This window comes from Dendrobates tinctorius, unplaced genomic scaffold (genome assembly GCF_039654945.1).
Source record: "Dendrobates tinctorius isolate UK_male_01 unplaced genomic scaffold, ASM3965494v1 ptg000274l, whole genome shotgun sequence".
In the NCBI taxonomy this organism is placed as follows: domain Eukaryota; kingdom Metazoa; phylum Chordata; class Amphibia; order Anura; family Dendrobatidae; genus Dendrobates; species Dendrobates tinctorius.
In genome coordinates this window covers 1,310,427-1,382,515 of record NW_027361941.1, presented here as the reverse complement: position 1 = coordinate 1,382,515, position 72,089 = coordinate 1,310,427, and the positions used below count along the sequence as shown (strand labels likewise).

Genomic DNA, 72,089 nt, shown 5'->3' with positions numbered 1-72,089 from the left:
CGTCGCCAACGAGTGGGCCCCCCCTGCTTGCTCAGGATCACAGCACTTGCAAGGTTGAAATACTGTGCAGTGAGATGGAAGATGGGGACGACGAGGAGTCCAGACTAGTACAGGGATTCCCTAGCGAGGAGACTTATTTGATTGTTTTCAATGTTGGGACAGCAATTTTTGGGGAGCACTATACTCTGGAGAATGATAGATGGGGCCCACCATACACTGGAACATTCCAAAGGTGGACATCAGACACTGGAGCAGCATTTACAGGGCCCATTATACACTAGAGCATTAGAAATGGGGCCCATTATGTTTGGAGCATTATTTGGGCCCATAAGACAGTGGAGCTTCATCCATGGGGACCAACATATACTGTAGCATTATGTGGAGCTCATCATATACTGTTTCAAACATTATATGGGACCAATGATTCTGTATGGAGAAATAGATGGGCCTCGTCATGAGATGTAAAAAGTGAAGTATTTTTCATTGTACTATATACCGCTATTTCTCTGCCGTATCGGAGCATGATGAGTTGTGGTATTATGTGTTAAAGGGGAGCTCTTTCACCCAGGGCACATGAAAACCTGGAGCCAGCCCTACCCCCCCACAACTTTAGCCAAATAACCCCCATTTTTCATTGCGTAACTTGTATTATGAAGTTAATTAAGGTTGACCAGCTTAAGTAAGAAGAATTGATGCTTTTGGCATTCAAATGAGCACTGTAGGTGTGTTTCCTGTCCTCCTCTCACTGCCGACTTTTATTCCCCATTGACTTACATTGGGTTTCGTGTTTCGGGACGACCCCGACTTTTCCCTATAATCGGCCGATCTTGCTCGACCCGACTTTTGGAAAAGTCGGGTTTCACGAAACGAAACTCGACCATAAAAAAACAAAAGTCGCTCAACTCTAATAATAAATAAAAAATCTATGAAAATGAACAAATGAAAGTCAGACATTGCTTTTCAGCCATGCTTCCACAGAATGTGTAAATCGCGGTGTGTTCACTAATTAGCATCACAGGTGTCAACAATCCTGGAATCAGTGAGTGGCCTGTATAGAGGAGGCTACAGATACTCACTGTGCTGTTTGGTGACATGGTGTGTATCACACTCAACATGGACCAGAGGAACCAAAGGGAAGAGTTGTCTCAGGAGATTAGAAAGAAAGTTATAGACAAACATGTTACAGGTAAAAGTTATAAGACCATCTCCAAGCAGCTTCATGTTCTTGTGACTAAAATTGCACATATTATTCAGAAATGTAAGCTCCATGTGACTGTAGCCAACCTCCCTGGACATGGCCGCAGGAGGAAAACTGATGACAAATCAAAGAGACAGATAATACGAATTGTAACAAAAGAGCCCAGAAAAACATCTAAATAGATTAAATGTGAACTTCAAGCTCAAGGAACATCAGTGTCAGATCGCACCATCCGTCGTTGTATGAGCCAAAGTGGACTTCATGGGAGACGACCAAGGAGGACACCATTGTTGAAAAAAAATCATAAAAAAACAGACTGGAATTTGCCAAACTACATGTTGACAAGCTACAAAGCTTCTGGGAGAATTTCCTATGGACAGATGAGACAAAAATGGAACTTTCTGGCAAGGCACATCAGCTCTAAGTTCTCAGATGGAAAAATGAAGCATATCACAAAACGAACACTGTTCTGTTATGTTCTGTGGCTGTTTTGCTGCATCTGGCACAGGGTGTCTAGAATCTGTGCAGGGCACAATGAAATCTCTAGACTATCAAGGGATTCTAAACAGAAATGTACTGCCCAATGTCAGAAAGCTTGGTATCAGTCGCAGGTCTTGCAACAGGATAATGACACACAATACACAGCTAAAAACATGCAAGAATGGCTAAAAGGAAAATATTGGACTATTCTGAAGTGGCCTTCTATGAGCCCTGACCTAAATCCTAAAGAGCATCTTTGGAAAGAGCAACTGGAGTAGTTTGCTCTTGAGGAATGGGCCAAAATACCTGTCGAGAGGTTCAGAAGTCTCATAGACAATTACAGAAATCATTTGATTGCAGTAATTGCCTCAAAAGGTTGTGCTTCAAAATATGTTAGTTAAGGGAACCATCAGTTCTGTCCTGGCCTATTTTATGAGTTTTATTTTTTTTAAATTCTGTGGAAGCATGGTTGGAAAGCAATGTCTGACTTTCATTTGTTAATTTTCATAGATTTTTTAATTTATTATTACTTTTGTCAGATTCAAGTTATTTCTGTGACCATTGTGGGTTTCATTAAACAACGGGTACCAACAATTTAGGCCACGTGTGTAGGAGAAGTGAATGTTTTGACTCCACAGCAACTTTCCAGAAATTAACACGCAGTGGATGTTGGAGTGAAAATTACACATTTGCCATTTTATTACCCAGCACATAGTGCCCAGATTGTGCTCCAGGAGACACCACAAATTAAGTGGATTCTTCTCACTATAATATTGCTAAATACAGGGATCCTAAATGTTGTTTGCGCACACTGCAAGACTCCGAAGTGAGAGCGGATTTTGCTGGATTGGTTTATGGAAACCTCGTTGCTTTTCAACAGCCTTTGAGCCACTAATAGTGTGGGAACCTCTGTTTTTCCATTGATAGATGATGGACCTGAGTGGGGACTTGTTTTTTGTGAGATGAGAATTGGTATTATTTTCACCTACATAACATTTATTGGTTTCTTTATATTTGATATTTGGGAGGCCGAATGAACAAACAGTTGAACACCACACACTACTGGCTCATCCAACAAGGTTTTCTATTAGACTGTGAACTGTCATTGTCTTGGTAAATAATTAAAGTTTTTTACATAGCTTGCCATTTTTATGGACAGTGTAAGTAGAAATGTTCAAAAATATAAAACTCGAGGATATTTTATTAATAAATAATTATTTTTTATCTTAGCAGATGACTGTACCAGGAGATCAGAGGGACAGCTGACATCTTTAATTTTGAAATCTGATGATCTTGAGATCCTACAAGATAAAACTGAAGTGAATGTCATTACTCCAGATATATCATCATCCATTCACAGCAAAGATCTGTCATCTGATCCTATGAAACAGGTCCCATCTTCTGATTCATTACTGACTAATAAGGGAAATCAATGTCACAAAAGAGGCATTAAAAAACAAACTGCTCCTAAGGCAAAGAAGTCATTCTCATGTTCAGAATGTGGGAAATGTTTTACATGGAAATCACGTTTTGTTACACACCAAAGAACTCACACAGGGGAGAAGCCTTTTTCTTGTTCAGAATGTGGGAAATGTTTTATCCAGAAATCAGATTTGGTTAATCACCATAGAACTCACACAGGGGAGAAGCCTTTTTCCTGTTCAGAATGTGGGAAATGTTTTACACTGAAATCAGATTTGGTTAATCACCATAGAACTCACACAGGGGAGAAGCCTTTTTCTTGTTCAGAATGTGGGAAATGTTTTATACATAAATCAAATTTTGTTACTCACCATAGAACTCACACAGGGGAGAAGCCTTTTTCCTGTTCAGAATGTGGGAAATGTTTTACACATAAATCAAATTTTGTTACTCACCATAGAACTCACACAGGGGAGAAGCCTTTTTCCTGTTCAGAATGTGGGAAATGTTTTAACCAGAAATCAGATTTGGTTAGTCATCATAGAACTCACACAGGGGAGAAGCCTTTTTCCTGTTCAGAATGTGGGAAATGTTTTAACTGGAAATTACAATTGGTTAATCACCATAGAACTCACACAGGGGATAAGCCTTTTTCCTGTTCAGAATGTGGGAAATATTTTAACTGGAAATCACAATTGGTTAATCACCATAGAACTCACACAGGGGAGAAGCCTTTTTCTTGTTCAGAATGTGGGAAATGTTTTAACCAAAAATCAGATTTGGTTAATCACCATAGAACTCACACAGGGGAGAAGCCTTTTTCCTGTTCTGAATGTGGGAAATGTTTTAACCAGAAATCCGATTTGGTTAATCACCAGAGAACTCACACAGGGGAGAAGCCTTTTTCATGTTCAGAATGTGGGAAATGTTTTTGCACTAAATCAGATTGTGTTAGGCACCAGAGAACTCACACAAGGGGAGAAACTTCTTTCATGTTAAATGGAAAATAAATCTTGGTCACATCAGAGAAGCCATTTTTCATGTTCACAATGTGTGAAATATTTTAACCAGAAATGGAATCTTGCTAATAATAATAATCTTTCTTTTTATATAGTGCTAATATATTCCGCAGCCCTTTACAGTTTGCATACATTATCATCACTGTCCCCAATGGGATAACAATGTAAATTCCCTATCAGTATATCTTTGAAATGTGGGAGGAAACCCACACAAACACGGGGAGAACATACAAACTCCTTGCAGATGTTGTCCTTGGTGGGAGTTGAACCCAGGACTACAGCACTACAAGGCTGCAGAGCTAACTACTGAGCCACCTCACCAGAGAACTCACACAGGGGAGAAGCCTTTTTTCTGTTCAGAATGTGGGAAATATTTTAACCAGAAAGCGCTTCTTGTTAGACATCAGAGCAGTCACACAGAGGAGAAGCCTTTTTTATTTTCTTAATGTGGGAAATATTTTACTTGGAAATCAGCTGTTAATAAACATCAGAAACATCACATAGGGGAGAAGCCTTTTTTATGTCCATAGTTTTGGAATATTTTTAACCAAACTTGAATTTTCTTAAATGGGTTGTCTCTTGTCATTCCTCATGTTTGCTGACAAAAGGATAAAAGTAAACTTTATTAATTCCAAATGTAAAATTATATCCATAATTCACCCCCTGAATGTTAGTCAGTAGATGACTAAGAGAAAAAAACATATACCGCACATCTCAGTATATAGGGTGAGGTGATGTATACACACTCACTCTCCAAGCCTCTTATTTCTACGTGTTTCATCGTCCTCACCAAAGACGTCATCAGGTGACTATTTAATATTGATCTATATTCAAGCAAGACTAGACAAAAAAAATTAAAATCATGTATCATGTTATCCGAAACAGAAAACTAGCCACATATAGGCAGATCCCAGACTTCAAATTATATACTTCATATAGTTTTTACATCACGAGGGACACGGATCTATCATTCTTCAGGAAACAACCTAGGGGTTTTCAGCCTTGGTTGGAAGAACACGATCTTCTCCATTCACCATCGCTGAACCATGGATACGATTGGATAAGCCAGGTTGTGATCCTCGGATCAATTGGCCTTTTACCTTGTATGGACTGTATGGATTGTCATCTTCCTACGCTTGTCGTTACCTCCTCTCTGTGCGTGCCACTGGTGGGGTAGTGACCCTGGGAGCGAATCAGCGGAAGGGTAATGTGCACTCTGTTGGGTATTTTGCTGGGACTGTTCTATGTGTTATCTGCCTGTTTTGTGGTTCAATAAAGCATTGCCACACTGCATTACCCTCACTGTGTGTTTTCTGAGTAGCGTTATGCCCATGTTAAAAGGAGAGCATTCGATGGGACGATCCCTGATCCATGTGGTTTCAGCCAGCGGACCGGGGCACCCGCTGACCACCCCATGTCTCCACAGGCATGCTTCAATAGTCTTAATGGGGGGCTAGAAGCTGCTATAACCCGATCGGCTCTGCTACATACATGCAATGATCAGATCACCTGTATGTAGCAGAGTTGCTCACTTGCTATGAGCGCCAACCACTGGGCAGCGCTCATAGGATCCGGCAGTGACAGCCATATGGGTCTGCTGGAGACCTCTGGTTGTCATGTCAACCCATCGGTGACCCACGATCACGTGACAGGGTCACTGAAGTGCGGGGTTTCTGGCCCATCATGTGCGAGAAAAGATGTAGGCTGAGCGCCGGAGCCCACATCAAAAGGACGGAGTCCGACATCAGCGTACATTTACACCCAATGTCAGAAAGGGGTTAAAGGGGATTGTTTTTACAGAGACAGAAGTGGTAATTAATCATGTATACATACAAATAAATACAAAAATACACAGCTTCTAATGTTAAATAGTATAGAGTTAAGACAAGAAAATATAATTTGTGTAAATCATGTGTAGATATAAAAATTCAGGCAAATGTCAAATGTTCAAAACCACAGCAAAGAGGCAGAGATGCCGACCTGCCCAGACCTCCAAACAAATGCACTGTCAGGGTGAGTGGGCCCATATAGTTAAGATGGCGGCAACACAGGTGCAAGAATACCGATGAGACAACCGCTCACAACCTACCAATGTATGGAGGGGCGGTTGCTTGGTATATTAATGCACAATGATGACTTGTATGCGGCGCTGTTCACACAATGGGAATGCACATCATCCAGGCTAACAGCCTATTAGTTATGCCCATACTATTAGATCAGGCGGGCTGCCCAGTGCTATCCAAATGCATCCCATGTGAATAGACACCACAGTTTACAAGACCGAATGGACCCAACTGCATCCTGAAAAATAAAGTGCAAAAAACACATGTAAAAAATATGAGAGGTCTTAGTTAATATTTTGGGTAAAATACGTAAGCAAGTAACCCACGCCATGCGTTGGCCTAAAAAAGTGTCAAAGGACTCACAGAAATTGCTTCTTCTACTTCCGCTGCTGCTGCTGCTGCTAATGTTTTAACGTTGAAGAATTGACGGTCCGGAGGTTGGAAGTCTACAGCTGCGATGTGAACGGTGTGATTCACTGCTGTCTTGGGGAAAAGCTCTCTTAAGGTTGTGTAAAAGCGTGTTTTGATACTCCAGCATTCGCTGTTCCCTTTCTAGGATGCGAACCATCTGGCAAAATTTGTTTTTATAATGTGGATCTAATAAAGTGGCAACCCAGCAGTCAGCATTATTCCTAATCATAACTATACGGGGATCATGTTGCAGATAGTGCAGCAAGAAGGCGCTCATATGTAGGGCTCTACCATGAGGTCCAAGCCCATGCTGTGTTGGTGGCTGGGTAACAATGAGGCTCGTTTCCTCCGTCCCATCCCTCCAACCAACCACAAACAACAGAGAGGGGAGGATTATCCTCTTCATCTGACAGTTACTCGCCCATCACCTCTTTCTCCTCCATTTGTTGCTCGGATCTTGCCCCTTCAATAACAGCTTGTCTGTTATCACCAGCCTTCGTCCATCACAGTACTCCACCCTCCCTTGGCACCCACCTATGTGGCGACAGTCTTGAACTTAAAGACAATATTATCCCTTCTGCATCCTCCTCTGCTTCCTCCTCTTCTTCTGAGACCACCATCTCTTCCCACATGCTATTCAAAGTCTTCTCCAGCATATAGATGACCAGAATAGTGATGCTGATGATGGTGGCATCAGTGATAACCATCTCAGTAGCCATTTCAAAACTGTGCAGAAGGGTGCAAAGGTCCTTAATCTGTGTGCACTCTGTAAATGTGACATGCGCCATGTCCATACTATGTTGGCCCAGGCTATACGACATGACATACTGCATCAGGGCTTGTTGCTGCTGCCACAGTCGCCGCAACATGTGCAGGGTGGAATTCCACTGTGTATCAATGCAAGTCGATGAGGAGAGGGGTGCGAATGGCGGAAATGAGCACACAACTTGCGTGCTTTCTGGAGCAGCTCACCCAGGCCAGGATAGTGGCTGAGAAAACACTGTACCACCAGGTTGAGGACATGAGCCATGCAAGGCATATGTGTGGACTTGCCTTGCCGTAGGGCCGCCACCAGGTTTGCTCCGTTATCACCTTCCCTCCATGCAGGGTCAGCGGAGACAGCAATTGATCAAACTGAGCCAGGAGAACTGTCCATAACTCTTCAGCTGTATGACTGCGATCTCCAAGACATATCAATTTTAAGACTGCCTGATTGCAGAGAGCCCTGGCTGTGCAGTACAGAGGTGGTGGGGGTTTTCTCCGCACTTGGAATGCGTGTCTCGTTAAGGCAGAGGTTGAGGGCACAGGTGGAGGCCCTAGAGGAGATAGAGGAGGCAGAAGCAGTGGAGGAAGTGTTAAATGTAGAGGTTTGTCCTGCAAGCCTTGGGGATTCCAAGACTTGTGGAGCAGCACTTGTCCCCACAGCCAGTAGAGTCACCCAGTGCCCAGTCAGCGAGATGTAACCCCCTTGGCCATGCTTACTCGTCCAAGTGTCTGTAGTGAAATGCATTCTGGCAGGCAGCGATTTTGTCACGGAACGGGTGATGTCTAAGATATGCTGGTGTAGCACAGGCACAGCTTTCTTAGAAAAGTAATAGCAACTGGGTAATTGGTAGTGGGGGACTGTGACGACTATCAGCTTTCATAAAATGTCTGTATCTATCAGGCAGAAAGGCAGCATTTCCGTGGCCAACAAATTGGAGATGGTGGGGTTCATCCTCTTTGTTTCCTCCTACGCATGACAAAGCTATCTTTTACGTGACCACAACTGTGGAACCATGGGCTGGCTGCAGTGCTGAGAGAGGGTGAAGTACGGTGAACCGGACAAACTGCTGGACCGTGAGAAAGTTGCAGGCGGAGATGTTACTGTGGATTGAGAAACTTGTGGTGTGATCGTTCTCTCTGATCAGTCAAAAAGAGCTGGCTTGTCCGGTTCCTTTACAGCTGAAGACAGCATCTCGGTCACCTTGACTAGAGCAGGCAAAGTATACAAAGAAAGGTTGCACTCTATAAAGCATGTCAATGTGGAATATGTCAAATTTCACATATTCCACATTGACATGCTTTAGCATGATAGAGTGCAACCTTTCTTTGTATATTGTATATGAGGGTAGCTCCTCTTTTACGCACCTATTCACACTGGTCTGGATGTGCCAGTCAGTTTTTTTGTCTTTTGTATGTTGGCTTACTGACCGAGCACTCCACCCTCCACCAGGTGGTGATTTTAATTACAGCAGGTCACTACTTACCCATAAATGCAGGCATTGCTGACAGAGGTGTCCACAATCACCCAGGAATTCAGACATCAGCCTTAGAGAGGTATTCACACAGGTTAGGGATAGGGATTAGTGAGTAGCTCCTAATACTCGGGTACTCGTAGCGAGTCCAATGTAAGTCTAATGGGCAGAGAATGTGTGTGACGGAGGTGGTCTGTGGGGCTGTATCTGTGTGCAGTGGTCTGTGGGGCTGTATCTGTGTGCAGTGGTCTGTGGGGCTGTATCTGTGTGCAGTGGTCTGTGGGGCTGTATCTGTGTGCAGTGGTCTGTGGGGCTGTATCTGTGTGCAGTGGTCTGTGGGGCTGTATCTGTGTGCGGTGGTCTGTGGGGCTGTATCTGTGTGCAGTGGTCTGTGGGGCTGTATCTGTGTGCAGTGGTCTGTGGGGCTGTATCTGTGTGCAGTGGTCTGTGGGGCTGTATCTGTGTGCAGTGGTCTGTGGGACTGTATCTGTGTGCAGTGGTCTGTGGGGCTGTATCTGTGTGCAGTGGTCAGTGGGGCTGTATCTGTGTGCAGTGGTCTGTGGGGCTGTATCTGTGTGCAGTGGTCTGTGGGGATGTATCTGTGTGCAGTGGTCTGTGGGGCTGTATCTGTGTGCAGTGGTCTGTGGGGCTGTATCTGTGTGCAGTGGTCTGTGGGGCTGTATCTGTGTGCAGTGGTCTGTGGGGCTGTATCTGTGTGCAGCGGTCTGTGGGGCTGTATCTGTGTGCAGTGGTCTGTGGGGCTGTGTATATGTGTGCGGGGCTGTCAAACTTTTTGCAATTAAAAATCTTTTTTTATATGTGCCTTAGGTTTTTTATCACCACAGCACTGAATGACAAGGTGGGATACAGCAGGCTTTATCACATTTACCTACTGCTATAATCTTATTTAGAATGCTATAGTTGTGCATGGAGCACTATAGAAGCAGCGCACAACACACTTGTAGGACATGTGCCTGCTGCCTTTGTCTGTGGACCTTAGTAATGGCCCCCAAAAAATAAAATATTCCGGAATGTAAATTTTACAGCCGCACTGGACACTATCTAGCTACACGATCTGACTGATATACAACCGCCTAACTAAATAGCTGAAATCTTGCTGTAAACAGTGGCAGCGTCAGGAGCAGCCTCTCTGCGCTGTTACAATGTACAAATGGCGCTAAAACAAGATGTCCGCTATTTATATGGAGAGCGACATGTGATTTCAGCAGCCAATGACACAAGCCGTAGTGTCAGGACGTTGTGTTTCCTGCACCCTGATTGGCTGACTGTTGTGCTTGCAAGAACGCTGCGCCTCTGAGCTCTGCACACCCCTCCCCTCATCAAACATGTGCCAAACGCTCATGATACACCACCATTATCGTTACTAAAGTGCTGAAAATATTTTTGTGGCAACGCAAATATTTTCCTGCACTTTGTACCGATTGTTACCGATTTTTCTTGATTTTTTTTTAAATTTTGCTCGGGTTTCCGATCACAAATCCGAATGCACCATATTTGTGCCGAATTTCTGTTTGGCAATCATTTTTCAGACAAATTTGCTCATCACTAGCTGTTACCCACAGATTTTTAGAACGGCTTCACATCTATGTTGCATAGACTAAACCAACTTCTGGCCCCTGTCAGCTGTTATTCCAGCCCAGGATGCTCGGACTACATCCCACACAATTTTTTGGCATTTGTTGGCTTTGCCTCAGAAACGGCATTTTTGATGTCGCCCCACAAGTGTTCTATTGGATTGAGGTCCGGGGATCGGGCTGGCCTCTCCATAACGTCAATTATGTTGGATGGGATCCAAGATTTTGCTTATTTACTGGGGTGTTTAGGGTCGTTGTCTTGGTGAAGCTCATTTCAAGGACATATCCTCTTCAGCGTAAGGCAACGTGACCTCTTCAAGTATTGTAATATATACAAACTGGTCCATGATCCCTGGTGTGCGGTAAATAGGCCCGGCACCATAGTAAGAGACACATGCCCATATCATGATGCCGGTACCACCTTGCGTCACTGTCTTCAGAGTGTACCGAGGCTAGAATGCAGAGTTTGGAGATGTCTGGTGAACCGTGTGTGGCCCTTGGATCCAAAAAGAACAATTCTACTTTCATCAGCCCATGAAATGTTTCTCCATTTCTCTTTAGGCCAGTTGATGTTTTCTTTGGCAAATTGTGTCCGCTTCCGTACATGTGTTTTATTAACAGTGGAATTTTGCGGGGACTTCTTGGTAAGAGATTACACACAAGCGTCTTCTGTCACAGTCCTCACAGGTAGCGTGAGACTGTCTGTGATCATCCTGGAGCTGGTCATTGGCTGAGCCTTTGCCATTCTGGCTATTCTTCCATCCATTTGAATGGTCGTCTTCCGTTTTCTTCCATGTCTCTCTGGTTTGGCTTTCCATGGTAAAGCATTGGAGATCATTTTAGCTGAACAGCCGATCATTGTCTGCTCTTCTTTATAAGTTTTACCATCTCCAATCAACTTTTTAATCAAAGTACTCTGTTCTTCTGAACAATGTCTCGAGCGACCCATATTTCTCAGGGTTTCAAGGAGAAATGCATGTACAACATGTCCTGGCCTCACCCTTAGATAAGGGTCATCAGATTCCCACCTGTCTCTTCACAGAATGATTGCCCTCACTGATTGATCTCCACACCGCTATTATTGTGATCACCGCCTTTCAATCATTCTAATACACAGACTCAAAAACCCGCAGATGATGAATGCGGAGTCTGGTGGTTTTCTTAGAATCTACTGCACCAACTGGTAAATTGTGTGACACGTAATTTAATTTATACCAAAAACGGATTAATCGGGTTCGTCATACTGGACTGCTGTTATATTGGACACTACTGTAGCTAGTGTAACACAAGAGAAGGTCGCCAGCGTCTGAGCAAAGTGAACAGTGGCAAATCCCCCGGTCCAGATGGCATTCACCCATGGATATTGAGGGAATTGAGCTCAGCAACTGACAGATCTACTGTATCTCATCTTCTTAGGCCTCTTTCACACTTCCGTTTTTGACCATCAGTCAAAATACGCCAGGTTTTGAAAAAAACGGAGCCGCCATTTTTTTGCGGATCCGTTTTTTTCCCCATTGAGTTGCATTACTGGCGGATCTTGACTGATGGCCATCCGTTGGATCCGTTTTTGTGAGGATCCGCCAAATTTTTTCATCCGCCGGCATGCCTGGACGGACCTTGCAACTTTTTTTTGTTGTTGGATCCGCATTTTCCAGTGCGCATGCCCGGAGAAAGGAAGTCAGGGAGAAAATTAACCCTGAAATCCTTTCTGGCGGAGGACAAAAATTCTCTCTCTCTCGGCCAGCGGTTCCTTTAAAATTCTTCATTCTGCGGATCCGTCAAAAAAACCATCCTGTGCCATCCGTTCACATCAGATAGGAACGGATCCGCTTTTCCGCCTTTTTGGCGGATTTTAACTGTAACAAAAAACTGAAGTGTGAAAGAGGCCTAAGCCTCACTTGTACTCGTATTTTCACTTTTTATTTTTCATTCATTTTTGTTTTTTTCACATATTTTATTTTTTTCTCCTCATTATTTCTCCCTTTGTCCTGACACCCTTTCACACAGTGTCAGTATTTGTTCATTTACATATTATTTGCTAATATTTCCACAAGTCGTTACCATGATGTATGTGCACATTAATAACTTTTATTCACCGACTCTGGCACTCAGCACTTTGTACAATTTTATTTACATATAATCCTATTGATTGGCGCCTGATAGCAGCTTTCATTCTGTTCCCTCCCCATTCCTTCAAGTCTGTTTTTTTCTTACAATGTGATTCCATGACTTTTATGCCAGAACAATCTCCTTATACATGGCTGTTTCCAGCTGAATTCTTAAAAATGGCCGCCAATGTGCGCCTGCACCCTGCGCTCCTGTTCCTTTCTGCACTGTCAGGTCATCTGTTATGTGACTCATGCGTGTCTATGGTGTCACTGGGTTTGATTTACCCGACACGCACGCCGCTATGATGGTGGTGGGTAGAAGCAAATCATAATGACGTGGACAAGAGTAACCATGCTCCACTGTAATTGGCAGATGAGATTATCATATAAATAGCTAATGGGGCAGGACTCCAATGGCAATTCCTCTTGAGAAAGCTGATACGCTAAACGTGCGTCGGGGGAGCGTGGTAGGTTCATCTTATCCTCCCTTACTTTGGGTCAGCATTGCAACATTATTGAACTGGACATGTCCACATTGGTTATGGCTAGTGATGGGCGAGCACTAAAATGCTCGGATGCTGGTTGCTCGGGTCGAGCAAATTGGAATACTCGGGTACTCGGACAGAACAACGAGCCCAATGTCTATGGGAGACCCGAGCATTTTTACCGCGATCCCCCGGGGGTCCTTTTAAGGTCTAAAAACATCTGAAAATTATTGAAACACTGCTCAAATGACACGGGAACATCATGGGGAAGACCCCTGGAAGCATCTGTCACTCCTAGGTCACAGCTGTAAACAATGTTCTCAGAGTTTCATACCATTTTTACAGGTTCACCAATAAACGTACAAAAACGAAACCAAAATGGATTTTGCTGGGAAATATGTTAAGGTACATCCTTTCCAGGTTAATGACTTTTATATAAGGCAAAATAATTAACCCCAGACCAATATCTTCCTCTGCCACTTGGGCTATGTTCAGACGCAGCATTTTTGAAGCGTTTTTCAACTTTAACATTGCTTTCAACCAATACAAATGCATTCACTGGGAAATGTCATTGGAACATTTACCAACCCTAGCTGGCCATGGGGGGGTAGTACCGGATGTATTATTAGGAATGTTACTGGCCCGGCCCATCTCCCTACAATGGCATACAGAAGATTACAACACCATGGAGACGTCACAGTGGGATGATTTATGAAACCTGCTATATATGTTATTTCTCACTCTAGGAGGACTGTTGTTTCTGTTATAGAGTGTTCTCTTTGCTGGTGGCATGGCTCTCCTGGTATATTCCCAGCGAGCTCCCACCACCGATTTGTAAAGTTAACTATGTTGTTTACTTTTTTATTGTTCTCTGTTACCTCTATCCTCTTGTGTTTCCCCCTTCTTAGATCAAACACCAATGGATACGGAACCCACCTTTAATACTTCTGATGAAACGGCAGAGGCGGTAAAACGCGCGTCGGGGTGTGTTCACAGGTCCCCTCCACCTGGGTGGCAGCATGACTACAGGTACACTGGTATTTCTCTATATGGCGATTTTTGTGTGTGCCTTTTTCTTATAGCAAATCTGCTGCATCTTGTAGGTCATTTTTAGGCTGCATATTCAGCATAACAATATATAATAGACCTATGCTGCACCCTATTTAGGTGCTGGGTATCGTCATACAGTTTGTCTCTTATCCACTAACCATAAGTTTGCTGATATTAGGGTGAGGTATTTTTCTCCCCTTATATACTCTGTACTGTACTATTAAAATATGGTGTTGTATGATATATACTTTTTAATCATGGTGCAATAAAATTTGTTATATATTGGGATCATGTTCCTTCGTTTTTCTCTTTTTGGTATAGTTTAATACTTGTTCATGCCTGCGGCTTCCTGGGACTGAAAGGGATGGTCACACCTTAATACTACACTCCGCACTGACCTCGCCCTGGGACCCAGGATAAGTATACCTCAGACACCAGATTCTGACACCATTTACACCTCACCGCACTTACGATTCTTGCCATGGAACGTTGCGGGCCTTAACACCACCCTTAAATGCAAAACAGTTTTAATACACATAAAATGATTCCGACCAGATGTGATTTTTCTTCAGGAGACGCACTATTGCCACAATCTTATCGCCAACTCTCACTCCTCAACCACGACTATAAACTCTTGGCGAGGATCCTGGTGAACTGACTGCAGATGCTGCTACCTGGCCTCCTATGTGAGGCTCAAACAGGATTTAGCCAGGGACTGAGCAGTGTGGCAAATATTCGCATGGCGGTCGCAGCCACGGTCCTGGCTCAAGATACATTGTGGCCACCTGCAATGCTGATGAGTCTCGATGCCGAAAAGGCCTTTGACAAAGTGTCATGGCCTCTTCTATACAGAGTCCTGGATAGGGGAAATCTCAGCCCGAAGTTCTTACAATATGTTCACTACCTCCATGCAAACCTTATACTCAGGTGTCAGTCAATGGATACGATGCGCCATCAATTGATCTTTTTCAGGGAGTTAAACAAGGATAAAATTTTGGAAAATTGATGTCATATCTTGGAATATTTTGAAGTATTCGCTCGTTAGATCGTCGGGGCGGGGGGACTTATTATTTTTCATCCCTCTAATTGTTTGCTGTATTTCTGTTTGGAATATTGGTTGATTCAACATGTGTAATTCGTCTTCCGGTATTTTAGTAAGTTTTACGCTCTTTAAGAACTGATTTATTAGTTGGGGGTGGGGTTGTGGTATTGCGGTATTTTCCTGCAGATTACAGAGGGAGGAATAGTATTCTGAGAAGATTTTAGCAACTTAGGGTTATATATATTTTTTGGTCGCCCTGTATGTGGGACAATCTTTGGTCATTTTGGCTGTGATTTTGTTGGCTAAAATTTTGCCCGCTTTGTTTCCCTGCCAGTAATATTTGGCTTTACTTTTCCGTAGATTGTGCTCGTATTTGGGTTGGAGCAGTTGGTATAGTTCATACCTTAGTTTCTGTAATGTTTGGAGGATTGTTTGTGGGGCTACGTTTGTGTGCCTCTTCTAGTGCGCTATGTTTTGATTAATTTCCTCTATTTGGTGTAGTGTTGGTTTTTTATTCTGGGACACTATTTTACCCCGGATGTCGGCCTTGTGGGCGCACCATACTGTAGATACAGACACATCAGGTGTGATATTAATTGTGAAATATTCTGATAATGCTTCCTGAAATTGGGGCCTAATTTTATGGGATGTGATTCGGTAGTTATTTACTCTCCATGTGGAATATGTCGGATAGTTGTGTCCTTCTGTAATTTGGCAGGAGACCGGGGCGTGGTCCGACCAGGTTATGTTCCCTATCGTGGCCTTTTGGACGTCCTGTAATAACCATTTATCTGTCACCATTAGGTCAATTCTGGAGTCGCCTCTATGGGAGTGTGAGTAGATGGTGTAATCCTGCTCGGAGGCGTGTAGAACCCGCCAGACATCATAGCGTTCTTCCGCTAGGAGGGTCTGAGAGAGTGATTGGGTGTTTTCTTTCTTTTGAGGGGGTACCGATTTGTCAATGTTAGGACATCGGGTGATGGTAAAGTCCCCGCAGACTAACAGGGCGCCTTTTTAACCTTTGCTACTACCGCCAGGGTGTCTTTAAGAAATGAAATCTGCTTGGAGTTAGGGTTGTAAATAGAGACAATTGTGTAGGTCTTGTTATTTATGGTGCAGACTAGGATGACGTATCTGCCCTCGTCGTCCACTACGCTGGTGATTAGCTGGAAGGTGACGGTGTTCTTTATTGCGATTACTACTCCTCTTTTTTGTCAATTGCTTGGGAATGAAAGACATTTGGGAAATTTCTATTCTGCAGTCTGGGGGCGTCAGTGCTATATAGGTGGGTGTCCTGAACGCACAATACATCTGCTTTTAGGGATTTGGCCTCTTTCCATAGAAGGGATCTTCTCAATGGACTATTCAGTCCCTTTACATTAATGCTAGAAATGTGAAGAACCATGTACAGATTACAGATACAATCTATGTGTCACCACTAGACAATTAGGAAAAAATGGGGGAATAACAATTTTTTTTTTTTAATTTTGTGAGAAAACTGTAACAGTTTCAAAAATAGAGTTTGGTTCTAAGTGAATCTCCAGGATATGCTCCTCTATCCAGTATATAGTGGGGGCATTGGGGGCTGATATGCTCCTCTATCCAGTATATAGTGGGGGTATTGGGGGCTGATATGCTCCTCTATCCAGTATATAGTGGGGGCATTGGGGGCTGATATGCTCCTCTATCCAGTATATAGTGGGGGGTATTGGGGGCTGATATGCTCCTCTATCCAGTATATAATGGGGGAATTGGGGGCTGATATGCTCCTCTATCCAGTATATAGTGGGGGGTATTGGGGGCTGATATTCTCCTCTATCCAGTATATAGTGGGGGAATTGGGGGCTGATATGCTCCTCTATCCAGTATATAGTGGGGGCATTGGGGGCTGATATGCTCCTCTATCCAGTATATAGTGGGGGGTATTGGGGGCTGATATGCTCCGCTATCCAGTATATAGTGGGGGCATTGGGGGCTGATATGCTCCTCTATCCAGTATATAGTGGGGGCATTGGGGGCTGATATGCTCCTCTATCCAGTATATAGTGGGGGGTATTGGGGGCTGATATGCTCCACTATCCAGTATATAGTGGGGGCATTGGGGGCTGATATGCTCCGCTATCCAGTATATAGTGGGGGCATTGGGGGCTGATATGCTCCTCTATCCAGTATATAGTGGGGGCATTGGGGGCTGATATGCTCCTCTATCCAGTATATAGTGGGGGGTATTGGGGGCTGATATGCTCCGCTATCCAGTATATAGTGGGGGCATTGGGGGCTGATATGCTCCGCTATCCAGTATATAGTGGGGGCATTGGGGGCTGATATGCTCCTCTATCCAGTATATAGTGGGGGTATTGGGGGCTGATATGCTCCTCTATCCAGTATATAGTGGGGGCATTGGGGGGCTGATATGCTCCTCTATCCAGTATATAGTGGGGGTATTGGGGGCTGATATGCTCCTCTATCCAGTATATAGTGGGGGTATTGGGGGCTGATATGCTCCTCTATCCAGTATATAGTGGGGGCATTGGGGGCTGATATGCTTCTCTATCCAGTATATAGTGGGGGGTATTGGGGGCTGATATGCTTCTCTATCCAGTATATAGTGGGGGCATTGGGGGCTGATATGCTCCTCTATCCAGTATATAGTGGGGGGTATTGGGGGCTGATATTCTCCTCTATCTAGTATATAGTGGGGGGTATTGGGGGCTGATATGCTCCTCTATCCAGTATATAGTGGGGGCATTGGGGGCTGATATGCTCCTCTATCCAGTATATAGTGGGGGGGTATTGGGGGCTGATATGCTCCTCTATCCAGTATATAGTGGGGGCATTGGGGGCTGATATGCTCCTCTGTCCAGTATATAGTGGGGGGGGTGAAGAGAAAGAAAAACCTCTCCTCTCGTGCCTCCGCAGACCATGGTGAAAAATAGTCTTGTATTCTTTTCTCTTGTTCATGTCCACTCCATCAGGATGGGCGGCATCTTCTTCAGCGGGGAGCTGGTATCCTCGTCCACTGTCGCCAGCGACCACTTCTGCAGCAGAGACATGGCCTCTCAGGGGGAAGTCAGGACCTGTGTGACCCCATTCTTGGTGACGATCACCGGGTAGCCCCACTTGTACGTGATCCTGTTGTCCCGTAGGATCTTTGTGGCTGTGGAGAACACCCGCCTTCTGTTCAGGATGACGGCGGATAGGTCGGTGAAGACCATGATGCTCTTGAACCTCTGGGAGCTCCGGTCCACTCGCTGCAGCTTTTATAATGGTTTCTTTAAAATGATAAAAATGAAGCCTGGCAATTACATCCCTGGGCACAGAGCGGGGGCATTTTTGGGTTTGGGGAACCTGTACGCTCTGTCTATTATGAGGTCTCGCTCTTCCGCCTCGGAGACTAGTGCGGTAAAGAAATATTAGGAACTTCTTCAACGCGTCTGCAGTAACACTTTCTGGTATCCACCTGAAGCGCAGATTGTTGCGCATGGAGCGGTCCTCCAAATCCGCCAGCTTTAGTTTTAGGGCGGTGATCTCATCTGCCTCATAATGAGAGTCCGATAAGTGGTTGTGGGCTGTGGTGACTCCTCCAGCTTCTCCTCAGTATGGGCTGTTCTGTCCCTTAAGTGCCCAATGTCTTTCTTTAGTGCAGTGAAGGCTGAGGTAATGTCACTGTGTACAGCCTGCTTTAGATCTCCCAGCAGGGACTTCAGTGTGTCCTCAGTGATAGGGGTGGAGGGGTTCCCTGTGTCAGGTGCATATACTTGCGTTTTGTGCTTCTCCGGGCTCCTGGGTAAAGAGCTGCCCGATCTTTCCTGTGCCTGCTCCTCTGTACTCATACCCCTCTCCAGTAAGGTCTGGCCCAGTGTCAGATCAGACCCCCCAGAGCGCTCAACACCACCGCTGGCCGCATGGTGAGTGCTGTGGCGGCCATCTTGGATTTTCCCAGGCTCCGGCAAAATGAACGGCATCCTGCCCAGCGCTGCTCCCCTGCTCCTCGTTGCGCGCCCCATTAGTGCACGGACCCCGTCTGAGGTCGTGGTGAGTGGAATTGCGGGTTTCCCCCACCGTTAGTTGCTGCTGGGGCCCGGAGCTAGCGTTCCCTGCACCCGCTCAGCTCCTCATCCTGACACGCCCCCCCGTGTCATCATTATATAAGCTATTCATCTATAAGTGCACAGGATCTATTCCCCTTATACACTGATATCCAGTGACAGATCTACAGTCCGCTTACATATATCTATGTATGGATTTATCTTACACTCAGTAAATACGGTGCACTTATCTCATTTCCCCCTTGATAGTGACGCTCTCTTAGGATACATGTTACTCTATGATGGCACTTTTGCACATAGTCACTAGATGGCGCTACAACATTTGACATTTGCCTGAATTTTTATATCTACACATGGTTTACACAAATTATATTTTCTTGTGGTAACTCTATACTATTTAACATTAGAAGCTGTGTATTTCTGTAATTATCTGTATGTATACATGATTGATTACCACTTCTGTCTCTGTAAAAACAATCTCCTTTAACACCTTTCTGACATCGGGCGTAAATGTACTTCCTCCCTTTGATGTGGGCTCCGGCGGTGAGCCCACATCTTTTCCGGCACGTCAGCTGTTTTGAACATCTGCCATTTGCCCCGAACAGCCTCTGACTGGCATTTAATGCGCACTTCCAGCAAGCGCGCCAGAAATCCCACCCATTGGTGACCCCGCCAAATGATCATGGGTCACCGATGGATTGACATGATAACCAGAGGTCTCCAGCAGACCTCTATGCTTATCACTGCCGCAACTGATCCACTGGGATAATAGCTGCTGTGACTTCAGATCTTCCAGGGTCACTACTCCACCTGTGGCACACACACAGAGAGGAAGTAACGACAAGCGTAGGAAGATGACAGTCCATACAAGGTGCAAGGCCAGTTGATCCAAAGATCACAATCTGGCTTCTCGAAACGTATCCATGGTTCAATGATGGTCAATGGAGCAGATCTGTATTCTTCCAGCCAAGGCTGAAAATCCTTAGGTTGTTTCCTATAGAATGATAGATCCGTGTCCCTTGTGATGATGTTGTGGCTTCTGTCCTGTCTCTTGTCCTTAGGATGTATGGATGTCTTGGCAGAATCTCTCTGTTTCTCTCTCTCAGTCTCTTTATACAGAGGCATGTAACCTATTTTTAGACTTAACAAATGTCCCTCATTCAGTATTTACATAAAGGGTAAGAATGGAGATGAGATTATTATAGCATTACTTGATTATAATAATAATAAATTTTATTTCTATAGCGCTGACATATTCCGCAGCACTTTACATTTCAGAGGGGACTTGTACAGACAATAGACATTACAGCATAACAATAATCACATAGATCATAACAGATACCAAGAGGAATGAGGGCCCTGCTTGCAAGCTTACAATCTATGAGGAAAAAAGGTAGACACGAAAGGTGGGTGGTAACAGTTGCCCTGATTGTATGGACCAGCCATAATGTTAAGTGTGTAACAGTACAGACACAGAGGGCTAATGGATGCATAAAGCATGTGGGAACATGATACGGGGAACCTGGTTATGGTAAAACTTTTGACTGTGCCACACAGGCATAGTTAGGTTAATGTGTTGAGGCGGTAGACCAATCTGAATAAATACGTTTTCAGGGCACGCTTAAAATTGTAGGGATTGGGGACTAATCATATTGACCTTTTAGAAGGGAGTGGGAGGTTCTGATTATTGAGGATGCTAACCTCAGGTTATCAGCAGAATGGAGGGCACAGGTAGGGTGATATACTGAAACAAGGGAGATGTAGGGTGGCGCTGAGCCATGGAGTGCTTTGTGGGTGAGGGTAATAAGTTTGTACGGGATTCTGGAGTGGATGGATAGCCAGTGTAATGACTGGCACAAGGTAGAAGCATCGGTGTAACGATTGGCAAGGAATATGATCCTGGCTGCAGCACTCAAGACAGATTGGAGAGGGGAGAGTTTGGTAAGAGGGAGACCGATTACAAGAGAGTTACAATAGTCGAGACGAGAATGAATAAGAGAAACAGTAAGAGTTTTTGCGGAATCAATAGTAAGAAAAGGTCGAATTCTAGAAATGTTTTTGAGATGCAGATAACAAGAGCGAGCCAGTGATCAGATGTGGGGGGCAAAGGAAAGCTCGGAGTCAAGTATGACCCCAAGACAGCGGGCCTGTTGCTGGGGAGTAATAGTGGAACCACAGACAGAAATGACAGTGTAGGGTGATTATGTAAACTATTTGCATAGTTTTTCCCTCTCTGCTTTAGAAGTCAACAAACTGGCTCCATAACACAATGCATAATTAGCATATCAGCAATCATCACTAGTTATCAAGGATAAGCACAATAATAGTCATTTATTACCGGCTTACACAAACAAAAGTCTGTTTTCTTGACCAACTAGAAATCAAGACTTAAATTTAAAGCCAACATACAGATAACATTCTATTATTCTTCTTTTGCTAAAAAAAATCATCTGGTTAATTAAGATACAATGCTGTATGTCTTCACAATGCCAAAAGTAAAAAAAAAAATGTTTTAAAAAATATTTTAAAAAAGTATAAAAGTTGAAATCACCCCCCTTTCGCCCCTTTCAAAATAAAACAATTAAAAATCAAACATACACATGTTTGTTATAGCGGCGTTCAGAATCGCCTGATCTATCAATATAAAAAAGAATTAACCCGATCGCTAAATGGCGTAACGAGAAAAAATGTCAAAACGCCAGAATTACTTTTTTTTGGCCGCCACAACATTGCATTAAAATGCAATAAAGGATGACCAAAAGATCATATCTGCACCAAAATGGTCTCCATTAATAACATCAGCTCGGCACACAAAAAATAAGCCTTCATCCAACCCGAGGTCATGAAAAATGGAGACGCGACGGGTATCGGAAAATGGTGCAATTCTTTTATACTTTACCTAATAAAGATGAGTTATTTTTACTGATACAGTGGGTATGGAAAGTATTCAGACCCCTTTCAATTTTTAAATTGTTTCATTGCAGCCATTTCGTAAATTCAAATTCATACTATCTTTTCCTGACACTGGAGTGGCTTATACACGTCCGAAGTATATAGTTTGAGGTCTGGGATCTGCCAATATGTGGCTAGTTTTCTGACTGTTTCGGATAACATGATACATGATTTTAGTTGTTTTTTTGTCTAGTCTCGCTTGAGTATATGCCAATATTAAATAGTCTCTTCATGAGTCGTCTTTGATGAGGACAATGAAACCCATAGAAATGAGAGGCTTGGAGAGTGAGTGTGTATACGTCACCTCACCCTATATACTGAGATGTGGGGTACATGTTTTTTCTATTAGTCACTTTCCGACTAACCTTCAGGGGGTGAATTTTAGGTATAGCTTTACATTTGGAATTAATAAGGTTTAGTTTTATCCTTTTGTCAGCAAACATGAGGAATGATAAGAGACAACCCATTTAAGAAGATTCAACTTTGGTTAAAACTATTCCAACATTATGAACATAAAAAAGGCTTCTCCCCTATGTGACATCTCTGATGTTTATTAACAGTTGATTTCCAAGTAAAATTTTTCCCACATTAAGAAAATGAAAATGACTTCTCCTCTGTGTGACTGCGCTGATGGTGATCAAGAAGGACTTTCTGATTAAAATATTTCCCACATTCTGAACAGGAAAAAGGCTTCTCCCCTGTGTGAGTTCTCTGGTGCTTAACACAATCTGATTTATGCCTAAAACATTTCCCACATTCTGAACATGAAAAAGGCTTCTCCCCTGTGTGAGTTCTCTGATGGGTAACAAAATTTGATTTCTGTGCAAAACATTTCCCACATTCTAAACATGAAAAAGGCTTCTCTCCTGTGTGGATTCTCTGGTGCTTAACACAATCTGATTTACTGTTAAAACATTTCCCACATTCTGAACAGTAAAAAGGCTTCTCCCCTGTGTGGATTCTCTGGTGATTAACACAAGCTGATATATTGTTAAAACATTTTCCACATTTTGAACAGGAAAAAGGCTTCTCCCCTGTGTGAGTTCTCTGGTGAATAACAAAATGTGATTTCTGTGCAAAATATTTCCCACATACTGAACAGGAAAAGGGTTTCTCCCCTGTGTGAGTTCTCTGGTGAATAGCAAAATTTGATTTCTGTGCAAAATATTTCCCACATTCTGAACATGAAAATGGCTTCTTTGTTTTAGGAGCAGTTTGTTTTTTATTGCCTCTTCTGTGACTTTGATTTTCCTTAGTAGTCAGTAATGAATCAGAAGATGGGACCTGTTTCATAGGATCAGATGACAGATCTTTGCTGTGAATGGATGATGGTATATCTGGAGTAACAGCAATCACTTCAGTTGTATCTTGTAGGATCTCAAGATCATCAGATTTAAAAATTGAAGATGTCAGCTGTCCCTCTGATCTCCTGGTACAGTCATCTGCTAAGATAAACAATTATTTTTTTAATAAAATATCCTTCAGTTTTATATTTTTGAACATTTATACTTAGCTTGCCATTTTTATGGACAGTTTATGTAAAAAACTTTAATTATTTCCCAAGACAATGACAGTTCACAGTCTAATAGAAAACCTTGTTGGATGAACCAGTAGTGTGCGGTGTTCAACTGTTTGTTCATTCTGCCTCCCAAATATAAAATATAAAGAAACCAATCAATGCTATGTAGGTGAAAATAATACCAATTCTCATCTCACAAAAAACAAGTCCCCACTCAGGTCCATCATCTGTCAGTGGAAAAACAGAGGTTCCCACACTATTAGTGGCTCAAAGGCTGCTGAAAAGCAACAGAGTTTCTATAAACCAATCCAGCAAAATCCGCTCTCACTTCGGAGTCTTGCAGTGTGCGCAAACTACATTTAGGATCCCTGTATTTAGCAATATTATAGTGAGAAGAATCCACTTAATTTTGTTACGCGAGGCTTACGTCAAAGAAGGCTGAAATACCCGGGGCCCCTGCGGAGTCCCTCCAACTAGGGAAAACCCTGTCTGACCCTCAACCCAGGGTTTTTGCTAATGGTGCAAATGCCTGAGCCTCCAACCTTTCCTTATCTCCTGCTCAGCCCTAAGCTGAACCCTCCACCCTCCACCCAGTGAGTCGTCAAACCACCAAAGCCCCCACAGTAATGACAGACAGGGAGAACTTAAACCGCACCACGCCATATACACACAGGACAATACCGTAATGTGAACAGGGCAAAACAAAACACAGATATAGGAAGGCGAAAAGGTAACAACGGATCATACGCCACCAGATACGAATTTCTCTCTCCAACACCTCCTCTCCAGACCGGAACCACTTGGCATAAAACACAAGCTATAATTGGCGACGCCCATAGGCCAGCACGACTATTTAAAGACCGTGGGCGTGACCAAACATCCCACCTGATTTCCAGCTAGATTAGCCCCCAATAACCTGAGTAAAATCAAGCCGGCGCCACTGCGGCTATAGTGGACGGAGATGGAACTACCGCTGCCTGCCGGACGCTGTGGTGTGAATAGCGTCCGACATGACAGTACCCCGTCTTCTACGAGGGACCCCAGGGCCCTCAAGACTCATAGGACCCAGCTTGTCCGGATGACGGCGGTGAAACGAACTGACCAGCCGATCCGCATGTATGTCCGAGGCTGGTACCCAAGACCTCTCCTCCGGACCATACCCCCGCCATTGTACCAAATACTGAAGAGTACGGCGCAGTACTCGAGAGTCCACCACCTTGGAGACTTCAAACTCTAAATCGCCATCCACCATGACTGGAGGTGGCATCGGCGTCGTGTCCACAGAGGCTACCACCTTTTTCAATAAAGCCCTGTGAAACACGTTGTGTATCTTGTATACCGCAGGAAGTTCCAACCGATAAGCAACCGGGTTAATGATGGCAGCAATCTTAAAAGGGCCAATAAACCTTGGACCCAATTTCAATGATGGAATTTTGAGTTTTATGTTTTTAGTAGCTAACCATACCCAATCACCCACACACAGGTCCGGACCTGGCACGCGTCTAGCGTCAGCCACTCGTTTGTACCTTGCACTCATGCTCAGCAATTGCTGTTTCACACTCCTCCAGACCGATGATAGTTGAACTCCAAGCTGCTCCTCCTCCAGGACGCCCCCAGAGCCACCCTGACGCAAGGTACAAAATTGAGGATGGTGCCCGTAAACACAAAAGAACGGAGACTCTCCCGATGATTCTTGGCGGTGATTATTTAACGCGAACTCGGCCAAGGGAAGGAATGTCGACCACTCCTCTTGGTTGTCAGACACAAAACATCGCAAATACTGCTCCAGATTTTGGTTCATGCGTTCAGTTTGACCATTTGACTGTGGATGAAACGCCTACGAATGAGACAACTTGATCCCCAATCGTGAGCAAAAAGCTTTCCAAAACTTCGCCAAAAACTGGGTACCCCTATCAGACACTATGTCCGACGGAACTCCGTGTAGTCTGACCACCTCCTGCACAAAAACCTGAGCCAACATCTTCGCGTTGGGCAAGGAAGGCAACGACACAAAATGCGCCATCTTCGAAAATCGATCAACCACCACCAGGATGACCGTGTTCCCCGCCGAGGCAGGCAAGTCCGTGATAAAGTCCATGGAGATTTCTGTCCATGGCCTACTAGGTACCCCCAGAGGCTGTAGAGTGCCAGCAGGACGGGATCTGGGCGACTTGGCCCTGGCGCACGTGATGCAAGCTGCAATGTACGAGACCACGTCCTGCCGGATTTTTGGCCACCAGAAGCGGCGCGATACCAGCTCCAAGGTGCCCCTAACCCCTGGATGACCGGCCAGGACAAAGTCGTGGTGTTCCCCCAACACCTTAAGATGAAGATGAAGGGGTACGAATGACTTGTTAGCGGGAAGTCCTGGCGGTACCTCCTCCTGGGCCTCGGCAATCTCCGCCTCTACCTCAGTCGTGAGAGCCGAAACCACTACACCTTCCTGGAGGATGGATACCAGATCTTCCCGAGGTTCTCCCCCCCGGAAAACACCTGGACAAGGCATCCGCCTTGGTGTTTTTAGCCCCAGGACGGTAAGTCACCAGAAAGTTAAATCGTGTAAAAAACAATGCCCAGCGAGCCTGCCTGGGAGACAGACGCTTGGCTGACTCCAGATAGAGCAGGTTTTTATGGTTGGTGATGACTGTGACCTGGTGGGCCGCCCCCTCCAAGAAGTGACGCCATTCCTCAAAAGCCAATTTGATGGCCAACAACTCCTTGTTGCCGATATCGTAATTCCATTCGGCAGGCGACAGCTTCTTGGAGAAGTAGGCGCATGGACGCATATTGCTCAAGGACGAGCCCTGTGACAGTACTGCCCCCACTCCCTCCTCAGACGCATCGACCTCCACAGTAAAAGGTTTAGGTACGTCCGGTTGCACCAGAATGGGGGCAGAAGCTCAAATGCACGCACCACAACCTCAGACCAGATAGCGAGATTGGTACCTTTTCTCGTCATGTCCGTGAGCGGTTTGGCTATAGTAGAAAAATTCTTAATAAACTTCCTATAATAGTTGGCAAACCCAAGGAACCGCTGGAGCGCTTTTAGATTATCAGGCCGTTCCCATCACAGCACCGCTTGCACCTTCGCGGCGTCCATTTTAAACCCTGCGGCGGACACAATATATCCCAAAAAAGGCAACTCCTGAACAAAAAATACGCATTTTTCAAGCTTAGCATAGAGCTTATTCTCACGGAGCAGCTGTAACACCTGCCTGACATGCTCTAAATGAGTGTCCCGGTCGCTCACATAAATGAGGATGTCATCCAGGTACACAATCACAAATTTCCCCAGCACATGAGCGAATACATCATTTATGAAATGTTGGAAAACAGCAGGTGCGTTTGTCAACCCAAATGGCATAACTAGGCTTTCAAAATGACCCTCAGGGGTATTAAACGCCGTCTTCCACTCATCCCCCTGACGGACCCTTATGAGGTTGTACGCCCCCCTGAGGTCAAGTTTGGAAAACCACTTCGCACCAGCCACCTGGTTGAACAAATCAGGGATCAGAGGCATCGGGTAGGGATCACGGGCCGTAATCTGGTTTAACTCCCGGAAATCCAGACACGGGAGTAACCCCCCATCTTTCTTCTTAATGAAGAAAAACCCCGCTGCTACAGGCGAGGATGAAGGCCGGATGTGCCCTTTACTTAGACTCTCTGCGATGTAGTCTTTAAGAGCTTGTCTCTCCAGACCAGAAATACTAAACATCCTAGCCTTTGGCAATTTGGCCCCGGGTTTTAACCTAATCACACAGTCATAGGTTCGATGTGGAGGTAGTTCTGAGCATCCCCTCTCAAAGAAGACATCCGCAAAATACAGCAATGCCTCCGGAAGGCTGGACTTCACGGCGGACACACATGTGGCCAAGCAATTTTCCTGACAGAAACCACTCCACTGGACTATGTCCTGGTTTCTCCTGTCAATCACCGGGTTGTGCTTGGACAACCATGGGAAACCCAGGACCATTTGTGCTGGGAGATTATTGAGTACCCTACATGTAACCCACTCAGAATGTAGGACCCCAATGTGGAGTTTAACCTCAGCTACATACTCAGTAATCTCCCCCTGTGGGAGGGGAGCGGCATTAATGGTAACCACGCGAATAAGATGAGGGAGTTTTTCGATCTTAAAACCGGCCGTGCGTGCAAACTCCTCATCCATGAAATTGGTGGTGGAACCGCTGTCCACAAACACTGATATTGGTAGCTCTCTGCCCGCAATAATAACCCTGGCAGGGAGCATACATTGAGATACCATCATGGAGGATATGCATACGCTCAGCTGGGCCTCCTCCATACCCTCTGAGCTTACCAGTTTTCCGCCGGTGCGACTTTCTTTGGTAACACAGGACAAGCATTTACATAGTGATCTCTTTTACCACAGTAAAAACATGCTCCTTGCTTCCTGAACCCAGGAACGCGACGCTTAACATGTGATACCCCAGCGATTTGCATAGGTTCCGTGTGCTCACCTGCAGCAACCACACTTGCACCCCTGCTTTCCCCCAGGGGTAGCGTCTCCTGTGCCCCCTGACGCAAACGTCGATCAATACGAATAACCAAACTCATGGCAGACTCTAACGATGCAGGAGTCTCATACATCAGGAGGGCCTGTTTAACTCTTCCTGAAACCCCATGAATAAACTGACTCCGCAGCGCTGGGTCGTTCCACTGTGTGTCTACTGCCCAACGGCGAAATTCTGAGCAATAGTCTTCCGCCATCCGTTCCCCCTGACGGAGGGCGCAGATTTTAGATTCCGCTAGAGCCAATCTGTCTGGATCATCATAAATGAGCCCGAGTGCTGAAAAAACATTCTCAACCGAATGAAACATAGCAGAGTCAGCTGGTAAGGAAAACGCCCATGCTTGGGGGTCCCCACTCAGTAATGATAACACCAGAACCACCCGCTGAGCCTCATTACCTGAGGAGACAGGGCACATGCGAAAGTATAACTTGCAGGCCTCCCGAAAGATGACAAATTTGCTGCGTTCCCCAGCAAATCGTTCAGGCAGCGGAATCTTCGACTCTGCACCTGCACCTGCAGAAGCCACTTGCACATTAGCTACAACCAGGCCCTGCTGCTGAACTGCCCCCTTCAACTCGGTGACCTGTAAGGACAGCGCCACCAACTGGTGGTTTATGGAAGTCATGAAATCCATGGACTACCAAAATATTGTGGGCCGATTATAATGTTACGCGGGGCTTAGGTCAAAGAAGGCTGAAATACCCGGGGCCCCTGCGGAGTCCCTCCAACTAGGGAAAACCCTGTCTGACCCTCAACCCAGGGTTTTTGCTAATGGTGCAAATGCCTGAGCCTCCAACCTTTCCTTATCTCCTGCTCAGCCCTAAGCTGAACCCTCCACCCAGTGAGTCGTCAAACCACCAAAGCCCCCACAGTAATGACAGACAGGGAGAACTTAAACCGCACCGCGCCGCATACACACAGGACAATACCGTAATGTGAACAGGGCAAAACAAAACACAAATATAGGAAGGCGAAAAGGTAACAACGGATCATACGCCACCAGATACGAATTTCTCTCTCCAACACCTCCTCTCCAGACTGGAACCACTTGGCATAAAACACAAGCTATAATCGGCGACGCCCATAGGCCAGCACGACTATTTAAACACCGTGGTCATGACTAAACATCCCACCTGATTTCCAGCTAGATTAACCCCTGATAACCTGAGTAAAATCAAGCCGGCGCCACTGTGGCTATAGTGGACGGAGATGGAACTACCGCTGCCTGCCGGACGCTGTGGTGTGAATAGCGTCCGACATGACAAATTTGCGGTGTGTCTCCTGGAGCACAATCTGGGCACTATGTGCTGGGTAATAAAATGGCAAATGTGTAATTTTCACTCTCCAACATCCACTGCATGTTCATTTTCAGAAAGTGGCTGTGGAGTCAAAATATTCACTCCTCCTAAGGATTATAACCCTTAGTGAATTAATTAATAATATGGAATCACTTTATGGGGATTTCTACTCTTCTGGTTTTCTGGCATTTAGTTATATTAGGGCTTCTGCATATGGTGTGTCCAATCTCATCTGGGATCTGTTCCTGCTGTCCAGCTGGAGTAATCTGCTCCCTACTTCAGCCAATTGGAAAGTACCACACCCTACTAAAGCGCAAAGCACATGGCCGGAATCTGCCAGATACAGCGCTGTTCTCCTCTGGTTCAGTCCTCTGTGCTCAGCTTGTGGCTTGTGTATTTATCTCCTGTTGTGACCGTGGCCCGTTTACTGACTACTCTTGTGTCTTGATTCTGTATTCTGTCCTTCTAGTTCTGACCCAGCTACCTGGCTATTCTTCTTGCCATCTAACACCACAGAATAGCAGGTAACACCATGGTCCAAGCCTAGGGGTCCCTGTGTAAGTCCAGATTCCATGTGAGGATGTTAAAGGGTGATAAGCAAGGCAATCCTTGGGATATGGAAAGCAGAGAAGATAGTGCCAAGAATGTTCATGGTGGACATCTTTTGTGCTGCCCGGTGACCACGAACAGTGCTCCGAATACATTGTGTCTGCAAACTATTCAAGCTCGATCTGCATTCAAATAGCTAAATGGCGCTCCTTCCCTCTGAACACTGCCATGTGCCCAGACAGTAGTGTACAACCGTATGTAGGGTATAGTGTGAAGCTGGAAAATAATTTGTAAGATCCATTTGTTTCCTATTTGACAACCAGCCTCACTAAAGCTAAAAACTGGCTGTTGGTATTCTCATACTTGTAAGGGGCAATGGATATTGACCCCCCAGTCTAAAAATAGCAGCCTGCAGCTGCCCAGAAAAGGCACATTTATTAGATGCGCCAATTCTGGCGCTTTGCCCAGCTCTTCCCACTTGCCCTATAGTGATGGCAAGTGGAGTTCATATTTGTGGGGTTGATATCACCCTTGTATTGACAGGTGACATCAAGCCCACGGCTTAGTAATGGAGAGGTGTCTAGAAGACACCTCTCCATTACTAATCCTATAGTTATATGGTAAATAAAGACACAGACAGAATAAAGTCTTTTATTAGAAATGAAACAAAACACAGTTTTTGTTTTTTACTAAAAAATAACAAACAGAGAATTCTCACGGTGATCTGCTGTGAAGTGACTTAGCTTGAACAGTGGTGACCTCATCACTAACTTTTTCCCACGGTCCTGAGGTCACTGCTGTTCAGCCTGGCTGGAAACCTCGATGATGTCACTGCTGGTCAATGATGCTGCGCTTGCAGCAGCTCATTCACCAGTGGTTCTCTGCCTGCATGGTTGCATCTTGGCACCGTCCAGGTTGAAAACTAATTATCCATCATACATGGATTATGGCGTGAGACAGAGCGACAGACAGGTATGGTATATTGTTGTATTTTATTTTTATTACAGGAGAACGAGGTCTTCGGTGGAAATAGGCGTTAAGTGAGTATAACGGTGTTTGTTATTTTTAAATAAAAAATGAAATTTTTTTTGTTTTATTGCTAATAAAAGGCTTTATTCTGGCTGTGTCTTTATTTTCCGTGTAACCAGGGCCGGACTGGGAGTGAAATTCAGCCCTGGCATTTGTAAGACCACAGGCCCACGTCTTGTACCCTCTGTAATCCTCCTCTCTAGATAGTCTAATACAGGTCAGCGGCCTACAATCACAACGTTTAGTGTTGTGATCTGCAGAGCTGACAGCCACTGAATTATGGCCACTTTAGATGAGCCGATAATCATGAAATGTGGGATTGTAAGAGCGCAGCTTCCTGATTATCGGCTCATTTCAATAGGTCAGTAATCACCTGATGGAAGGAAAAATGATTATTAGTCACGGCTTAAAAATCCAGGTTCTTGGTGGCACATTGCTCGGGGTAAACAGGACATGCGCTCCTGAGAACAGGACTTTCTACGTGCACAGAACATATTACCAGTCGCTGTGTGCACAGAGAAGTGCGTCCTCCTGTGTGAACAGGCCGTAGAGGACACTGACTGACGTGTCTATGGCTGGTCGGTGGTCGTGGACATGCTAGAGCACAGGAATGACAGGAAAGTCTCAGTCAGACGGCCGTTTCTCACGTCCATGTTCTCTCTGTGGTTTTCATTAGTTCTCTTCCATTATAGTCTATGGTGCTGCTCACAGGCTCATGTTCTTTGAGACTGTGTCTCCCCAAATAAAAATCAGAGACATTTTCGTTTTTTATCGTTGTCACAGACACAATCCCCTCCACAAGTCTCTGAACCTGCGCCGATCACAGACCCCACATAGATCGCCCCAGTGCACACTCTGCGCGGATTAACACTGTAATGTATAGGAGATTTTAATTCATTTAGTTTTTTCAAACGTGAAAATCACTAAAGTTCCCGTCTGGGGGCCGCACCCATCACCGGCCCATGTGTAGTGACTCATTAACCAGTTTATCGCTGCCTTGCCTTCCTTATAGAAGCAGCAGAGACTGGACAGATGGCTTTCATGCTGGGATGCCTGTATTTTGTGGCTGCAGAACCAAGGTAAGGGGATGTGCACACATCTTTGTCAGGCGGATTGAAAAAGCGCCACAAACCTGCCGCTAAACATGAACTTAGTGCACGGCGATGGAAAACCACATTGCTGTACCCGCTCCGTCTGTTACGTCTTTTATCTGCTTCAGTGCTTGGAAACTGAGGCCATTAATACAAGTAGCACATTCTGTCACCTGCAACAATAATAGAAACTATCGAGAAAAGACGCCGGTGGCACAAAAGACATGGCGCCTTCAGGTAAAAGACCGGAGACTTTCCTGAAACAGCTATGCCCCCAGAAAAAAATTGTGTGCACATACCCTAGATACAAACACTAGGCTACAGCACCCTGCAAACGCTGAGTACAAGAATCATTCTAAGGCCGGGGTCACACTAGGGTGTGTGATGCGAGAAACAACACCCGGCACTGCCACCGGCACTCGGACCGGAGTGTGCGGCTACATGGATTTCTAAGGATTTATGAAAAATGTTGTTCCAAGCTTGCGACCTTTTATTTAATTCCAAAGGTGCATAAGGACCCCCTTAACCCACCTGGGAGGCCGATTATTGCAGCTAATGAAGGCCTTTGTGAAATAGCGTGTGATATTGTGGATCACTTTTTGAAACCTCTTGTGACACAACTGCCCTCTTTTATTAAAGACACTAGCGCAGCTTAGGGTCATCTGGAGAACATTCAACTTACTGAGGAAACGGTACTTGTCACCGCAGATATGGAGGCATTATATTCTTCTATCGGTCATTCAGACAGATTGAAGGCAGTAGAGAAATATTTGAGTCATAGTAACTTGAATGATATGTCCTCCTTTATCTTGAAACTGTTGAGGTTTATCCTTACTCATAATGACTTCACTTTCGATGGGAAGATATTTTTGCAGCAAAGAGGAACAGCAATGGGGGCCTCGTGCGCCCCCTCTTATGCAAATTTGTTTATGGGGGCCTGGGAATGGTCCATCATCCAAGGTGAGGAGATCCCTAATGTTGATCGGGTCCACAACTGGATTCGTTATATTGATGATATTTTGTTCATCTGGGAGGGTCCAGTTGTGGACCTTGAGACATTTATGAATGCACTTAATGATAACGATCAAAATATCAGACTATCTTATAAATTTGGACGAAAGATCAATTTCTTGGATTTATCCATTTTCAGTGCTCCCTGATGGAAGTTTGTCTACCACGGTTTTTCGTAAACCAATATCAACTAATTACTTACTGCATGCATCCTCCGCTCATCAATGGCGGATCCTAATAGGGGCAGATGGGGCGGTCGCCCTGGGCCCAAGGTTTTTTGGGGGCCCAGGGGCAGGGGCGGGCTGGGCCGGGTGGCAGAGAGGCAAATGCCACCCGGACCAAATTCTTGCCCCGGGTGCCAGAAAGCTTAGATACGCCTCTGCCCTCCGGCTATACTTCCGGGTCAGATGTCGGGCGTGCGCGATGACGTCATCGTGCACGCGCCGACATGTCCCGGAGGATGCTGAAAGCAGAGGCGCTGCTGGGGAGCGAGCCGGCTGTGAGGTAAGTATGGGGAACTTTTTTATTTTTTTTTTATTTATAAAATGAGTTAAATGGGGGTGGGGGTGAGTGGGGGCTGTACACAATGAAGGGGGGGTGACTGGGGCCTGTATATGATGACGGGGGGGTGACTGGGGGCTGTATATGATGAAGGGGGGTGACTGGGGGCTGTATATGATGAAGGGGGGTGACTGGGGGCTGTATATGATGACAGGGGGTGACTGGGGGCTGTATATGATGAAGGGGGGTGACTGGGGTTGTACAGGATGAAGGGGGTGAGTGGGGGCTTCACAGGATGAAGGGGGGATGAGTGGGGGCTTCACATGGTGGAATGGTGGCGGGTTTTCCGTATGGACCCGCAGCAAACCAAGTGCTGCGGTCCGTACGGCTGTCAATTCCCGCACGGGGACCGCAGCGCTCAGGTGGGAAGGGGGGTACAGGGGCCCAGGTTTTATGAACAGCCCCGGGCCCATAGTCCACTTAATCCGCCACTGCTGCTCATCCTAAATCAACAATTCAAGGCATACCAATTGGCCAGTTTCTGCGCATCAGGAGGATTTGTTCGGAAGATCCTCAGTTTGAGGAACAATCCAGTATTCTTAAAAACGGTTCCAAGATCGAGGGTACGGCCACCAGGCCATTCAAAGGGGATATAATAAAGCCAAAAATACGCCAAGAGAATCACTTCTTCACAAAAATCAGCCCCTGGTGTCGTGTGATGAGGGGGACAAGCAGGTAAGGTTTATTACCAATTACAACAGTAGGTGGCCAGAATTGAGAGGAATTATTGACAAACACTGGAAAATCCTTCTCACTGATCCCATTCTTAAACAATGCTTGCCAGATGCACTGTCTTTTGTGGCAAGAAGTGCCCCCAACCTGCGGGATATATTGGTCCACAGTGCATATGACCCCAAAAGAAAAGAAAAAAATAAGAAAAATTCAGAACGTAAGGGGTTTGTTAGGAATCTGTGTCCTGCCATACTAATGCAGAGATCCAGATCCTCACATTCATCTCCAGAGGCTAAGTCCTTTCTGCCAGCTTCTGAGCATGCTCCTGGAATGAGCTCCCTTTGGAGTTCAGGAGTCAGGTGCTCAGGTCCTGCTCCTGATTCCATTGGTTCAGCTGAGGTCTCTGGAGATTTCCGGAAGGTCCCGGTCACTATAAAAAGTGCGCATGGCCGTTATGCCATGCGCTAGTATTTTCTGATACTTGCTGCTGTATGTTTGTTGATGGATGCGTGGTCTGGTGGATGACTTATTATGAAACCCCTTCCCTCGGTTATTACGAGTGTGTGAGTGATTGGGTCAGCCAGTAGCAGCGCTAGCGCCAGCGCGCTCAAGCTTCAAGCCATCTCAGCAGCAAAGCGTCCTGCATCGTGCTTGCGTTATTGCGGTTGCAGACTTCTGTGGCGTTCGCAGTTGCGACGCCGTGCACACGCTCATTTACGGTAAGTCCGTTTGGTTGTAGTGCCACTTTAACTACTCCTGTGTTCGGCTACCGTACGTGTGCCGCTGTGCGTTTAACAGGCTCAGCGTTACCTTTTCTTTATTATTTTCCTGTGCAGCTCTGTGTCCCATAACAGAGACTGCCTCTTTTGCACTTGGGTGATTTAGAACCCTGTGCACACTACCGCTGTAGTGCACTGCCTCCCTTAGCAGCGGTTTTGCCATCTGCCGCACGGTGGACCCCGAGTGGCGAAGGCACTTTAATTATTTATTTTTTTTAGTGCCTTCCGCCACTCTTAACAGGGTTTTTCCCTTACGGGTTTTGCAAGGGTTGTGCTAATATGAAAAAGGGCTTTAGTTTCTCTAACTTTGACCAGTCTAGAAAATTTGACATTAGGGTCAATATCACCTGTTCATCTAAGGGGGTTGTGTATTATGCAGAGTGTCCCTGTGGAAAAATTTACATAGGTATGACCAGTCGTGAGCTCAAAGTTCATGTCCGTGAGCACTGTTTAGACATTGAGAAAGCTAAAACAGCCACTGACATCAGCTCTCTAAAGACCCTTCCTAGGCATTTCAGGAAGTACCATCAATGTAATTCTAGACTGCTTAAGGTGAAGGGGATTGATATGGTGACCCTTGGCCCTAGAGGGGGGGGATGTTTCTAAAATACTGGCCAAAAAAGAATGTCAATGGATTTATAGGCTGGGGACCCTCACACCCCAGGGTCTAGATGAAAGCTTTGGCTTTAGCGCTTATCTCTGATAACTTTAGGGGTGGTTACTTTGAGGGTAGGGGGTTTTAATGTGTCAATTAGTTTGTGTGTCTCTTTTTAATTGTATTTATTTTTGTTTAGTACTCCTGCCGCCACTCCTGTTCATATCGCAGAATGATGTACATCTTTCCTCAGATGGGATCATGAAGAGGATTTTTTACGATGGGGTTTCGTTGTCCTGCACTAATAGATGGATGGATGCCATTATGGATATGAGATGACCATGGGATCTTGTGTTATGCTGTTTTTGGTTGACACCGCAGCAGTGACGCCTTGTGTGACATTATCATCTCTTGTGCTTTGCACTTGAGTGGTGATGTTGCTGAGTGATACCGCTATGCGATATTAATAATACCATTCTAGTACGGCATTCAAATATTATGTAGATTTTTTGATATTGTCTTGTCAGTTAAATACTATAATCAAAAGTCTGATATTGCTGAGGAATATTATCATGTGATATTAATAACAAATGTATTGGTTAATCCTAGTACAGCGTATAAACGTTATATATACTTTTTTGATATTGACAGGGCATTGGAATGTCATAATCGAATTCATGTTTGCACTAGATATGAATATTTAGACATAGCTCTTTTATCGATTTACTGATTGATGCTTTAATTGCACCGTCACTTTATTATAGCTATGTATTCACTAATATGATATGATGGAATTGTGGTCGTGTTATTTCATGCCCACCCATTTGTGGTAGCACGCATGCGTGGAATACAGGGACGGTGGAAAATGCAAAGCGGTCTGTTCATGAATTAGGTGCGCACATCTCCACATAGGACCTGGCGATGCCTTATCATGTGACCGCAAAGTATTATTCCCATTGGACTCTATGTCCCACGTGATGCAGCGCATGCGTCATAAACACCTCAGTATTGGGATTTGAGCAGGACCTTTGGTGTTCATCGCACGCAGGTGCAGCTGATCATTTGGTATAGTGACTATAGACCTATGCTGCGCAGGCGCCGCCACTGATCCCCCACAACGGTACAATTGTTTTCTGCGCAGGCGCCAGTAGCGATCTATTATGGTGGACATAGTGAACGCAGGTTTGCGCAACTTTTAATGATTATGCACACGTGGTACTGGTATATAAATCGGATCTCCCCCTGCCCTGACACGCCTCCCGAAGAAGCAGTGCGAAACGCGCGTTGGGGTCGAGGGACGTCCAGGCATCTCCACCCGCATTTACAGGTATAGAATTGTCTAGCCTTTATTATATTCACCGGCATTAATTTTACCTCAATTGAGGTTCATTTTTGGGATAATTGGATATAGCTGCTTTTATGCAGCAATGAAATGTCATAATACAAATGATGTGGCCAGCAAATGTTTTACCATTGCAAGGTGATGATCTGTAGGATATCAGGTGCATTGTTCTTTTACCCCCTTACTTTTTCTTTGGTGAATTTTGGTGTTAGGATGTGAGATTCCATGGACTTGTAGGCCCCCTCCTTATTTTATGTTCCAGCACTTTTCCTGTGTATATATTTTTGTGTCTTTTTGTGCAATAAAATATAAATTTTTAACAAGTATACACTATTGTGTGGGGTCAACATTTTTTGTTACGTTGTTACCACAAAAGTAATAATATGATTCTGTGGTGTATTATTTATGCATGGATTCATGCTTTTTGGGCCAATTTTGTGATTGTATGGATTTCTAAGGGCCAATGCAGACGGCCATATATATTCCCTGATCTGAGAGAATCGGCCAATTATACTGTACAGCTGACACTTGGATCAGGATCTGACCCGAGTGTCAGCACAGTGTGGTCCGATTGTCTAGGATGAGAGAATCAGAGAACACTGAGGAAAAGATGGAGATCAAACTCTTCTCCATTATGTCATCGGAGTGGTTTGGTGTTTTCCACGCACTCATTGTATTGCATTACTGAGTGTGATCGGAATATCATACGTTACCAATATATAACATATAACGTATGTTCCAACCCCATGGATTGAGACAAACACCTTGGTCGCCTCAGAAAGACCTTTTTGAGTCAGGGCTACCATCCAAGAACAATAGAAAACCAAATTACAAGAGCCACCAGAATGTCAAGGAATCACCTGCTACATTACAAAGCTAAAGAAGAGAATAACCGGGAGCCTCTAGTGGTCACCTACAACCCAAATCTGGAGGTGCTAAGGGGAGTGGCACGGAAATTACAACCTTTACTACAAAAAGATGCCCGATTACAATCCATGTTTCCAGACCCCCCACTACTGTGTTTTAGGCAGCCCCCAAATCTAAGAAGCATCATTGTCAGAAGCTCCCTGTCCTCTCCAACAGCTGTAGGAACCTTTCCTTGCAACCAGAAAAAAATGTAAAACCTGTCCATTTATAATGACCACCGACAAGATAAAGATCCCCAACTCACATCAGGACTACAAGATCCCAGGTACTCTCAGCTGCATCACATCTAATGGGGTGTACTTAATTATTTGTACTAAATGTCCAACTGGGGGTCTGTATGTGGGGGAGACAGGGAAAAAGCTTAGAACAAGGATGAATGCTCATCGCCACACAATGAGAAAAAAGAAGGGATCTACCTGTGGCAAACATTTTTGTATCCCCGGTCATAGCATGATGGACATTAAATTACTTGTATTAAATGGTAACTTCAACTCTCAGAGAGACAGGAGGGTTTGGGAGTATAAATTTGTGACATCTTTTGACACACTCAGTGCAGGAATGAATGTGTCACATGGATTTATGTCTTTTTACATCAATTAAGGAATTTGCTCTTCAGAACTTCTGGGGTCATCACACAACACAGAACTAGACCCCAATCAGTGGATAATAAAACTTTCACACTCCTTATCTGTGAACTGTTCCAATATTTATGTTTATCCCTCTCCCATAATGACAATTCTGCTAAATGTCACTTGTCTTATCTATTGCGATATTTCTGTGTTGTTTTGTGTATAAATATGTGATTTTTCAGATGTTGTATTAGTCTAGCCTGACGAAGAGACCTGAGTAGTCTCAAAAGCTTGCAATGTGTTACCACCTTTTCAGTTAGCCATTAAAAGGTATCAACCACTGAGGACTCTCAATTCTAAATATTCTTCTATCTACTGGCTAACACGGTACAAAGATATATATCTTTCCTGTATCAAAGTCATTTGAACAGTTTTGGGTGGAGGAGAATGTTGTGGTCTAGAGGCAAAATGGTGATCATGGTAATACGGCCGGACTACACCACCGATAAAGCAGCCACAGCCGGTGACTGAGAGGAATCTGTGACTTCTCTGCATTCAGTGGTTACTACTCACCTGGGTAGTCATATGTGGGAATCTCCTCTTTACACCGCTCATCATCCCTCACATATGTCTCTGTAGGATTAATAGGAGTCAGATCTTCACCCTGAAACAAATATTGTAAAAGTCACCGACAGATGGAGAAGTCCCATCTATGATCAGCTCTAATCCTGCCATCTCCACCGTTCTCATTACACAAGTATAAAACATATAATACTGGTGGATAAAACAAGACTGAGCACAAGACCTTCACAGCCGTCTACACATCATAGGGGAGATCTCCTGACACCTTCTCTCCATCTACCTGATGATCCTGAGGAGCACTGGGATCTTCTTGGTTACAGTCCTGTGGAAGAAAAGGACGGTGACATCTCTCTGGTGTTGTCCTCTTACTGGATAGATCTGGAGGAAACACATACAGGGACTGAATTCATTCTCTACATACAGATAATTATAGGCCGTGTGTATTTAGTCCTATTACCTGGTGATGTGAGGGGCTGGGGAACCTCCATTATGACATTCTTGTACAGATCTCTGTGTCCTTCTAAATACTCCCACTCCTCCATGGAGAAATAGACAGCGACATCCTGACACCTTATAGGAACCTGACACATACAATGATACCGTCATCCCCCGATCCCTTCATAGTGTTACTGTATAATGTCCCAGCATTCCCAGCAGTGTCACCTCTCCAGTCAGCAGCTCAATCATCTTGTAGGTGAGTTCTAGGATCTTCTGGTCATTGATGTCCTCATGGATCAGGGGGTGAGGTGGAGGCCCCGTGATTGGGCTCAGGGGTCTTCCCCATCCCTCAGACACAGGGTCCTGACAGCGATCACTAGAGGTCTTCTTCACCACTGTGTAATCCTGGTTATGGAGAGACACATTAATAAATCTCACTACAGACATTTCCAGAGTCCTCACCTCTCCAGTTCTGTCCATCTGTTATTCCCATAGATAAGAATGATGTAATGTGACGTCATCAGAATCTCTCACCTCTCCAGTGAGACGGAAGAGGATCTCTAGGGTGAGGTGTAACATCCTCTCCGCCATCTTGTCTCTGTCCATATCCATCCTTGATGGGTAAATCAGGAAAATTCTCTTCTGTAGAAGATCTTCACTGAGAGGATCTGATATTGTAGAGACCTGAATGAGAAGAAGATGATCCGATGTAACATCATAAGAATCCTGTGTAATAATACAATTACTGGAGATAATAAGGGAAACATATGAGGAGATTTATTATCTTACAGGGTTTAGTTTTCTTCCCTGACATCTACTAATAAAACCTATATATTTAGGCCACAGACAACAAGCAGTTTCCTCCTCGGAGTCGGCAGCTGAACACGTTCCTCATAGACTCATCTTCCATAACGCTAATTCTCGTCTCATTACCGACACTGGAATCGGCATTAGCAATACTGCAGGAGATATTCATTACACGCGACATGAGAAATAACTCCTTCATGATGAGGACGACATCTTCATCTCCTACTGCGGCTCTAGAGACAGATGTGGCCAGAGTCGGTCACTGCCTCCATCCCCACCGGCCGTCTATATGAAGGTTTCCCGTCTTCCCCGCACTGGAATCTTCTCTCACGTTAGATCTCAGCTCTGAGTCACACACAGAAGTTTGAGGCTTTTCTGGAAGAACAGGACAGGAGAGATCTGAGGCCGATGTCTCCATGTACAGGGTTTCCCCTCGGGATAAGAGGCTTTTCTATCCCTTTCCCCCAATTAGAGGGGACACCTGTGGATATCGGGGTCTTTACCGGCTGCAGTCCTGGGGGGATTTACTCGGTAACGTGGACGTTGGACAAACGTCACCATCAATTCCCATCAGAGTGAAGGAACATCGCTCCTCTATTCAGCTCTATGGATCCAGGATGAAATCCACTGCAGCCCCTGCAAGAAAAGAGCGAAGTCTGGTGAGACCCCCGAGGCCGGAGATTTCTACAGCTGCTCTGTGCGCACAGGACCTGTGGTGAGGTCACAGGAGGGGAGGAGTCAGGGGGTCACATGATCAGGGGCCTCAGTGTGGGCAGGACTCTGCTGTGCTGGTTGTCATGGTGCTGGATGAGGGGAAGTTTATGTGTGGGGTCAGGAGGGGTGTACAGGGTGGATGTAGCAGAGCCGCGCGTGTACGAGGTGTACGGAGCGGAGCCGTGTGTGTACGAGGTGTACGGAGCGGAGCCGCGTGTGTACGAGGTGTACGGAGCGGAGCCGCGTGTGTACGAGGTGTACGGAGCGGAGCCGCGTGTGAACGAGGTGTACGGAGCGGAGCCGTGTGTGTACGAGGTGTACGGAGAGGAGCCCTGTGTGTACGAGGTGTACGGAGCGGAGCCGCCTGTGTACGAGGTGTACGGAGCGGAGCCGTGTGTGTACGAGGTGTACGGAGCGGAGCCGTGTGTGTACGAGGTGTACGGAGCGGAGCCGCGTGTGTACGAGGTGTACGGAGCGGAGCCGTGTGCGTACGAGGTGTACGGAGCGGAGCCGTGTGTGTACGCGGTGTACGGAGCGGAGCCGCGTGTGTACGAGATGTACGGAGCGGAGCCGTGTGTGTTCGAGGTGTACGGAGCGGAGCCGCGTGTGTACGAGGTGTACGGAGCGGAGCCGTGTGTGTATGAGGTGTACGGAACGGAGCCGCGTGTGTATGAGGTGTACAGAGCGGAGTCATGTGTACGAGGTGTACGGAGCGGAGCCGTGTGTGTACGAGGTGTACGGAGCGGAGCCGCGTGTGTACGAGGTGTACGGAGTGGAGCCGAGTGTGTTCGAGGTGTTCGGAGTGGCGCCGTGTGTGTACAAGGTGTACGGAGCGGAACCACGTGTGTACGAGGTGTACGGAGCAGAGTCGTGTGTGTACGAGGTGTACGGAGCGGAACCGCGTGTGTACGAGGTGTACGGAGCAGAGCCGTGTGTGTACAAGGTGTACGGAGTGGAGCCGAGTGTGTACGGGGTGTACGGAGCGGAGCCGAGCCATGTGTACGGAGCGGAGCCGTGTGTGTATGAGGTGTACGGAGCAGAGCCGTGTGTGCGAGGTGTACGGAGCGGAGCCGAGTGTGTACGAGGTGTTCGGAGTGGAGCCGCATGTCTACGAGGTGTACGGAGCAGAGCCGAGTGTGTACAAGGTGTACGGAGTGGAGCCGAGTATGTACGAGGTGTACGGAGCGGAGCCATGTGTACGAGGTGTACAGAGCAGAACCGAGTGTGTACGAGGTGTACGGAGCGGAGCCATGTGTGCGAGGTGTACGGAGCGGAGCCGAGTGTGTACGAGGTGTACGGAGCGGAGCCGAGTGTGTACGAGTTGTACGGAGCGGAGCCGAGTGTGTATGAGGTGTACGGAGCAGAGCCGTGTGTGCGAGATGTACGGAGCAGAGCCGAGTGTGTACGAGGTGTACGGAGCGGAGCCAAGTGTGTACGAGTTGTACGGAGCGGAGCCGTGTGTGTACGGAGTGGAGCTGCCTGTATACGAGGTGTACGTAGCGGAGCCGCGTGTACGTGGTGTACGGAGCGGAGCCGTGTGTGTACGAGGTGTACGGAGCGGAGCCGTGTGTGTACGAGGTGTACGGAGCGGAGCCGCGTGTGTACGAGGTGTACGGAGCGGAGCCGCGTGTGAACGAGGTGTACGGAGCGGAGCCGTGTGTGTACGAGGTGTACGGAGAGGAGCCCTGTGTGTACGAGGTGTACGGAGCGGAGCCGCCTGTGTACGAGGTGTACGGAGCGGAGCCGTGTGTGTACGAGGTGTACGGAGCGGAGCCGTGTGTGTACGAGGTGTACGGAGCGGAGCCGCGTGTGTACGAGGTGTACGGAGCGGAGCCGTGTGCGTACGAGGTGTACGGAGCGGAGCCGTGTGTGTACGCGGTGTACGGAGCGGAGCCGCGTGTGTACGAGATGTACGGAGCGGAGCCGTGTGTGTTCGAGGTGTACGGAGCGGAGCCGCGTGTGTACGAGGTGTACGGAGCGGAGCCGTGTGTGTATGAGGTGTACGGAACGGAGCCGCGTGTGTATGAGGTGTACAGAGCGGAGTCATGTGTACGAGGTGTACGGAGCGGAGCCGTGTGTGTACGAGGTGTACGGAGCGGAGCCGCGTGTGTACGAGGTGTACGGAGTGGAGCCGAGTGTGTTCGAGGTGTTCGGAGTGGCGCCGTGTGTGTACAAGGTGTACGGAGCGGAACCACGTGTGTACGAGGTGTACGGAGCAGAGTCGTGTGTGTACGAGGTGTACGGAGCGGAACCGCGTGTGTACGAGGTGTACGGAGCAGAGCCGTGTGTGTACAAGGTGTACGGAGTGGAGACGAGTGTGTACGGGGTGTACGGAGCGGAGCCGAGCCATGTGTACGGAGCGGAGCCGTGTGTGTATGAGGTGTACGGAGCAGAGCCGTGTGTGCGAGGTGTACGGAGCGGAGCCGAGTGTGTACGAGGTGTTCGGAGTGGAGCCGCATGTCTACGAGGTGTACGGAGCAGAGCCGAGTGTGTACAAGGTGTACGGAGTGGAGCCGAGTATGTACGAGGTGTACGGAGCGGAGCCATGTGTACGAGGTGTACAGAGCAGAACCGAGTGTGTACGAGGTGTACGGAGCGGAGCCATGTGTGCGAGGTGTACGGAGCGGAGCCGAGTGTGTACGAGGTGTACGGAGCGGAGCCGAGTGTGTACGAGTTGTACGGAGCGGAGCCGAGTGTGTATGAGGTGTACGGAGCAGAGCCGTGTGTGCGAGATGTACGGAGCAGAGCCGAGTGTGTACGAGGTGTACGGAGCGGAGCCAAGTGTGTACGAGTTGTACGGAGCGGAGCCGTGTGTGTACGGAGTGGAGCTGCCTGTATACGAGGTGTACGTAGCGGAGCCGCGTGTACGTGGTGTACGGAGCGGAGCCGTGTGTGTACCGGGTGTACGGAGCGGAGCCGGGTGTGTACGAGTTGCACGGAGCGGAGCCGTGTGTGTACGAGATGTATGGAGCGGAGCTGCCTGTATACGAGGTGTACGGAGTGGAGCCGCGTGTACGAGTTGTACGGAGCGGAGCCGTGTGTGTACGAGGTGTACGGAACGGAACCGTGTGTGTACGAGGTGTACGGAGCGGAGCCGTGTGTGTACAAGGTGTACGGAGCGGAGCCGTGTGTGTACGAGGTGTACGTAGCAGAGCCGTGTGTGTACGAGGTATACGGAGCGGAGCCATGTGTGTACGAGGTGTACGGAGCGGAGCCGTGTGTGTACGAGGTGTACGGAGCGGAGCCGTGTGTGTACGAGGTGTACGGAGCGGAGCCGTGTGTGTACGAGGTGTACGGAGCGGAGCCGCGTGTGTACGAGGTGTACGGAGCGGAGCCGTGTGCGTACGAGGTGTACGGAGCGGAGCCGTGTGTGTACGCGGTGTACGGAGCGGAGCCGCGTGTGTACGAGATGTACGGAGCGGAGCCGTGTGTGTTCGAGGTGTACGGAGCGGAGCCGCGTGTGTACGAGGTGTACGGAGCGGAGCCGTGTGTGTATGAGGTGTACGGAACGGAGCCGCGTGTGTATGAGGTGTACAGAGCGGAGTCATGTGTACGAGGTGTACGGAGCGGAGCCGTGTGTGTACGAGGTGTACGGAGCGGAGCCGCGTGTGTACGAGGTGTACGGAGTGGAGCCGAGTGTGTTCGAGGTGTTCGGAGTGGCGCCGTGTGTGTACAAGGTGTACGGAGCGGAACCACGTGTGTACGAGGTGTACGGAGCAGAGTCGTGTGTGTACGAGGTGTACGGAGCGGAACCGCGTGTGTACGAGGTGTACGGAGCAGAGCCGTGTGTGTACAAGGTGTACGGAGTGGAGCCGAGTGTGTACGGGGTGTACGGAGCGGAGCCGAGCCATGTGTACGGAGCGGAGCCGTGTGTGTATGAGGTGTACGGAGCAGAGCCGTGTGTGCGAGGTGTACGGAGCGGAGCCGAGTGTGTACGAGGTGTTCGGAGTGGAGCCGCATGTCTACGAGGTGTACGGAGCAGAGCCGAGTGTGTACAAGGTGTACGGAGTGGAGCCGAGTATGTACGAGGTGTACGGAGCGGAGCCATGTGTACGAGGTGTACAGAGCAGAACCGAGTGTGTACGAGGTGTACGGAGCGGAGCCATGTGTGCGAGGTGTACGGAGCGGAGCCGAGTGTGTACGAGGTGTACGGAGCGGAGCCGAGTGTGTACGAGTTGTACGGAGCGGAGCCGAGTGTGTATGAGGTGTACGGAGCAGAGCCGTGTGTGCGAGATGTACGGAGCAGAGCCGAGTGTGTACGAGGTGTACGGAGCGGAGCCAAGTGTGTACGAGTTGTACGGAGCGGAGCCGTGTGTGTACGGAGTGGAGCTGCCTGTATACGAGGTGTACGTAGCGGAGCCGCGTGTACGTGGTGTACGGAGCGGAGCCGTGTGTGTACCGGGTGTACGGAGCGGAGCCGGGTGTGTACGAGTTGCACGGAGCGGAGCCGTGTGTGTACGAGATGTATGGAGCGGAGCTGCCTGTATACGAGGTGTACGGAGTGGAGCCGCGTGTACGAGTTGTACGGAGCGGAGCCGTGTGTGTACGAGGTGTACGGAACGGAACCGTGTGTGTACGAGGTGTACGGAGCGGAGCCGTGTGTGTACAAGGTGTACGGAGCGGAGCCGTGTGTGTACGAGGTGTACGTAGCAGAGCCGTGTGTGTACGAGGTATACGGAGCGGAGCCATGTGTGTACGAGGTGTACGGAGCGGAGCCATGAGTGTACGGAGTGTGTGGAGCGGAGCCGCGTGTGTACGAGGTGTACGGAGCGGAGCCATGAGTGTATGGTGTGTACGGACCGGAGCCGCATGTGTACGAGGTGTACGGAGCAGAGACATGTGTACACGGTGTACAGAGTGGAGACGTGTTTGTGCCTCTGCGGTAAGAGGGATCTGGGAACCTGTGTGGCCAACTGTTAACGGTCTTGAAAACCGTGTGATACTGACCGGGGTCAGAAAGAGACTGTGTGTGAACTGATATCTATCGGATGCCTCTGAGGACAAGAGGTATCCGCGAACCTGTGTGGTGATCCAACAGGTAACGGTATTGACAACTGTGTGTTATACTGACCGGGTCAGTGAAAGACTGTGTGAGAAGTGGCTATAGGGTGCCTCTGTGGATAAGCATCCATGTATCTGCATCCATGTGTTAAAGCTGAAGGTTTAACAGACAGTGCAAATGACTGCTGGAACTGTCTAAATAATAAACTGAATGGCTTAATTTTAACCCTGAGCGTGCCAGTGTTTACCTCAAAGACCTGCCAAGAGAGTAATCCCCATCCACTCACATGGTGGAACCTTACAACATACTGTATATATATATTATATATACTCACATGCACCACAGATATACACAATCATACTGTATACTATATATATGCACACATATGCACACACATACTATATACAGACACACACACTATATACTGCACATGTACATGCACAGATACACATATACATGTATACTTACAAGGTTCTGTGGCTTCACTTGTACAGATCCATTCCCAGGACATTGTTTTATGAGCAGCCATGATGAGCACTTGGAGGAAATGACACAGAGACACAGGGTTGCAGGCATCTTTCTGGCCCTGCTCTGATCTCTGCTGTGCTGTAATTGGCCCCTCCACCTCACTCTCAACTTCTAACCTGACTGTAGGGAGAAAGAGAGAGAGAGGGAGGCTGGAGGGGGTTTGGGAGAGAAGCTCTAGGACTACAGAGGATGCACAGTGTTATTCACTGCTGTGCACCCTCTGTGCACTTCATAAAGGGGCTGCAGATGCAGGAGGCCCCCTTTGTGGGTGCGGGCCCTGGGCATCTGCCTGGTCTGCCTGCCCCAAACGCCGGCCCTGGACGTGGTAATATTGGCGACTACAGGAAGGGGGTGTTCACTCTTGTAATTCTGTATTTGGGATACAACTTCAGTAGGAGCCTAAAATCTTTCTCCTAGGACTCCTGGGAGAGGGTGTAGACCCAGACTCCATATGGGAATAGCTCAAGAATATTATTCTAGCCAGAAAGTTGTTGGCTCTACATTGGATACACAATTCTCACCCAATGATAAAAGGGCTAAAATCCAGGATATATATCACTCTATGCTTGGAAAGGGGAAGCTTATATTAATGGAACGCTCTCAAGAAATCCATCCACATACCACATTACCCCAGGTATTGCTTCAGAAAACCTTCTCAGAAATCCTACACTGGACCGTTTCTCCATTCCCTTACAGTAAACTGGGAATTTATATATTTATACCCAAGATGTCCGAAGATAATAATTCTCTCAGACCACAAAACTGATCCTTCTTAGATCTATTCTTTTTCTTTTGATGCCCCAATAGGGAAAAAATAATCAGTCATTAAGTATTCAGATATTATGTCTGTACAAATGTAAAATTACTATTCCAAAGCTTTATACTATAGAGCGAAATCGGGATTTATCTCATTGTAACCGGTTGTTGTATTGTTTACTGGTTTTTCTCTCTTTTTATTGTTTTTCTCACAATATTTGTATAAGAAAAACACAATGTTAGTAATTCTTTGTTTTCTTCAATAAAAAGGATCTGATTGAAAAAAGAAAGGTGATAAAGTTGTTAATAGATGAAACGTATAGAAAATACCAAGATCACATGAGAAGGTGCTCGTACGAATTCACTGATAAATGTGGTCGCTGATTGGCAAGGAGGTTATATCCATGTATGCAAGGGACATATGTACCCAAAATAAAAGGGGCACCCGGGCCAGAAATGCATAACCCCTCTGACACAGCTGAGGCATGTTGTTGCTATTATAGCTCGCTCTATAATATCCATGGATAATACCACGACATGCCACCTAATATTCCGGAAAGAAAAATTGACAAATATATTATGGACGCTGCTCTTCCTTCCTTACAGACCCCTTAGCAGGAGGAACTAGACAAAGCTGTCACTGAGGAAGAGATCGGAGAGGCCATTACATCATTCCCTATCGGGAAGAGCCCTGGGCCGGATGAGGGCAATAATAGATGTTAAAAGATGTTTGCACCCCAGTTATTACCATTTTTAGGAGAAGTGATCAGTAATATCTCAGAAGACCCCCTCTCTGCCCCTTAATTATTGGAGGCTGACATAACATTGTTTCTGAAAGCCTGGAGAAGAACCAAATGTCTGCCCTAATTTTCATCCAATATCACTAATTACTGTAGATGTGAAAATATTCTCTACAGTGATTACAGCCCGGCTCTCCCACTACCTGCCCCCAATTGTTACTGACCATCAGGTTGGCTTTATTAAGGACAGAGAAGCTCGTGAGAAACATTGTTATTAATGTCACATGCGGAAACCCCGGGGATCCCAATGTGCCTTGTTTCTGCCGACACTGAAGAAGCGTTGGACATAGTGCCCGGACTTTCTTGAAGATCACCCTACGACATATTGGGTTGGGCCTTTTCTTGTTATCTATCATTCTCTCCTTATACACTGACCCTAAACTGATAATTAGGGGAGACGGCCTTCTATCTGACACATCATCTATTAATAATGGGACGAGGCGAGGGCGCCCCTCATCACTTCTCCTATACACACCGGTGATGGAGCATTTAGTGGTGGCATTATGTATAAATCCTGATATTAGTGGGTTACTATAGGCTCACAGCTCTATACACTCGCTCTATACACAGGTGACTTGTGGCTCTATGTTTCACCCCCAATGATCTCATTTCCCTCTGTAAAGGTACTGTCACACATAGCGATGCACCAGCGATCCCGACCAGCGATATGATGCGGACAGGATCGCTGGTGCATCGCTAAGTGGTCGCTAGTGAGCTGCCACACAGGCGGATCTCACCAGCGACATCGCTGGGGACGGGGGTCGCTACTTACCTGTCACACTAGGCGATCCTGCGTCCTCCCGCCCAGCTCCACGCTCGTCGCTCGTCTCTCCACAGGAAGTGCCGCAGGAAGCTGACGACGAGAAACAGTCCTGGACGTTCTCGCACGATCAGCGATAACCAGCGGGGGAGCGGGTCGTAGGTAAGTATCAGACACAGCGATATCGCTTAGTGTGACAGTACCTTTAGTAGCAATGGACAATATAGTAAGGAGCAGAAAGACAGCGATCAGATAGCAGCACATAGAAAAACAAGCGCTGATCCCACAAATAACGAGAAGGAACAACTAAGATCTTCTCTGAGATTTCACATAGAGAAGGGACGATTGTCTAAGAACTATCAGAGAAACTCTTCCCTGAATTTCCACACAAGCCGCATTGGTGTTATATTCCTAAAGTCCACAAAGACGCAGCCCCCCACCAGGTCGCCCGATAGTGTGCGGGGTCGGATCAGTAACAGAATCTTTATCTACATTTATAGACCGGTGTCTGAGACCATTACTGAGAATAGCACCTGCTCACATCAAGGACACCGGAGATTTATTGTCATGTCGGACACTGTTCGCACCAGGGTGTCCGGCAGACAGCGGTAATACCCCATCCTACCACTTTGTTCTCAACGGCGCTGGTTGTTCCTCTGATCCGGCTTGGATTGGGTTAACCAGGTTGTTATTCTGGCTGGGGTCTTAGCCACGTCCACTGTCTTTAAATTGTCCTGCGTGACTATGGGCGTCGCTGACTATAGCTCTTGCCTTGTGCTAGCGATACCGGTCTGGAGTGGTGGTCTAAGGAGCATACGGTTGCTGGTGTAGTATATTCCATTGTTGCAATTTTGCCTCCCTGTGTTGTATTATTTGGTTGCCCTTGCACATTACTGTATTCCCCTGTGTGTACGCGGTGTGGTGCATTTCCGTTATCCCTGTCCATACTTATTTGTGGGGTCTGGTGTTTGGTCTCCTCACTGGGTGGAGGGTGGTGGGTTCAGCTTAGGGCTGGACAGGAGACAAGGACAGGGTGGAGGCCCAGGCAGGCACACCTTCAGTGTAAACCCTGGGTTGAGGGACAGACAGGGTTTCCCCTAGTCTGAGGGACACCGCAGGGGCCCCGGGGTTTCAGCCTAAAGTCACCTAGGCTTCCCATGACATTATAGTCGGCCCAAAAAAAAAAAAAAAGGGGTTATTTACCATGGATCCCATAGTCTCCATTACTAAGCAGCTGGAGGCTCTGTCCACACAGGTCACTGAACTGAGGGGGGCGGTCCAACAACAAGGCCTGTCAGTTCCTGCTGTGCAAACTGAGACAGCAGCCAGGGCAGCTGAACCCAAGTTACCTCTCCCTGAACGATTTTCTGGTGATCGCTGTAAGTTCATTGTATTTCGTGAATCCTGCAAATTGTATTTTCATATGCGTCCTCTCTCCTCAGGAGATGAGGCTCAGCGTGTGGGCTTGGTAATTTCCTTGCTGAGTGGTGATCCACAAGCATGGGCCTTTTCACTACCTCCGGATTCACATGCATTTGAGTCCGTAGACCTTTTTTTTTCTGCTCTTGGTTTAATCTATGACGATCCAGACAGACTGGCGTTAGCAGAGTCTAAAATCTGCTCTCTGCTCCAGGGTGAGCGACTGGTGGAGGATTACTGCACTGAATTTCGTTGCTGGGCTGTGGACACTCAATGGAATGACCCTGCTCTAAGAAGTCAATTTTTGCATGGGGCTTCTGGAAGGGTTAAACAAGCCCTGCTAATATATGAGACTCCCGCCTCTCTGGAGGCTGCTATGGTACTTGTTGTACGCATTGATCGCCGTTTTCGTCAGAGGTCGCAGGAGACATAGCCTGTGGGGGGAGGGGCAGTTTCTGGTGAGGTTGTTTCGGGTGAATCCGTGGAACCTATGCAGATCACTGGTATATCTCATACACATAATAACAAACATAAATGTCCCTTGCCCAGAAAGCAAGGGGTCTGTTTTTTTTGTGGCAAAAAAGGACATTTTACTAATCCATGCCCCCTGGTACCTAAGAAGGACGCGTCGGCGGAAAAACTGCTAGACTCAGAGGGTTTGGAGGAGTCTAGTCTGAGCCTTTGCATATCCTCCGTGGTGGTCTCCCAGTGCATGCTCCCTGCCAAGGTAGTTATCGGGGGCCAAGAGCTGTCAATTACTGTATTTGTAGATAGTGGTTCAGCTGCTAATCTCATTGATGAAAAGTTTGCGCGTACAGCGGGATTTAAGGTGGAAGAGCTGCCTAATCCTATCCGGGTGGTTACCATCAATGCCTCCCCTCTCTCACAAGGGGAGATTAAAGAGTTTGTGGCTGATGTAAAACTCCACATTGGGGTCCTACACTCTGAGCGGGTAACATGTAAGGTGCTCAGTAATTTACCTTCTCATATAGCTCTGGGGTTTCCATGGTTGTCTATGCACAATTGATGATTGATTGGAAAACCCAGGACATAATTCAGTGGAGCAGATACTGCCAGGAGAGTTGTCTGGCCACGTGTATCTCCGCGGTGACTCCCAGCATCCCGGAGCCACTGCTGGACTTTGCTGATGTATTTTCTGAAAGAGGTTGTTCTGAGCTGCCACCGCACCGACCCTATGACTGTGCTATTAGATTAAAACCGGGGGCCAAGTTACCGAAAGCCAGGATGTTTAATATCTCAGGTCCTGAGAGGCAAGCGCTCAAGGAATACATTGCAGAGAGTCTAAGCAAAGGGCACATCAGGCCCTCATCATCTCCATTGGCGGCTGGGTTCTTCTTTGTCAAGAAGAAAGATGGCGGATTACGTCCGTTTCTGGATTTCAGGGAACTCAACCAGATCACGGTTCGTGACCCATACCCGATGCCACTGATACCCGATTTGTTCAACCAGGTGTCTGGTGCCAAATGGTTTTCCAAGCTTGACCTCAGGGGGGCATACAATCTCATAAGAGTCCGTCAAGGGGATGAATGGAAGACGGCATTTAATACCCCTGAGGGTCATTTTGAAAGTTTGGTGATGCCATTTGGGTTGACGAGCGCTCCAGCAGTATTTCAACATTTCATAAATGATGTCTTTTCTCATCTCTTGGGGAAATTTGTTATTATATACCTTGATGACATTCTTATTTACTCACGCGACTGTGATGCACACATAGAGCATGTTAGGCAGGTATTGCAGTTACTGAGGGAAAACAAGCTCTATGCCAAGCTTGAGAAATGTGTATTTGTCGTCCAAGAATTACCTTTTTTGGGTTATGTAATTTCCGCCGCAGGGTTTAAAATGGACACCGCTAAGGTGCAAGCGGTGCTGCAGTGGGATCGGCCTGATAATCTCAAGGCGCTTCAGCGATTCCTGGGCTTTTCAAACTATTATAGGAAATTTATTAAGAATTTTTCTATGATTGCTAAACCGCTCACCGACATGACTAAAAAAGGTACCAATTTTTCTGACTGATCTGAGGCTGCTGTGCGCGCGTTTGAATTCCTGAAAAACAGTTTTGCTTCAGCTCCCATCCTGGTTCAGCCTGATGTCTCCCTACCATTTACTGTGGAGGTGGATGCATCCGAAGTTGAAGTGGGGGCGGTACTGTCTCAGGGTCCATCCTTGGGCAAATTGCATCCGTGTGCCTACTTCTCCAAGAAGCTGTCGCCTGCCGAGCATAATTACGATATTGGTAACAGGGAATTGTTGGCCATCAAGTTGGCATTTGAGGAGTGGCGACACTTCTTGGAGGGGGCTGTCCATCAGATTACTGTTATAACAGACCATAAAAATCTGCTTTATTTAGAGTCTTCTAAACGCCTGTCCCCCAGACAGGCTCTCTGGGCGCTATTCTTCACCCGGTTCAATTTTTTTGTGACATACCGACCAGGTTCTAAGAATATTAAGGCGGACGCCTTGTCCAGATGTTTCCCGGGTGGAGAGCCAGGTGAGGATCCGGTGCCTATCCTCCAAAAGGGTGTTGTGGTCTCGGCTCTCACGACAGAAGTTGAGGCAGAGATTGCTGAGGCTCAGGAGGAGGTACCGCCGGATCTGCCTCCTAATAAATCGTTTGTGCCACTACACCTACGCTTAAAGGTGTTAGGGGAACATCACGATACTGTCCTGGCGGGCCACCCAGGGGTTAAGGGCACTCTGGAACTTGTATCACGTCGTTTTTGGTGGCCCAAAATCCGACAGGAAGTGGCCTCATATGTGTCAGCCTGTACCACGTGCGCACGGGCCAAGACACCATGCTCCCGTCCTGCTGGCACGTTGCATCCTCTCTGTGTGCCCAGTAAGCCATGGACTGATATTTCCATGGATTTCATTACTGATTTGCCCTCCTCGGCTGGGAACACAGTCATTCTGGTATTAGTTGATCGGTTCTCTAAAATGTCGCATTTCGTTGCTTTGCCATCTTTGCCCAATGCGAAGACCCTTGCTCAGGTATTTATTCGCGAGGTGGTCAGACTTCATGGTGTCCCGTCTGACATTGTATCTGATAGAGGTACACAATTTGTGGCAAAATTTTGGAGAGCTTTTTGTTCACGCCTAGGGATTAAATTGTCTCATTCATCGACTTTCCATCCGCAGTCAAATGGGCAGATTGAGAGTATGAACCAAAACCTAGAACAATACTTACGCTGTTTTGTGTCTGACAATCAGGAGGAGTGGTCGGCGTTTCTTCCTCTGGCTGAATTTGCGATAAACAATCATTATCAGGAATCGTCTGGGGAATCTCCTTTCTTTTGTGTTTATGGTCAACATCCCCAATTCTGTACCTTGCGCCAAGGGTGCTCGGCAGGCGTCCCTGAGGAGGACCAGTTGGGAGCACAATTGTCATCCGTTTGGAGGAGAGTAAAGCAGCGCTTGCTGAATGTAGGTTCTAGGTACAAACGTGTGGCTGACGGTAGACGTGTGCCAGGTCCGGACCTGTGTGTGGGTGATTGGGTGTGGTTGTCTACAAGGAACATCAAACTCAAAATACCATCGCTTTAGTTGGGTCCCAGGTTCATTGGTCCATTTAGGATGTCCGCAATTATCAACCCTGTGGCATTTCGTTTGGAGTTACCTGCCGTATACAAGATACATAATGTGTTTCACAGGGCGTTACTTAAGAAGGCCGTGGGTGCGGTTGATGTTTCGCCCGTGCCACCACCTCCCGTCTTGGTGGATGGCACATTGGAGTTTGAGGTGTCCAAGGTGGTTGACTCTCGGGTAGTGCGTCACACTCTACAGTACCTGGTCCACTGGCGTGGCTATGGTCCGGAGGAGAGGACTTGGGTGCCGGCTTCGGACATACATGCGGACCGACTGGTTACAATGTTTCATCGCCGCCATCCGGACAAGCCGGGTCCTCGACATTGTGAGGTTCCTGGGGTCCCTTGTAGAAGGCGGGGTACTGTCATGTCGGACACTGTTCGCACCAGGGTGTCCGGCAGACAGCGGTAATACCCCATCCTACCACTTTGTTCTCAGCGGCGCTGGTTGTTCCTCTGATCCGGCTTGGATTGGGTTAACCAGGTTGTCATTCTGGCTGAGGTCTTAGCCACGCCCACTGTCTTTAAATTGTCCTGCGTGACTATGGGCGTCGCCGACTATAGCTCTTGCCTTGTGCTAAGCGATACCGGTCTGGAGTGGTGGTCTAAGGAGCATACGGTTGCTGGTGTAGTATATTCCATTGTTGCCATTTTGCCTCCCTGTGTTGTATTATTTGGTTGCCCTTGCACATTACTGTATTCCCCTGTGTGTACGCGGTGTGGTGCATTTCCGTTATCCCTGTCCATACTTATTTGTGGGGTCTGGTGTTTGGTCTCCTCACTGGGTGGAGGGTGGTGGGTTCAGCTTAGGGCTGGACAGGAGACAAGGACAGGGTGGAGGCCCAGGCAGGCACACCTTCAGTGTAAACCCTGGGTTGAGGGACAGACAGGGTTTCCCCTAACCTGAGGGACACTGCAGGGGCCCCGGGGTTTTAGCCTAAAGTCACCTAGGCTTCCCATGACATTTATAGAGAATTGTGTCCGATATAGATTGGCAGGAGGGTTATAAATTGGCTTTGATCGACGTCGGGAGCTTGTACGCACGAATTCCACAAATCACAGGACTGGAAGCAATAAAAAATCTATGGAAAAAACTGCTGAAACAGATGACTATATTGGATTCATCCTGGAAAGCCTGAATGTTATATTGTCCCATAAGGCCTTCTCTTTTGGGGGCAGCTGGTCCACCCAGATGACGGGGACAGCGATGGGGGCGCCGGATGCTGCAGTTTCACTAATTTGTTCTTGCCAGACTTTGAAAATAAATATATTTATAGTGTAAAACCCCCACCTGACACCTCCGTGTGGACCACCGGTACGTGGGTGATGTGTTTCTGGTGTGGGCTGGGACAGAAAGGGGTACAGAAAGGGGTTAATGATTTCATTAAATATATGAACGAGGAGAATAAGGTTAATATGAGATTTATTCACAATTTGGATGGAATAACTTTTTTCTCAGATGTGAATAATAAAATAGTGGATGGTAGAATAATAACCAGCACCTATAAAAACCTGCAGCCATCAATATGTCCCTCCATTCTAATAATGCGCACCTGGAACATACTAACAGAGGCCGACCATACAGCCGGTATCTGAGGCTGAGAACAATGAATAGTAGAGAAGAAGGTTTCCTACAACAAGCGAATGACCTGACAGACGACTTATTACACAGAGGTTATCCGCCAACATTATTACACTGTGCTAGAGCGATGGAGGAACCCATGTGGGTCTAGTTACAGGATCCAGGAGGAAGAGCAGAAAAAAGGACGAGATAATAAAAGGTTTATTGTTACTGTTACACCTAATCCCAATATGAATGTAATAAAATCAGCGATAAACAGGAATTGGCATTTGTGAGGAGATAAAGATTTAGCCGTAGCAGCAAAGAACAACCCTCGATTGCTTCTAGAAGAAGCGGTGACTTAGATGACTTATCGCTACAGGAAAGATTCCAGGAGAACAATAAAGTCACCTGGTTACATGGAAGATGTCCAAGAGGCCATTTCCATTGTGGGGATCGCTCCTTCTGTCATCTCCATCTTACAGGAGAAATCTGAGGATCGGGGCGATGACGGTAGATAAACTAATCACAGGCCGCACAGAGCAAGCGCTTTATGTCATATACTGCCCAGGACAATTCTTATATTGCCCAGACTATTAGACCGCGGCACATCAGGCTCAGAGAACATTTCCATTCAGTCACACAGGAAAAGGATCTGTGACATTAATGATATAAGAGAGGTCCATAATGCGGACCCCGATGTGCTGAGATCTGCAGGAATTGAGCCCGCTGATTATCCTGTACAAGGCGGTGACCAGAATAGATTACTACTAACAAGAGAAGCAGCATGGATGGTGGACTGCGATGCACAAGTTCCCCTTGGCCTCAGTGATACATTGAATATGTCTGTGTGGCTATGATCTATGTTATATTTCTTTACATTTTTTGTATTAATCATTTCACTGTACTCACTTTAAATGTTTTGCAATTCTCAGTTAACCATTCCCTAACCCTTGTTATAAGGAAGTGGTGTAACCCCCTGACAAGCATGGACCGGTAGAAGCGCTAAGCAACTGCGAAACGGCCATAGTCCGTCAGGCTCTCTCATCTGTATAGCTCCCTGCTACCTGCACGCCGCACCCTAATATGGTTTGATGTCACGTTTCACCATGGAATAAAATTGCAAGAAGGATCTGGGTGACAATTCTTTCAATTCCTTATGATTACTCTTATATGTATACACAATGGTGACGAATGGAAGGCCGCATTATATTGAATCATAGAATCATAGAATCGTAGAGTTGGAAGGGACCTCCTGGGCCATCTGGTCCAACCCCCTGCTCAAAGCAGGATTCGCTAAATCATCCCAGTCAGATGTCTGTCCAGCCTCTGTTTGAAGACTTCCATTGAAGGAGAACTCACCACTTCTCGTGGCAGCCTGTTCCACTCATTGATCACTCTAACTGTCAAAAAGTTTTTTCTAATATCTAATCTGTGTCTCTTCCCATTCAGTTTCATCCCATTGCTTCTAGTCTTTCCTTGTGCAAATGAGAATAAAGTTGATCCTTCTACAATGTGACAGCCCTTTAGATATTTGTAGACAGCTATTAAGTCTCCTCTCAGTCTTCTCTTTTGCAAACTAAACATTCCCAAATCCTGCAACCTTTCCTCATAAGACAGGGTTTGCAGACCGGTCACCATTCTGGTCGCTCTTTTCTGAACTTGCTCCAGTTTGTTGATGTCTTTTTTAAAATGTGGTGCCCAAAACTGGACACAATATTCCAGATGAGGTCTGACCAAAGAGGAGTAGAGGGAAATAATGACTTCACGTGATCTAGACTGTATGCTTCTGTTAATACATCCTAGAATTGCATTTGCCTTTTTTGCTGCTGCATCACACTGTTGACTCATATTCAGTCTGTGATCTATTAGTATACTGTAGATTGTAGATTGTAAGCTCTCATGAGCAGGGGCGTCTTATTTTGCTTTAATTATTGTATTGTTAACGTTGTTACTTATGACTTGTGTTTTGAAACTGTTAAACTGTAAAGCGCTGCGGAATATATTGGCGCTATATAAATAAAGATTATTATTATTATTATTATTATTATTATTAAACCGGAGGGGCATAGTGAAAATTTGGTGATGCCATTCAGATTAAACAATGCTCCGGCAGTCTTTAAAAATGTCATTTTTTTTCTCACCGATGGGTAGATTTGCGGTAGTTTACCTGGATGATATATTGAGTTACTCACGTCCTCTGCAGGAGCATCATGAGCATGTCAGACAGCTGGAGTGGGAAAAACATTACCCAGCAATCCCTTTTTGATATTTTGAAGAGCTCCTTCATTGAAAAATGTCCTAGCACCAAGAAACATAAAAGAGAAGAAGGAAGATTTGCTAAAAATCGCCTGTCTCCCGAATAAAATCATTACATGCAATCTGAAAACTTGCCTCTGTTGTGACTCGGTCTGCCATGGTCTCTCTGAATTCACCCTTATTTCTACTGGTGAAATTTTCTCGACCAAATGTCCCATGTCATGTTCCACCAGTTATGTTACATACGTGATTATATGCTCTTACCAGAAATTATATGTGGGAAGGACGACCCAACCCCTCCACAAAAGGCTGAACTCACACCGTCCCAATATTCCATAGGGTTTTCTCCAACATGGGCTTTCACGTCACTGCACCATCAAACACAAGAAAGATTCCACACAACTGAGAATATTCCCCACAGAGGAGATTCCCCCACAGGGTCAGAATCGCATTGGACAACTACATCGGGAAGAAATCTTCTGGATTTATAAACTAAACCCCCTTACTCCAAATGGCCTCAGTGAGATTACAGATGTTACAGAGGCTCCTGCTGCACCAGCCTGGGATAAGTCAGATCATCGCCGGATCACCAAACACCTCCTGTGACCCGGCTCCACCAGCGCTGCCGATCCCCCCCCGGGTTTACTGAATTCAGACCGTGGGACAGACCCCCATTTGACACATTAACTTTTACCCTATTTTCCTTCTGGATATTTGGGGTGCGTCTTATGGTCCGGTGCGGCTTATAGTCCGAAAGATACAGTATATTTTTATTCATTCTTTTAGGTGACCGCACTTCATTCATAGGCACTTTATAATATAATTATTGTATGTAAGTGTGTTCTGTTTTTTCATGAACTATAATTTATCTTTGTGTGACGGACTTTCTCATGAACTTTGACATTTTGTGCTTTGTTGGCTTTTTTTCATTCTAAAGACATACTGATAGGGAATTTAGATTGTGAGCCCCATCGGGGACAGCGATGATAATGTGTGCAAACTGTAAAGTGCTGCGGAATATGTTGGCGCTATATAAATAAAAAGATTATTATTATTATTATTATAAAGACTGCATATAAAACGTTCCAGGCTTGACATGTTTATCCGCTCTCAGGTTTCGTCCTGAGGAAGACGTCCTGTGTGACTGTGAAACGCGTTGACTTTGAAAACCTGTTTGAATAAACGTTTTTAGTGAAAATCTCCATCTCCGATCGTCTCCATCAGCAGCGCAGGTACAGACACATTATACCCGGATCAGCTCTTCTGCTCGGTCTTTGGCCCCGGGTCCAGCAGCAGCTGATTTATGCATTGAGCATGGTGTAAAGGCGCCACTCCATCAGGTGAGTGTAACACTCCCCTACTCTCATTATATCTGGTTATCAGGTAAGACCCTATTTTTCGCTTGTTTGTTCCTCAGTATCTCAACTACAAGAAATCTCTGTAACACTTTCAGGTTACTTGGATAAAACTAATGAAGGGACTGCTGGGACCGTAACGGGGTCCATCTGAACCCCCAATGCAGAAGCCAAATGTCCTGAGAACTGGACCTGCTGGACCACAAATTGACATTTCTCCATGTTATCAAATAAACAGATGTCACGTAGAACCTGGAGAACCTGTCTGACATGCTCAGCATGCTCCTCCAGAGGACGGGAGTAACTCACTATATCATCCAGGAAAATTACCACAAATCTACCAATCAGTGAGAAAAAATGTAATTACTGACATTGTCACAGACTGCCGGAGCATTGGTGACCCCGAATGGCGGCCTCAGGTTGGGTTTTCTTACAACGAATATTGGATTTATGTCGGGGCCTCCTGTCCCTGACAGCCGGTGTCGTTTCCCCTACAGAGGATAATCCACAAGGGCCCTGAGGTGCGAGACTCGGGCGAGTTTCTCCCAAGTGTGACCCCGGCCTCAGCCGGACTCTGGAAGGGGGGAAATAACCGAGATTTGGGCATTTTAGCTCCTGGTGTGGAGTCGATAGCACAATCATATGCCGCCATATAGTAGACGGCCGGTAACTGGTGAGAATTCCCTCCTGTGTGGGGTCTATTTCCCTCCAGAGAAATCACACGTTACATTCCACACATAACACTGTGTAGAGAAGGCGGCGCGGGGTAATTGTGCCAGTAGTGAGGGGCAAATAATGGCGGGAATGTCACTGACTGAGGAGAAGGCTCCATGGAGCGTCTTCACTCCGGAGATCATGTGACCCCTGACTCCTCCCCTCCTGTGACCTCATCACAGGTCCTGTGCACAGAGCAGCCATATATGTGGAGTGCGGTTCTGCAGGTTAGTGATGGGCAGTCCGGCTCTTCTGGCTCCTTTCCCCACTTTTCTCCCTCCTGTCCCTTCACTATAAAGCCTGGGCCTCATTATACAGCTGTACAGGGGTCTAGTGAAGGCTTTTTAGCCCTTTCCTCAGACTGTAGCTCCTGGGAACAGACCCTCACTCCTGTCCCTTCACTATAAAGCCTGGGCCTCATTATACAGCTATACAGGGGTCTAGTGAAGGCTTTTTAGCCCTTTCCTCAGACTGTAGCTCCTGGGCACAGGCCCTCACTCCTCTCCCTTCACTATAAAGCCTGGGCCTCATTATACAGCTGTACAGGGGTCTAGTGAAGGCTTTTTAGCCCTTTCCTCAGACTGTAGATCCTGGGCACAGGCCCTCACTCCTCTCCCTTCACTATAAAGCCTGGGCCTCATTATACAGCTGTACAGGGGTCTAGTGAAGGCTTTTTAGTCCTTTCCTCAGACTGTAGATCCTGGGCACAGGCCCTCACTCCTGTCCCTTCACTATAAAGCCTGGGCCTCATTATACAGCTGTACAGGGGTCTAGTGAAGGCTTTTTAGCCCTTTCCTCAGACTGTAGCTCCTGGGAACAGGCCCTCACTCCTGTCCCTTCACTATAAAGCCTGGGCCTCATTATACAGCTGTACAGGGGTCTAGTGAAGGCTTTTTAGTCCTTTCCTCAGACTGTAGATCCTGGGCACAGGCCCTCACTCCAGTCCCTTCACTATAAAGCCTGGGCCTCATTATACAGCTGTACAGGGGTCTAGTGAAGGCTTTTTAGCCCTTTCCTCAGACTGTAGCTCCTGGGCACAGGCCCTCACTCCTGTCCCTTCACTATAAAGCCTGGGCCTCATTATACAGCTGTACAGGGGTCTAGTGAAGGCTTTTTAGCTCTTTCCTCAGACTGTAGCTCCTGGGCACAGGCCCTCACTCCTGTCCCTTCACTATAAAGCCTGGGCCTCATTATACAGCTGTACAGGGGTCTAGTGAAGGCTTTTTAGCCCTTTCCTCAGACTGTAGATCCTGGGCACAGGCCCTCACTCCAGTCCCTTCACTATAAAGCCTGGGCCTCATTATACAGCTGTACAGGGGTCTAGTGAAGGCTTTTTAGCCCTTTCCTCAGACTGTAGCTCCTGGGAACAGGCCCTCTCTCCTGTCCCTTCACTATAAAGCCTAGACCTCATTATACAGCTGTACAGGGGTCTAGTGAAGGCTTTTTAGCCCTTTCCTCAGTCTGTAGCTCCTGGGATCAGGCCCTCACTCCTGTCCCTTCACTATAAAGCCTGGGCCTCATTATACAGCTGTACAGGGGTCAAGTGAAGGCTTTTTAGCCCTTTCCTCAGTCTGTAGCTCCAGGGAACAGGCCCTCACTCCTGTCCCTTCACTATAAAGCCTGGGCCTCATTATACAGCTGTACAGGGGTCTAGTGAAGGCTTTGTAGCCCTTTCCTCAGTCTGTAGCTCCTGGGAACAGGCCCTCACTCCAGTCCCTTCACTATAAAGCCTGGGCCTCATTATACAGCTGTACAGGGGTCTAGTGAAGGCTTTTTAGCCCTTTCCTCAGTCTGTAGCTCCTGGGCACAGGCCCTCACTCCAGTCCCTTCACTATAAAGCCTGGGCCTCATTATACAGCTGTACAGGGGTCTAGTGAAGGCTTTTTAGCCCTTTCCTCATGATAAGGAGAGAGTTAAATTAACCCTTCACGGTTGAGCCAGTGATTTCCAAATTATTCCAGTGTTGCTAGCAACTCAAATGACCACACGGAGACGGGGTCTCTGTACGGGAGGATCGAGGCAGATCACTAAGCCCCTTTATTTTAGTCACATCTTTTATAATCTTTTGCTTAATTATGCAAGGTTCTCAAGTACCAATAGCATCATTTCACTTTATAAGCCAATAATATTGCAAGAAAACCGGAAACTACATATAAGTCCGTATCCAAATAGAAAGTAGTATAATGGAATATTCAGAGCAATACACTCCCCCCCCGAGCCCCTTATCTTGCACCTGATGGAAACAGTCTGGTTTCATGACAGGCCATGCCAATTATAAAAATTTATCTTACAACAACAAAAACGGAGAAACGAAACCTTACATTGAATGGATAAAACGAAACTTCAACTCTGATTTTAGTATTAACCCTTAACATTCCCCCCTAGATAAAAAATTTTTTAACACGTATGCAGCATCAGAGGTGCTATCCCAAGCTAACAGCTTGAGGGGTACTGGTCTTCACATGACTGATGCCATGTTACCAGTCATGGCTGTCGCGGCGCACCCGTCCCCCCTGTATACTGCAGTTCACGAATAACAATTTTTGATGACGGTGGTGGGGATCTTTTGTAGGTAGCCATGTGCTTGGCTTCAACATCTTCATCAAGTAGCCTTTTGAGATCGGTGTAGAGAAAAGCAGAGGCAACGACACCTTTGGTATCATCATTAGCTGTCTTAGTGCAGAATTTCCTAATACATACAGAAATACACCAAAGAACAAGTTTTAGTATCACATATACAACAAGGATACAGGCAGCAATGTGCAACAAGCTCTGTAAGATCCCAGTTATCCAGCCCCCAATTCCCTTAAGCCAATTGGCTGGATTGAAAAAGGAGAAGGTGTCTGAACAACCAACTGTCCTTATTACGATCATTATCTTTAACGTATTAATCTCTGAGTCATTGAATATCTTCTAACTTTAACTTTTAACTTCTACCAATAATAATAATATGAAAAATACGGAAAACCAAAACATTATGTCCCTTCATTTGCTATTGGCTTGTTGGGTGATGAGTAGAGTTGAGCGATACCGTCCGATACTTCAAAGTATCGGATCGGAATGGATCGGCCGATCTTAAAAAAAAGTATCGGTATCGCCGATTCCGATACCGGAAGTCCCATTCAAGTCTATGGGACTTCCGGTATCGGAATAAGAAAAACCCTGTTTTTGCCTTGTACAGCCTCTCTGGGGTCTGTACGGGCCTTTCGGGGGGCTGTGCCGGCCTGCCAGGGGGTCTGTGCAGGCTCCGGTGGTCTGTGCCGGCCTGCCGGGGGGCTGTGCCGGCCTGCCGGGGGGGCTGTGCCGGCCTGCCGGGGGGGGCTGTGCAGGCTTCGGTGGGCCGTGCCGGCCTGCCGGGGGGCTGTGCCGGCTCCGGTGGGCTGTGCCGGCCTGCCGGGGGGCTGTGCCGGCCTGCCGGGGGGCTGTGCAGGCTTCGGGGGTCTGTGCAGGCATCGTCCGATGGGACTACAAGTCCCATCGGGCGATGCCTGCTACCATGACAGTGATTGACACATTAGCCAATGATGGGACAGTAGTAGTCCCATCATCCGGCTAATGTGTTGAATGTAAAAAAAAAAAAAAAAATTACATGCTACATACATGCTACATTCATACTACATACATGCTACATTCATACTACATATATACTACATGCAACATACATACTACATATATACTACATGCATGCAACATGCATACTACATATATACTACATGCTACATACATACTACATATATGCTACATATATACTACATGCATGCTACATACATACTGCATGCTACATACATACTGCATGCTACATACATACTACATATATACTACATGCATGCTACATACATACTACAGATATACTACATACATACTACATGCATGCTACATGCTACATACATACCACATACATACTACATACATACTACATGCTACATACATACTACATATATACTACATGCATGCTACATACATACTACATGCTACATATATACTACATGCTACATACATACTACATGCATGCTACATACATACTACATACATACTACATGCATGCTACATACATACTACATGCTACATATATACTACATGCTACATACATACTACATGCATGCTACATACATACTACATACATACTACATGCATGCTACATACATACTACATGCTACATACATACTACATATATACTACATGCATGCTACATACATACTACATGCTACATATATACTACATGCTACATACATACTACATGCATGCTGCATACATACTATATACATACTACATGCATGCTACATACATACTACATGCTACATACATACCACATACATACTACATATATACTACATGCATGCTACATACATACTACATACATACTACATGCTACATACATACCACATATATACTACATACATACTACATACAATACATTCATACAATACATACATAGACATACAGTACATATAACATAGAGTAACATACTTACCAATACTTGTCACATTGTTCCCCGAAGCCATTGTCTTTTAAAGGAATAAATATTAACATAACAAACCACAAAAATACTCACCCACGATCCGAAGCAGTCCACGAGTGTGTCCCACGACGATCTTGGGTAGAGAACTGCAGCATCAGCTGATGCCGCCGTTCTCTACGGGCTGCAGGAATCCAATGACGGAAGGTAGGTATCCTTCCGCACTGTATTCCTCCGCCACTTAAAAAAAAAAAAGTCCCTAGTCTCACTTTATGCCATTGCTGTGTGGGAATTTCCCACGCAGCAATGGCATAAAGTGAGACTAGGGACTTTTTTTTTTTTAAGTGGCGGAGGAATACAGTGCGGAAGGATACCTACCTTCCGTCATTGGATTCCTGCAGCCCGTAGAGAACGGCGGCATCAGCTGATGCTGCAGTTCTCTACCCAAGATCGTCGTGGGACACACTCGTGGACTGCTTCGGATCGTGGGTGAGTATTTTTGTGGTTTGTTATGTTAATATTTATTCCTTTAAAAGACAATGGCTTCGGGGAACAATGTGACAAGTATTGGTAAGTATGTTACTCTATGTTATATGTACTGTATGTCTATGTATGTATTGTATGAATGTATTGTATGTAGTATGTATGTAGTATATATGTGGTATGTATGTAGCATGTAGTATGTATGTAGTATGTATGTAGCATGCATGTAGCATGCAGTATGTATGTAGCATGCATGTAGTATATATGTAGTATGTATGTGGTATGTATGTAGCATGTAGTATGTATGTAGCATGCATGTAGTATGTATGTAGTATGTATGTAGCATGCATGTAGTATGTATGTAGCATGTAGTATATATGTAGCATGTAGTATGTATGTAGCATGCATGTAGTATATATGTAGTATGTATGTAGCATGTAGTATGTATGTAGCATGCATGTAGTATATATGTGTTATGTATGTAGCATGCATGTAGTATGTATGTAGTATGTATGTAGTATGTATGTAGCATGCATGTAGTATGTATGTAGTATGTATGTAGCATGTAGTATGTATGTAGCATGCATGTAGTATATATGTAGTATGTATGTAGCATGTAGTATGTATGTAGCATGCATGTAGTATGTATGTAGTATGTATGTGGTATGTATGTAGCATGTAGTATGTATGTAGCATGCATGTAGTATATATGTGTTATGTATGTAGCATGCATGTAGTATGTATGTAGTATGTATGTAGCATGCATGTAGTATGTATGTAGTATATATGTGGTATGTATGTAGTATGTATGTAGCATGCAGTATGTATGTAGCATGCATGTAGTATATATGTAGTATGTATGTAGTATGTATGTAGCATGCATGTAGTATGCATGTAGCATGCATGTAGTATGTATGTAGTATGTATGTAGTATGTATGTAGCATGTAGTATGTATGTAGCATGCATGTAGTATATATGTAGTATGTATGTAGCATGTAGTATGTATGTAGCATGCATGTAGTATGTATGTAGTATGTATGTGGTATGTATGTAGCATGTAGTATGTATGTAGCATGCATGTAGTATATATGTGTTATGTATGTAGCATGCATGTAGTATGTATGTAGTATGTATGTAGCATGCATGTAGTATGTATGTAGTATATATGTGGTATGTATGTAGTATGTATGTAGCATGCAGTATGTATGTAGCATGCATGTAGTATATATGTAGTATGTATGTAGTATGTATGTAGCATGCATGTAGTATGCATGTAGCATGCATGTAGTATGTATGTAGTATGTATGTAGTATGTATGTAGCATGTAGTATGTATGTAGCATGCATGTAGTATATATGTAGTATGTATGTAGCATGTAGTATGTATGTAGTATGTATGTAGCATGCATGTAGTATGTATGTAGTATATATGTGGTATGTATGCAGTATGTATGTAGCATGTAGTATGTATGTAGCATGCATGTAGTATGTATGTAGTATGTATGTAGTATTTTTTTTTTTTTTTTTTTTAACATTTAACACATTAGCCGGATGATGGGACTACTACTGTCCCATCATTGGCTAATGTGTCAATCACTGTCATGGTAGCAGGCATCGCCAGATGGGACTTGTAGTCCCATCGGACGATGCTTGCACAGACCCCCGGACATCAGCACAGCCCCCTGGCAGGCCGGTACAGACCCCCACAGGGTGCACAGACCACCGGCAGGCCGGCACAGCCCCCCGGCAGGCCGGTACAGACCCCGGGCAGTCCACACAGCCCCCCGGCAGGCCGGCACAGCCCTCCCGGCAGGCCGGTACAGACCCCGGGCAGTCCACACAGCCCCCCGGCAGGCCGGCAGAGACCCCCGGAAGGCCCGAAATGACGGCGCATCATGATGCGCACACACCGCGCATCATGATGACGTCAGGCTGTCAATCAACTTTGAACTTCCGATTCCGATGCCGACTTCCGATATTGAAAAAATATCGGAAGTCTGTATCGGAATTCCGATACAGCAAGTATCGGCCGATACCCGATACTTGCGGTATCGGAATGCTCAACACTAGTGATGAGGAGAACTTGATAGAGACCGTCATACAAGGGTTCTAGTCCGTGCTTCCTGACATGCCTTTTCACGACTACCAAGTCACCAGGCTTCAGGTTATAACAGGTATCGGTTTCTGCTGAATCTGGAAAGGAAAAGAAAACTAGAACATAGGTGTTAGCAAGATTTTTACTAAGCAGAATAACATATTGAACAGCATGGTCAGTCTCTTCTGATAACTGCTGAGGCTGGAAATTTGCAACTGGGGGCCTAGTACCAAACAATATCTCATATGGGGACAGGCCATATTTTGTAATAGGGGTAGTACGGATGTGGTATAGAACAATGGGTAGGCGCTCTGGCCATGGAGCCGTAGTCTCCTGCATCATTTTGGTCAATTGTCCCTTCAGTGTGCCATTCAACCTCTCAACTTTCCCACTGGATTGTGGGTGGTACGGAGTATGGAGGGCTACAGTGGATCCAAGCATTGTCAGAACTTCTTGGTACATATGAGAAGAAAAGGCCGGGCCTTGATCACTTTCAACAACTTCTGGAACCCCATATCTGCATATAACTTCCATCACCAGTTTCTTCGATGTGGTCTTTACAGTCATGTTGGTAACAAGGAATGCTTCCGGCCAACTGGAGAACCGGGGCCCAGTAGAATTTTTGCACCAGTGCGAGGGCCTGATTCTTTCCTCGATGTGTAGGTCCATGTGCCCATATGGCAATAGCAGGGTACATCCGCTTAGGGAGACACACAAGTCTGTCCTTTTTCCAGAGACCATTATCCATTCGTGCCCCATCAGTCTTCCATTGCTTCACCTCTTCCTTTGGAGACATTCTCTGCATCGTCATTAAGCGGTCTTGCAGGGTCCGACAGAAAACTTCAGTCTGTTGTAGATCATCAGGTTCTTGTAGGGTCAATGCTTCTTGTAACTGTTTACGCTGAGAGCGTGTGGTCACCATAGCTGGTATGGTTGGTTCAACGGATAAGAGAGCGGCGGCTTTTGCTTGCATATCCGTAAATGTGTTGCCAACAGTCTGTGGACTGTTCCTAGGACCGTGCGCCTTAACTTTGATAATAGCCACCTGAGTAGGTAATTTGATCGAGTCCATGAGGGTTTTAACAGCTTCAGCATTTTTCACTGGGGTTCCGGCAGTAGTAATAAACCCTCGATTGGCCCATAGAGCCCCAAAATCGTGAGCAATACCAAATGCATACCGTGAGTCCGTGTATATATTAGCCCGTCTGTTCTTGGCCAAAGTACATGCAGTAGACAGAGCCTGGAGTTCTGCTTCTTGTGCTGACTGTGAGGCGGGAGCGCAGCTGCGTGCACTACAGTGTCCTCTGTGGTAACAGCATATCCCGTGTGGAATCTACCAAACTCGTCAGCATATCTTGAACCGTCCGTGTATAACACCAGATCAGGATTTGGGAGTGGGTTCTCACTGACATTTGGTGGAGTAGCTGTTTCTTCAGTCAAAAGTTGGGAACAATCATATTGGAGGTAATCCTCATCACTGCCATCTTTCCTTATAGTTCATTATACCGTCTTTCAAGGCGTTGTAAAGGGGTTGCATTATGCGGGATGCATCCGGTATCCACTGACAACAATAAGTGCATAGTCCAAGAAAACGCTGGAGTTCAGTTTCATCTTTTGGGAAAGGAAGGGAGCTGACAGCTATTATTCTTTCTTCTGCGAGGTGTCTGACACCCTGAAGGAGACAGTGACCCAAGAATATCACTTGACCAAGGCAGAACTGAAGTCTCGAGGCCGAAACCCGACAGTTCAGTGCTGCCAGATACTTAAGGAGGCTAACAGTGGCAGAAATGGCAAAAGACACCTGCTCATATTTTTTTTGCAAACTGGTTGGGACTGTTTTGGGCCCCTTGTGACATAGCAGGGACGACAGTTAATATGGACAGTTAAGTGAATACAAATAGAAACTGGCAGTCTGGGTATAACGGAATGCTAAAGAAGGCATTGGTAAGATCAATAACTGTAAACCAAGCAGCATCCTGGGGTATTTGGGACAAAAAAGTATGAGGATTAGGCACCAGGTTTGAGAAACACTTTTACTGGTTCTACAGGCATTTTCCCTATATCATTTGGCCCTTTTGACAGGAGTTTAGATAGTATCTCTGAGAGGTATGGGGTGAGTCATTGATCCTCAGGCAATATTGGGGGTGGATCTGGGCCTATCAGGGCCATCATAACTGTAGGAAGGGCATGCAAAATACAGATTTTCTCACTGTCTTCATCTACATAGGGATTATATAACAAAAAAAAAACCATCTGACCATCATCTTGGAATTGTATTCAGGAGCGGAACTGCGATAATAAATCTCTCCCTAGTAAATTTACAGGGCATGTGGGAGAGATTACAAACTGGGCAGTAACTTCGGGGAAGGGTCCAACAGAAATAGGGTTTATAAAAGTATATTAATTGGGTCTACCATCTACTCCGATCAAAACAGCAGGGGAATGACAATCTCTGATAGTGCTCGAGTCTGGCGCATCGCCAGAATTAGCAGGGAGGGGCTGAGGAGCAGGATTCCCAGTAGCTGAAGTCTGAGGGGGGGGGGCAGAGTTTGCTGTGTGCTCCAGTGATAAGAGATTGGCTGTGCACTCGCAGCTGCGGTGGGGGCAAAGGGGGATATGGTGTGGGCTAAGATGGGAGGGGGTACTGAAGCAGCTGCAGCTGTTAGCTTGCTTTTTTTTTCTTTTTTTTTTTTCAAATCATCACTTTTAACTATTTCCCTGACACATTAACCTCGATCTCAGTGTCGTCTCCGTTAATCACATTCTCAATTCTCTCCTGTACCACAACACTTTCTGTCTTTTTCACAGTGTTAGACAATTTTCCTTTTTCCACATAGTAATAAAAACAATCAGAATTCACTTCCTCTGTTCTTCCTAACACCTTCGTCACACAATTCATGTGCAACAAGTTCCACCCAAACATCAAACTCACCCTCAACTCTTCAAAATCCCAAATCCATTTTCTAGAACCTACAGTCAAGCTCTAAGGTACATTCAGATCTGTTCAGACAATGAGGATAGAAAACTACAACTACTATCACGCCTATCCTCAAAAAGCCCTCTCTTGACCCATCCTCTGTATCCAGCTATCGCCCTACATCACTTCTCCCCTATGCCTCCAAGCTACTGGAACAACACGTCTACCTTGAACTGTCCTCCCATCTCTCTTCTTGCTCCTTCGACCGCTTACAATCTGGCTTCCGGTCACACCACTCCACTGAAACTGCCATTACTAAGGTCACCAATGACCTCTTAACCGCCAAGAGCAAGCGACACTACTCTGTCCTCCTCCTCCTGGACCTGTCGGCTGCCTTTGACACAGTGGACCATTCCCTATTACTACAGACCCTCTCATCTCTTGGCATCACAGACTTGGCCCTATCCTGGATCTCATCATACCTAACAGACCGGACATTCAGCGTCTCCCACTCACACACCACCTCCTCACCTCAGAGACCTCTGCTCTCTCTCTTCACCTCGCCCCCTATCCGTCGGAGTCCCACAAGGTTCAGTCCTTGGACCCCTGCTCTTCTCCATCTATACCTTCGGCTTGGGACAGCTCATAGAATCTCATGGCTTTCAGTATCACCTCTATGCTGATGACACACAGATCTACATCTCTGGACCAGATATCACCTCCCTACTAACCAGAATCCCTCAATGTCTGACTGCTATTACATCCTTCTTCTCCGCTAGATTTCTGAAACTTAACATGGACAAAACAGAATTCATCATCTTTCCCCCATCTCACGTGACCCCCCCCAACGAACCTATCCATTACAGTAAATGGCTGCCCACTCTCCCCAGTCCCACAAGCTCGCTGCCTCGGAGTAATCCTTGACGCTGATCTCTCCTTCAAACCACATATCCAAGCCCTTTCCACTTCCTGCCGACTTCAACTCAAAAATATTTCACGAATCCGTTCATTCCTCAACCAAGAATCTGCAAAAACCCTAGTCCATGCCTTCATCATCTCTCGCCTTGACTACTGCAAACTCCTGCTCTGTGGCCTCCCCTCAAACACTCTCGCACCCCTCCAATCTATTCTAAACTCTGCTGCCTGACTAATCCACCTGTCCCCCTGCTATTCCCCAGCTTCTCCCCTCTGTCAATCCCTTCACTGGCTCCCCATTACCCAAAGACTCCAGTTCAAAACCCTAACCATGACATACAAAGCCATCCACAACCTGAGTCCTCCATACGTCTGTGACCTCGTCTCCCGGTACTTTCCTGCACGCAACCTCCGATCCTCACAAGATCTCCTTCTCTACTCCCCTCTTATCTCCTCTTCCCACAATCGCATACAAGATTTCTCTCGCGCATCACCCCTACTCTGGAACTCTCTACCACAACAAATCAGACTTTCACCTACCATCGAAACCTTCAAAAAGAGCCTGAAGACCCACCTCTTCCGACAAGCCTACAACCTGCAGTAACCACCGACCGACCAAACCGCTGCACGACCAGCTCTACCCTCGCCTACTGTATTCTCACCCATCCCTTGTAGATTGTGAGCCTTCGCGGGCAGGGTCCTCTCTCCTCCTGTACCAGTTATGACTTGTATTGTTAACATTATTGTACTTGTTTTTATTATGTACACCCCTCCTCACATGTAAAGCGCCATGGAATAAATGGCGCTATAACAATAAATAATAATAATAATAATCACTCAAAAAAACATCGCAGACCTCCAACCCATATTCCACAGAGACCACAGACTGAAAGCAATATTCCCGGAACTGCCACTTCTCTCCTACAAACAGCCTCCCAACCTAAGGAATATCCTTGTCAGAAGTGCCCTCACATCACCTTCAGAGACAGGCACAGTCCCTGTAACAGTAAGAAATGCAAGACCTGCCCCCACATATCACCAACAGATAAAGTCCCCATACCCAACACAAATCAGGACTATAAGATCATGGACTCTTTCTCATGTCCATCCTTCAATGTCGTGTACATGACACAGTGTACAAGGTGCAATGCAGGGACATACATCGGGGAAACTAAGCAAAAGCTACAAACAAGGATGAATCTGCACAGACATACGATAAAGACTGAGCTGGACACACCTGTAGGGATACACTTCTCTAGACCTGGACACAGCTTGGCAGATCTAAAAGTCCTAATATTGAAAGGTCATTTTTCATTTTTTTTTTTTTAATAGTGACAGAGA

The 72,089-nt window shown here is 46.3% G+C and overlaps 2 protein-coding genes across 2 annotated transcripts; one reads left to right on the top strand and one right to left on the bottom strand.

The window, feature by feature from the left end:
* Positions 1–1,732: 1,732 nt before the first annotated feature.
* LOC141072532 (uncharacterized) lies at positions 1,733–5,412 on the top strand. The gene is made up of 2 exons (XM_073559804.1): positions 1,733–1,796; positions 2,912–5,412. Exons 1-2 carry the CDS (start codon positions 1,733–1,735, stop codon positions 4,108–4,110), a joined length of 1,263 nt encoding a protein of 420 aa, XP_073415905.1. The 3' UTR covers positions 4,111–5,412.
* Positions 5,413–39,402: 33,990 nt separating this feature from the next.
* On the bottom strand, positions 39,403–51,398 carry LOC141072531 (oocyte zinc finger protein XlCOF8.4-like). The gene is made up of 5 exons (XM_073559803.1): positions 51,372–51,398; positions 40,140–40,289; positions 39,831–40,010; positions 39,625–39,748; positions 39,403–39,545 (listed from the first exon to the last, which is right to left on the bottom strand). Exons 1-5 carry the CDS (start codon positions 51,396–51,398, stop codon positions 39,403–39,405), a joined length of 624 nt encoding a protein of 207 aa, XP_073415904.1.
* Positions 51,399–72,089: the final 20,691 nt, after the last annotated feature.

Excerpts from the sequence above, each read along its gene's own strand:
- LOC141072532 (XM_073559804.1), top strand. The coding sequence starts at position 1,733 with ATGAAATCTCTAGACTATCAAGGGATTCTAAACAGAAATGTACTGCCC. Across the intron at positions 1,797-2,911 it reads GCCCAATGTCAGAAAGCTTG|ATGACTGTACCAGGAGATCA; the intron begins GTATCAGTCGCA and ends TTATCTTAGCAG.
- LOC141072531 (XM_073559803.1), bottom strand. The coding sequence starts at position 51,398 with ATGGAAACCCCAGAGCTATATGAGAAG. Across the intron at positions 40,011-40,139 it reads TCTTCCGTCTCACTGGAGAG|GATTACACAGTGGTGAAGAA; the intron begins GTGAGAGATTCT and ends CTCCATAACCAG. Across the intron at positions 39,749-39,830 it reads TTGAGCTGCTGACTGGAGAG|GTTCCTATAAGGTGTCAGGA; the intron begins GTGACACTGCTG and ends TGTATGTGTCAG.